This window comes from Cervus elaphus, chromosome 2, assembly GCF_910594005.1.
Source record: "Cervus elaphus chromosome 2, mCerEla1.1, whole genome shotgun sequence".
NCBI classification, from domain to species: Eukaryota; Metazoa; Chordata; class Mammalia; order Artiodactyla; family Cervidae; genus Cervus; species Cervus elaphus.
Genome location: NC_057816.1, coordinates 785,045 through 851,355, shown reverse-complemented (window position 1 = coordinate 851,355; position 66,311 = coordinate 785,045). Strand labels below are relative to the sequence as shown.

At 59.0% G+C, this 66,311-nt stretch overlaps 1 protein-coding gene across 1 annotated transcript; it reads right to left on the bottom strand.

Annotated features, from left to right (window-relative positions):
• Positions 1-34,996: 34,996 nt before the first annotated feature.
• On the bottom strand, positions 34,997-65,884 carry MUC2 (mucin 2, oligomeric mucus/gel-forming). Its single transcript, XM_043922897.1, has 51 exons — positions 65,792-65,884; positions 64,748-65,018; positions 63,867-63,981; positions 63,601-63,691; positions 63,402-63,511; positions 63,064-63,274; positions 62,739-62,864; positions 62,030-62,147; positions 61,663-61,801; positions 61,466-61,573; positions 61,312-61,381; positions 60,990-61,127; positions 60,739-60,903; positions 60,248-60,342; positions 59,869-59,995; positions 59,297-59,552; positions 59,150-59,202; positions 58,939-59,039; positions 58,412-58,563; positions 58,093-58,231; positions 57,675-57,785; positions 57,409-57,588; positions 57,036-57,275; positions 56,360-56,516; positions 56,076-56,207; positions 55,431-55,578; positions 55,120-55,163; positions 54,549-54,731; positions 54,164-54,190; positions 49,893-53,599; positions 48,592-48,947; positions 44,084-44,295; positions 43,109-43,420; positions 42,628-42,827; positions 42,144-42,318; positions 41,466-41,713; positions 40,798-40,981; positions 40,287-40,512; positions 39,397-39,575; positions 39,077-39,146; positions 38,856-38,956; positions 38,721-38,752; positions 38,073-38,250; positions 37,765-37,869; positions 37,501-37,541; positions 37,208-37,330; positions 37,017-37,115; positions 36,142-36,270; positions 35,914-35,953; positions 35,465-35,591; positions 34,997-35,369 (listed from the first exon to the last, which is right to left on the bottom strand). The coding sequence occupies exons 1-51, from the start codon at positions 65,865-65,867 to the stop codon at positions 35,147-35,149; spliced, it is 10,950 nt and encodes a 3,649-aa protein (XP_043778832.1). The 5' UTR covers positions 65,868-65,884; the 3' UTR covers positions 34,997-35,146.
• Between the last annotated feature and the right edge of the window lie 427 nt (positions 65,885-66,311).

Sequence of the window (66,311 nt, the reverse complement as noted above, 5' to 3'; positions counted from 1 at the left end):
GCCAAGGGTGCGGCCTTGGCCACGTAGCAGATGGGCCACTCTGGGCCCTGATGTCACAGGTGGGGAACCAGCAGTCTGGGGAAAGGTTGCCGCGTCTCCCGCGTGGCAGGGGATGAACCCAGGACAAAGACACACGGAGCCCCTCGAGCCCGTGAAGAGGAAGTGGGTGCCACCTTGGCTGGAGGTGCTGGGAACCTCCGATAGCCTTACAGGAATTATCGCGCTGTTGACAGAAAGGGCAGGGTAGCCCCGAGTTTCTCCCAGCCCGGAGACTTCCTTGATAAGGAGGAAGGTGCCCTCACCCTCATGCCCGCCCTGGGGCCCGGGAGGCAGAGACACCAAGAGATGCCCGTGGGGCGGAAGGAGAGTAAATTTGATTTCACGGTGGGGCTGCACTGATTTGGACCTTTCTGCACGTGTTTGTTCATCTGAGTCACTGGGCAAACAGAATTCCTGCCGAGAGCTGGCCTGGAACCCGCAGCCCTGAGCCCCGACCCGCAGCTCCGGCCGGCCCTGACCCCGGATGCCCCTGCCCGTCCGCGCCCCGCAGCCGGGCCCCGCTCCGTCAGGGCCTGGGAGGGCAGTGCGGGCCCTGGGGTCGCTCACCTCCCTGGGTCCAGCCCAGCTTCTCAGCCCTGCCCGCCTCCTCACTCCGCCTGCCCCAGGAAGCCCAGAGGCCTCAGCCCCCTCCCCACCTCCCTCCGCAGTGCCCCAGGCCCGCTCAGCAGTCATCTCCCACCTCCCAGCAGTGAGACCGTTCCAAGGAGGCACCTGCCTCCCTCAGCAGCCAGGGGCCAGGGAGCAGCTGACCCTCGAAGAAGCCCCTCCTCTGCCCTCAGAGCTATGTGCCAGCCCCTCCCCGGGCACCGCCATCCGCAGGCAGGGGTCTGCACAGGTCAGGCGGCGTCCCCATCACCGCCCCGTCAGCCTCCGGGAAGACAGGAGGACGGCCAGGCTGTCCAAACAGCTCTGACTGTGACCCCGGGGGCCTGCTGAGGGTCAGCTGTCCAGCTCAGCTGCTGAGCCCAGGACAAAGGAGTCAGCAGTTGGAGGGGGGTGGGGGTGAACGCATCAGCACATTTCAAGGTGTTTTTCACAGTGTAAACCAGACCACCTCTGGACGTATCCCCAAAAGACATGAGAGCAGGATTTCAGCGAGATATGAGCAGCCTGTGCTCACAGCAAGTCCGGGAGAGGCAGCCCAGGGGTCCATGGCCCACGGACGGATGAGGGGGACGTGAACGGAGCTCCGTCCACACGGTGGGCGTCACTCAGCCTTCAGCAGGAAGGACATCCGGCACAAGAGGAACCTGCAGGACACGGTGCTCGATGAGATAAGCCAGTCGCAGAGCACAGATGCTGTCTGACTCCCCCCACAGGAGGTCCCTGGAGGGGTCGCATCCACAGACACGGGAGGTGGCCAGGGGCTGGGGCCATGGGGGAGGGCAGTGAGGGCTCATCAGGAGACTGAGATTCTGCAGGTGGACGGTGGGCGAGACGCACAGTGATGCGGGCCCCTTTCTGCCTCTGAGCTGTTCACTTCGACGTGGTTAGCATGGTAAATACACGTGTGTGCATGTGCGCTAAGTGGCTTCAGTCATGTCCGACTCTTATTGACCCTGTAGACTATATAGCCCACCAGGCTCCTCTGTCCATGGAATTCTCCAGGCAAGAGCCCTGGAGTAGATTGCCATGCCCTCTTCCAGGGGATCTTCCCGACCCGGGGATCGAACTTGCATCTCTTATGGCCCTTGCATTGGCAGGTGGACTCTTTACTGTTTGCACCACCTGGGAAGCCCTTTGTCACACAGATAGTAACACAGTTGTTTTTTTTTTTAACAGCTCAAGAGTTTTATCGTGTAAATAAATGATTGTACACCCTCCGAGGCATGAGGGCGGGCCGACCCCAAAGGAGAGGCCAACACGGTTTTTTGTAATGGGAGAAGAAATGAATCAAAAGTTGCCACTCTCACCTTGAGAAAATATTGGTAAATAATTTGGTATCTTATCTTTTTGCCTTTTCAAAAATGGGCACAATAAAGGTCAAAAATGATACGGACCTAACAGAAGAGAAGATATTCAGAAGAGGTGGCAAGAAACCACAGAAGAACTATATTAAAAAAAAGATCTTAATGACACAGATAAACCAGGATGGTGTTCACATCACTACGAACAAAGCTAGTGGAGGTGATGGAATTTCAGCTGAGCTATTTCAAGTCCTGAAAGGAGATTTTGGAGCCCGAGAAAATAATGTCTCTCCAGCTGCAGCAGGAGCTATTCTCTTGTTGTGGTGAGAGGGCTTCTCCCTGCAGTGGCTTCTCTTGTTGCAGATCACGGACTCTAGGGCACACGGGCTTCAGCAGTTGAGGCATGTGAGCTCAGTAGCTGTGGGTCCCAGACTCCAGAGCGCGGGCTCGGTAGCTGTGGGTCCCGGACTCCAGAGCGTGGGCTCGGTAGCTGTGGGTCCCGGACTCCAGAGCGTGGGCTCGGTAGCTGTGGGTCCCGGACTCCAGAGCGTGGGCTCGGTAGCTGTGGGTCCCGGACTCCAGAGCGTGGGCTCGGTAGCTGTGGGTCCCGGACTCTAGAACACAGGCTCGGCAGCCGTGGAGCACGGGCTTAGTTGCTCCACAGCATGTGGGATCTTCCCGGATCGGGGATCAAACCCGTGTCTCCTGCATTGGCAGGCAGATTCTTTACCGCTGAGCTACCAGGGAAGCCCTATGAGGTGTTGTTTTTTGTTTTCAACTAAGCTTCATGTTTTGAGATAATTGTAGATTCTCATGCAGCTCTAAGAGATAATCCAGAAAGATTCCAGGCACCGGTTCCCAGCCTTCCTGAGGGGTGGCATCGCGCAGAGTGCCTGCCGCTGGCGTGGCCGAGACGCAGAGCGTCCCCAGCTCCTCCAGGAGCCTGCCCTTGCCTTTGCTCTCACCCCTGCCACCTACTTAACCCCTGACAACCACAAATCCGTCGTCTAGTTCTGTAATTCTGTTGTTTCCAGGATAGTACACAACCTTTGCGGGCTGGCTCTTTCCACTCCGCATAATTCTCTGGTGATTCACTCAGACTGTTCTGTGTTCCCTGATTTTCACTGCCGAGTGAGATTCCGGGGGTTGGCTGGACCATAGCGTGTCCATCCATTGTGGTGAAGACATGTACACAGGCTTTGGTGTGAACATCTGTTCTCATTTCTATGGGATAAATAAATGCTGAGTGCAATTTCTGCATTAAATAGCAGTTACGTATTTAGATTTTTAAAAACTCAGCAATAAAGTGTTATCAAAGTAATTGTATTATTTTTCATTCCCACTAGCAATGAATGAGTGAGCCACTTTCTCTACATCTTCACCAGCATCTGGTGTGGTGGTTTTCTTAGCCAGGCTGACAAGTACGGTTTTAATTTGCATTTCCCTCTGGAAGAAAAGCTATGACAAACCTAGACGGTGTATTAAAAAGCAGAGACATCACTTTGCCAACAAAGGTCCATATAGTCAAAGCTATAGTGTTCCCAGTAGTCACGTATGGATGTAAGAGTTGGACCATAAAGAAGGCTGAGCACCAAAGAATTGATGCTTTTGAACCGTGGTGTTGGAGAAGACTCTTGAGAGTCCCTTGGACTGCCAGGAGATCAAATCAGTCAATCCTAAAGGACCTCAGTCCTGAATATTCGTTGGAAGGACTGAAGCTGAAGCTCCAGTACTTTGGCCATTTGATGCAAAAGGCCCATCATTAGAAAAGACCCTGATGCTGGGAAAGACTGAAGGCAGAAGCAGAAAGGGGCAACAGAGGATGAGATGGTTGGACGGCATCACCAACTCAGTGGACATGAGTTTGAGGAAACTCTGGGGTGTAGTGAAGGACAGAGAAGCCTGGCGTGCTGCAGTCCGTGGGGTCACAAAGAGTCAGACACGCCTGAGCGACTGAGCAATGACAGCAGCCGGGCCAATGATGTTTAGCATAGTCTCGTGCGCTTCTCTGCCTCTGTGTCCTCTTCAGAGAAGCGGTTCTGCAAACCTTTTTCCCATTTTCTAATTGGATTGTTTGGTTTTTACAGTTGAATTTCGAGTGTTTGTTCTATATTCTAGATACTAATCCTTTGGTGAATATGAAGTTTGCAAATATGCCCTCCCAGTGGATACATTCTCTTTGTATCTTTGTATAGGATCTTTCTTTGTGGCTTGTCATATTGTTCATGGGGTTCTCAAGGCAAGAATGCTGAAGTGGTTTGCTATTCCCTTCTCCAGGGGACCACGTTTTGTCAGAACTCTCCACCATGACCCATCCATCTTGGGTGGCCCCACACCGCATGGCTCATAGTTTCATTGAGTTACACAAGGCTGTGGTCCATGTGATCATTTTGGTTAGTTTTCTGTGATTGTGGTTTTCATTCTGTCTGCCCTTTGGTAGATGAGGATAGGAGGCTTGTGCAAGCTTCTTGATGGGAGGGACTGGCTGCTGGGAAGACTGGGTCTTGCTCTGGTGGGCAAGGTCATGCTCATTAAATCTTTAATCCAATTTTCTGCTGATGGGTGGGGCTGTGTTCCTTCCCTGTAGTTTGGCTTGAGGCCAAACTAGGGTCGGGACGGCAACCTTCTGCAAAAGGACTTAGGCCAGCATGCTGCACCTCCCAGGACTGCTGTTGTCAGCGCCCCTACCCCACTGCAGGCCGCCGTAGACCCACACCTCCAGTGGAGACTCCAAAACACTCACAGGTAAGCTTGGTTCAGTCTTTTGTGGGGTTGCTCCTCCTTTCTCCTAAAAGATGATGCTGTTAAACTGCTGCACTCAATATGCCAGCAAATTTGGAAAACTCAGCAAAGGCCACAGAACTGGAAAAGGTCAGTTTTTGTTCTAATCCCAAAGAGGGGCAATGCCAAGGAATGTTCAAACTACCGCACAACTGCACTCATTTCAAATGCTAACAAAGCAATGCTCAAAATTCTCCACGCTAGGCTTCAACAGTATGTGAACCAAGAACTTCCAGATGTTCAAGCTGGATTTAGAAAAGGCAGAAGAACCACAGATCAAATTGCCAATATCCATTAGATTATAGAAAAAGCAAAGGAACTCCAGAAAAACATCTACTTCAGCTTCATTGACTACACTAAAGCCTTTGACTTTGCAGACCACAACAAACTGTGGAAAATTCTTTAAGAGGTGGGAATACCAGACCACCTTACCTGCCTCCTGAGAAACTTGTATGCAGGTCAAGAAGCAACAGTTAGAACCAGACATGGAACAATGGACTGGCTCAAATTTGGGAAAGGAGTTTGTCAAGGCTGTATATTGTCACCCTGCTTATTTAACTTTTGTGCAGAATATATCATGTGAAATGCTGGGCTGGGTGAAGCTCAAGCTTGAATCAAGGTTGCCGGGGAACATAGTAACCTCAGATACGCAGATGACACCACCCTAATGGCAGAAAGCAAAGAGAAACCAAAGAGCCTCTTGATGAGGGTGAAAGAAGAGAGTAAAAAAGCTGGCCTAAAACTCACCATTCAAAAACTAAGATCATGGCATCCGGTCCCATCACTTCATGACAAATAGATGGGAAAACCATGCAAACAGTGAGAGACTTTATTTTCTTGGGCTCCAAAATCACTGCAGATGGTGACTGCAGCCATGAAATTAAAAGATGCTCCTTGGAAGAAAAGCTATGACCAACCTAGATAGTGTATTAAAAAGCAGAGACATTACTCTTCTGACTAGGTCCATCTAGTCAAAGCTATGGTTTTTCCAGTAGTCACGTATGGATGTGAGAGTTGGACTATAAAGAAGGCTGAGTGCCAAAGAATTTATGCTTTTGAACTGTGGTATTGGAGAAGACTCTTGAGAGTCCCTTGGACTGCCAGGAGATCAAGCCAGTCCATCCTAAAGGACATCAGTCCTGAATATTCATTGGAAAGACTGATGTTGAAGCTGAAGCTCCAGTACTTTGGCCATTTGATGCAAAAAGCTCATCATTAGAAAAGACCCTGATTCTGGGAAAGATTGAAGGCAGGAGAAGAAGGGAATGACAGAGGATGAGATGGTTTGACGGCATCACCGACTCAGTAGACACGAGTTTGAGCAAGCTCCAGGAGATGGTGAAGGACAGGGAAGCCTGCCGTGCCACAGTCCATGGGGTCACAGAGAGTCGGACATGACCAAGCAACTAAACAGCAACCACCACCACGCAGTTCTGGTCATTCGACTGAACAGGAAATGTTAGAACCAGGTACACTGATTCCTCCTACATCGTTCTTTCTCAAATTGCTTTGACTACTCTAGTTCCTTCATCTTTCCCCGTGAATTTTAGAATAATCTTGTCTATATCTACAAAAATTCCTGCTGGGATTTGATAGGAATTGCGTTGCACTTGTATGTTAATTTGGATAGAGCTGACAGTTTTACTATGCCAAGTCCTCCAGTGCATGAACATGGGATGTCTTTAAGAGAACAGGACCCTATGAGGCTTTCTTGGAACAGACCTCACTCTCGTCCTCCATCTTCCTCTTGTTTATAGAAAAACTAGCCTCCTAGACATTCCTTGAGTTCCAAATGATAAATTTAATCTGAGAAGTGAGAAAATGCAAAAGCAAAGGGAAACAGTCAAGCAAGACAAAATAATAGTTTAGCTATAAAACAAAGTCAAGGATCTTTTGTTCCTCCTCAGGGGCTGTGGATAATATCCACTGAGCTGTTACATAGATGCTGAAACTGGAAAAAGCCAACTGCATGATGATCGGATGGTAGCAATTGCATAAACTGTTCCATCTTGCACAATTCTAAGAACTGGCCTCAAGGAAACAGGAAGAAAAAAAAATGACCGTGGAGTTGAAGATTAACTTTAAAACTAAAACAATCAAGATGATGCTCATGAGACCACTACATAACCAGTTTCACGATGATGTCAGCGCTGACTCAGTTGCTTTCACATTCAACCCTCTTGCTCTACCTATGCATCCCGAACAATCCCTGAAAATCGCTTGCCCGCTTACTGGCAGCTGGGGAGTTGGTTCTTTGGAACATGAGTCCCCCTTTTCTCCAGGGCTGCCAGCTTCCTCGGTAAAGCTACCTTTCTGTTTACCCAACATCTGTCTCTTAGCGTTGGATCCTTCAGCTGGTGAGCAGCCAGCTGAGTTCAAGAACATTTCCATCTGTTCAGAGCCTCTTTGATTTCTTTCATCAGTGTTCTGTAGCTTTCGACACGCGAGTTACATATATGCTTTGTTAGATCTACATCTGACTTTTTCAATTGACTTGAGCAATTGCAGTTGGCACTGTATTCTTTTTATCATTTTGTTTGTTGATTTATGGCTGCGCTGGGTCTTCATTTCTGTGCAGACTTCACTTTAGTTGTGGGTGCACGGGTTTCTCATTGCAGTGGCTTCTCTGGTTGTGGAGGGCAGGCTCCAGGGCCCATGGGCTCAGTGGTTGAGGCTCCCAGGCTCTAGAACACAGACTCAATAGTTGTGGCGCATGAGTTTAGCCGATCCACAATATGTGGGATCCTCCTGGATCAGGGACTGGACCTGACTGGCAGGCGGATTCTACACCACTGAGCCACCAGGGAAGCCCACAATACTGTGATCTTAATACAATGGTTGGTGACAACCTGGTCATTGCTAAGATGTAGAACTTCAACTCGTGGCTGTATGTTTATCTTGTATCCTTGAAGCTTGCAGAATTGGCTTATTAGTGCTTCAGGTTTTTAACAGATTATTTGGAGTTTTCTGTGTAGATGTTTGTGTTATTAGCAAACACGGACAGCTTCATTTCATCCAACCTGGATGCTCATTTCCTTCTCTCGCCGCATTGCATGGACCAGAACTTCCAGGCATATTGAACAAGGGTGATGAGATGGGCGTCCTTCTCTGGTTCCCAGTATTCAGCTATCCCCACAAAGTCCAAGGTCAGAAATACAGCTTCTTATAGACGGCCTTCATCCAGCTGAGGAAGCTCCCTTTATTCCTATTTCTCTGAGAGCTTTGATCATGAACCGATTTTGAACTTTGTCAAGAGTTTTTTCTGCATTAACTGATAAGCTCGTGTGATTTTTCCTCTTTGGCCTGTTAATAAAATGATTTCATTAACTTTTTAATGTTGAGCCAGCTGCACACCCCTTACACCTCCCACCTGGCCATAATGTATAATTCTCTTTATGCACCAGTGAACTCCACGTGCTATTGCCTTATTAAACATTTTCATGTCTATATTTATCAGAGATGTTGATCTGCAGTTTTGAGAGTTGGTTTTTAATTTTTTTGTGCTGTCTCTATGATTATCATATCTGGGTAATACTATTACCATATCTAGGTAATACTAGTGTTGTGAAATAAATTGGGAACAGTCCCTTCCTCTTCTATTTTCTGGAAGAAATTGTGCAGACTTGGTGTCAATTCTTTAAAAGTTTGAAAGAATTCTTCACTGAAAGCATCTGACCCCGGATTCACCTTTTGGAGTTTAAAATTATGAATCTAATTTTCTTAATGGTTATAAGGCTACACAAACTGTCTATGTTGAGTTGTGTAGCTTTGCTTTTTGAAGAATTGGTATATTTCATCTAAGTTGTCATTTCTGTGTGTTGTTTCCAGCACTTGCTCATTATCCTTTCTATGACTGTGGGGTCTGCAGTGATAGCCTCTGTTTCCTTTCTGATATTGGCAGCTTAGGTCTTCTCTCTTTTTTCTTTGCAGACTTTCTAGAGTTTTGTTAATTTTATTGACATCTTTCCTTTTCTTTCTTTCATTTTAATGAATTAAAATTCATTTCTTTCCCACTTTCCTGTTTTCAATTTCATTGAAATCTGCTGTTGTCTTTGCTTATTCTCCCTTCTGACCTGAGTCTGTTTTTTCTCTTCTCTTCCTAGGTTCTGAGGTGGGAGCTTACTGTCCTGACCTGAGACTCTCCCTCTTTCCTAGGATGTGCACTTGCTGATATAAAATTTCCCCAGCACTGCTTTATCGCTGTTCCTCCATTTTGACAGGCTGAGTTTTCATTTCAGTCAGCTACATGTACCGTTGTGTTTCCCTGGAGACCTCCTCACCACTCCATGAATTATTTAGAAACGTGGTTCTGAGCGTCAGGAGGTCTTCTCATTACCTTCCGCGTCCCGGTCTCTAATCTGATTCTCTCACTACGTGGTCAGAGGACAAGCTCCGCGTGGTTTCAGTCACATTGAATTTGTTGAATTTGTTTTGTGTCCCAGGATACAGTCCATCTTGGTGTGTGTCTTCTGTGGACATCTGAAAGTTGTGTGTGTTCTGCTACTGCTGGGTGGAGTGTTCTGTAAATGTTGATTAGATCCTGTTGGTTGATTCTGCATCCGTGTTGATTTTCTGCCTCTTGTTCTACCAGGGATACTCAGGATGGTCAGCTGAGTCAGATCTCCCCCTTTGTCCTGTCAGCTTCCTATTCTCATCCTACTTTTTGGTTTTTTGATACCATCACCATGACTCTGCTTCTTGCCTTTATCAACTTTTTGTTGCCTTTGTCTTCTGACTTTTCTGTGGCATGGGTTTTTACTTATTTATCTAAACTTTTTCTTTTATACTGGGGTAGAGCCGATTAACAATGTGTGATAGCTTCAGGTGAGCAGCTGAGGGACTCAGCCCTACACATACATGTATCCGTTCTCCCCCACACTCCCCTCCCATCCAGGCCGCCACATAACCCTGAGCACAGTTCCCAATACTATACCGTAGGTCCTTGTTGATCATCCATTTAAAATCAGCCGCATGTACATGTCCATCCCAAACTCCCTAACTATCCATTCCCCCATCCTTCCCCCAGCAGCTATAAGTTGGTTCTCTAAGTCTGTGAGTCTTTTTTTGCTTTCTGAGTTCATTTGTATCATTTCTTTCTAGATTCCACATATAATGGGTGTCGAACGATGTTTCTCCTGTCTGACTTATTCCAATCAGTATAATATCTAGGTTCATCCATCTTGCTGCAAATGGCATTATTTCACTCTATCTGATGGTGAAGTAATATTCCACTGTACAGATGTACCACATTTACGTGGTTTCCATGAAGAGGATGTTGTAAATAGTGCTGCAACGAACATTTGGGTGCCGTGGCATGGTTTTTAGACATGTCTCTTACGTAGAACATGCAGTCAGCCTGTGGGCACTTCTATCCCTTTTCAGCCTGACCTGCAGCTTCATGCTCAGGAACGGCTGGACGTGCCTCTGTCATCACAGGTGAGCGTGGGCTGTCCGGGCGTGGCGTGTGCATCGCTGCCTCCTTCTTCAGCCTCTCGCCACTGGGCTCGTGTTTGCCTCGCCTTTTTTGCCTTGTGGATACTCACTCTGTAATTTCACCTCACCATAGAGACTATCTTTTTCTTCCAACAATATTGACTCACCACTGTGGATGGCAGAAAAACCACCACCCTTCCATTCTTTCCGGCATGATTCTGGAATGTTCACTCTGGATGGTGATAACAATTTCACCCCTTGTGTCTGTCCCGCAAGAGCTATTTGTCATCTTTGCACTCGGAGCTGTTGCCACAGCACAGGCCACCTGGAGTGACCCCCACGCAGAGCGCTCCAGGGCTCCCACCGGCTTCCTCAGGTCGCAGCTTCCTCATTCTTGAGCATCCTACTCAGGCTGCAATTTTTTTTTTTAACAGAATTTGAAAGTTTATTAGGAATTTTGTTTTAGCCCACTCCATGCAGCTTGTGGATCTTATGGCTCATCCAGGGGATGAGCCCTTGCCTCAGGCCCTGGGAGGGCAGAGTACCAAACAAAGGACCACCAGAGACGTCCACAGAGACTGTTTCTTGATTGTATCATCTCCAAGCGTGTCTTTGAGCCCTTTTAGTTTCCAGGAAAAGCATATGGGGAGTATTTATTCTTTCCGATCCTTTGGGACCCCCTGGTCTAAGAGCTTGAAGCAGTTAAGACCTTGCCATGAAGTGCAGGGGTGTGGGTCCAACCCCTGGTCAGGGAGCTGAGACCCCTATGCCTCCTGCCTTTAAGACATCAAGGAGAAACAATATTGTAACAAAATTCAACAAAGACTTTAAAAATGGTCCACATAAAAAAATCTTAAAAAAAAAAAAAAGAATAGAAATAATAATCCTTGGACGGAACAGGGTTTAGAGGCCCTGTCCTCTCCCGCTCCAGTTGAACACCTGCGTTCGGGCCTCCGTCACCTGGTTAGGGACACCTGCTCTGGCTGTTCTCTGCTTCAGGTGGCTCACCTCCCAGGAAGAACGTTCCCATAGAATTATGTTCCTTTTTCAATTACACACTAATTAATGAGACTGTAGAACCAGAAAATGATGATCCCACTATACTTTATTTCCCATGAGAGCAAGGGCTTTGTCTGTTCTTGTGACTTTTTGTTCAATGAAAAAAGACAGGTCTGGTTCTCAAACAGCTAAATAAATGAGCAAAACTCGCATCTTGCTTCAACTCAGAAAGGTTTTCTCCTGTCGTACCGTCAGCTCCGCTGTGATCGGCACGGTCGGGCTTACGTCTATCGCCTCAGTTTGTTTTCTGTCTTACGCACCTGTTCTTTGTTCCTCTTTCCTGATTTCTTTTCAATTAATCTCTTTTTCTGCTTTTAAAGTAAACTTTATTGAGATATAATTCACACACCATAAGATTAATTCGTTTCAAGCTCTTAGTCAATGAGTTTTAACAAATGTTTACACTCACAAAACCACCACTGTGATCGAGATATGACATTTTCACCACCTCTGAAAGAGTTACGCCACTCTACAGTCAGCCCCTGGGTTGGGAAGATCCCCCTGGAGGAGGGCATAGCAACCCACTCCAGTGTTCTTGCCTGGAGAATCCCATCAACAGAGGAGATGGGGTCACAAAGAGTCGGACACTTATTTCACACTCTTGCCAACAGTTGGTATAGTTGGTTAAGTGTTTGTCAGTGTGTAATTTAAATACCTCTACTGACTTTTTGTGCTTCCCAGGTGGTGTGGTGGTAAAGAATCTGCCTGCCAATGCAGGAGATGCAAAAGACGCAGATTCAGTCCCTGCGCTGAAAAGATCCTCTGGAGGAGAAAATGACAACCCTCTCCAGAATTCATGCCTAGAAAATTCCATGGACAGAGGAGCCTGGCAGGAGTCCATGGGGTCACAAAGAGGTGGACACGACTGAGCGCACACACACACATTGTCTTTTTATCTATCTACCTTTACATTTCTAGTGGCTTTTTAAAATATTATAGTATGCATCCTTAACTTATCAGAATCTATTTTGAGTTAACATCATATAGCTCAAAGTGAGGTGTAAGAACTTTATTTTATTTCTTTTGTGTGTGAGAACATTGATCTGATGAGTGTCATAAACAAAAATGTGAATTTTGGCTTCAATTTCTGCCCTAAAAACTTACAATTGAAACAAACATTTCCTTTTGGAAATTGATACTGTGGTTCTCACGGCTCAAGCAAAGGTTTTGTTTGGAAATGACTGAAACGTGAGGACTTTAGAACATTCTAATTTCATTTATTCTCCATGGGTGGTGCTCTTGGTGTTACATATTTTACTACCACGTGTGTCATTAGCTCTCACAGTCAATGCTTCATTTCTTTATTTGCTTGCTTTTGGCTGCACGGGGTCCTCACTGATGCGCAGGCTTGCTCTAGCTGTGGACAGCAGGGGCCACGCTTCGCTGCGGTCTGAGGGCTTCTCACTGCAGTGTCTCCTCTCGTTGCAGAGCCCTGGCTCCAGGGTGCATGGGCTCTGCAGTTGGGGTTCACGGGCTTAGCTGCTCCACAGCATGAAGAATCCTCTCAGACTGGGGCTTGAACCCACATCCTCTGCATTGACAGAAAGATTCTTAACCACTGGACCACCAGTCAAGTCCTTCTTTTTTTGCTTTAAACAGTTAATAGTTCTTTAAAAGAAATTAAGAAAATTAGAATTTCTTTCATTTGTATTTACCTTTCTAATTACTATTTCTAGTACTCTGCTCCTGTTCATCTAAACTTCACTGGTGGTTGACTGTTGCTCTAGAAAGATGCCTTTCTATCATCTTCTAGCCACTATTATTTCTAAGGAGAAATCAGCTGTCATTCTTATTGGGCCACCTTCAATCCATAGGTTATTTAGAACTCATGATGCTGCTCAATTTTCAAACATTTAAGGGTGTTCTTACCAACTATTGTTACTGGTTTTTAGTGAATTTATATTTTAGTGAGAGAACATACTTGGATGATATCGTTTCTCAGAAGTCTGTTGAGACCCACTGTATAGCCTGGCATCATTCTCACGGTCCCCGTGGCCTTAATGGTGGTGGTGGCTCAGTTGCTCAGGCGTGTCCAGCTCCGTGACCCCGTGGACCGCAGTGCACCAGGCTCCCCTGTCCTCCACTCCCTCCTGGAGTTTGCTCAGATTCAGGTCTGTTGAGTTGTGATGCTGTTTAACCATCTCAGCCTCTGCCGGCCCCTTCTCCTTATCCCCCGCAGTTGCTTCTATTGCCCACGGGACCTTGTGCAGCATGCATGCCGAGGTTCTAGGTCTCGCTGTCTTCCTCAGGAGAAGGCTCTGTTCTGGGTCAGCAGGGAGTTAACATTTTGGCTGGTCACTTGATCTTGGGGGGGACTTATCAACCATCTTTCACATCTTGTTTCAGAGTCAATAGTTCCTTGAATTAATAGATGCTTTCTGAAGTATACTTTACTTCCCTGTTGTATTTTTTTTTCTTACAAAACTATTATGTCTCTTCTGTCTCTAAGCAGAAATGTTTCTTTCACACTAGCTAATGCCTCTTTTCGAGGGCCCCACTTCGAGGGTTTTATTTGCTTGTGGTTTGCCTACTATGAAGTAACTTCTCCAGGCCTCTGGCACTTTCTTGTGGAGGGGACCATGCGTTCTCCTGGACCCGGGGCTCAGTGATTGGTTAGCGTATCAGTCAGTTTGTTAAAAGTCTAAGCTTCAAACTCTCCAAGCCTCAAGTGGGGCCCAGACAGCAGGCACGTCTGTTGTGGACTGGCTGGGGCCTTGTGTATGACACCCTCACAGCGGAACCTGGGCTCCTGGGGCATTGCCCCATGCTGTGGCAGAGGACAGAGCCCTGGGCCAAGAGTACTGCTAAAGATGTTCCTATTTCTGCATCTTTATTGCCCAGGGCAGTAAAGTAATCCTGAATAAGCGGAGAGCTGTGAGTGCATAAGAAGGCTGGGAGCCAGGAGAAAATGATCTTGAAGGGTTAAATCCCAGCGGGGCGGATCGAGTAAGAATGGGGTGGTCATGACCGGGTCTCCGGCAGGTCTGGAGATGACGGACAGGCCAGGGGAGCGGTGCTCCGAGGAGAAGGGGCCTGCCTGCAGGCTGCAGGGCGTTTCCAACGGTGCACACGTTCCTGGGTGAGGAACGCTTGCCCGGGGGCCGGGGGGATGCCGCGTGCTGAGGATGCAGGCTGGTGACGAACTGCCGGGGGGCTGGGATGCAGAGAGGAAGTGAGGCTGTGTGAGGGGCAACGGTAGGAAGCAGGCATGAAGCTCGGCGGCTCCCGGGACAGCAGGTCTCGATGGCCTGCGGCAGAGCCTGGCAACACTGGACCACAGCAGGGCACCCCCAGCCCAGCCCCTTAGATCACGTCTCTCAGGCGGTCCCCACCCTGGCCCCATCGGAGGGGCTCTGAGGCCAGAGGGCGGAGACAGGAGGGAAGCCACATCCCGCTGGCTTCCTGGAGAAGGTGACCTCGCAGAGGGCCAAGTGGGGGCGGGGGAAGGGTGGCAGGGCGGGACCGAGGCCAGGCTGCCCCAGCTCCGGCCCCTCCACAGGCCCCCGTCCCCCACGCCTGTGCATCCCCATCCTCCCCCACGGGCGGGGCCGTCTAGACAGCCTCCAGGCTCCTCGGCCCACCTGGCTTTTGTCCCCTGAGACCCTCGAGCAGAAGCCGAGGCTGCAGACAAAGGGGTGTTTGCCTTCCTGTCTGGCAGGAGACGCCCCCTGGCTCTGGGCCAGAGCGGGGCACAGGCCCCCCACCAGGAACACCTCCGGCCACAGCTCCCAGGACACACGCGCAGATCCAGGGCCGGCTGGAGGGCCTGGCCTGGGAGCTTGACCTCGGACCTGCTGCCCAGCTGTGGCCGAGGGGCGGGTGGGGTGAGGATGGGCTCAAGGGGCAGGGAAGGGCTTTGTGCAGGGGGCGTCCAGGGAGGCTCAGATGCCGGGCAGGCCTTCGCAAAGTGGACACAGAGCTGAGAGCCGGCAGGGGCCCTGGGGGCAGACCCAGAACCCGATGTTCTGGGAGCCAAGACGAGGCTCAACCTGGCGGACACGGAGGCCCCAGCAGCTGTGAGTCTGCACCCCCAGCCCTCTGCCCCACCCCCTCTCGCCCCCAAGGCCCTGGGGCCCTGGCTCCCCTGCCTCTCCGCGGCCCCACCTCACTTGTCCAGGCAGGAGCAACAGGAAGACTTGGTGCCACCCCCACCGCGAGTGAGCAGTGCCCACTGCCTGCTGCCAGCCTGGCCCTACCCGCGTCCTGGGCCGGCCTCTCTTTCCCTGTTTCCCCACGGGGCTGCCTTCATTTTCCTATGCTGCGTGTTTCCGCGAGGTGCCCAGCCCTGCAGGATGAGGCGAGCTCAGACCATGATGGTCCAAACCACCATCCAGTGACCTCACATGAGGCAGACGAGACCCCGAGACCATTTCCTCACTTGTGGGCAGGGGTCCCCTCTCGAGAATCCAGGCAGAGGGCATGTGGGTGCTCTTGGGCACCCCTGGCACCCCCAATGCCACTGCAGACACGGCCCAGCTGGTGCCCGTGGCCCATCCCCAGTGGGACCCTGAGCAGGCCAGGCCCCCCATACCCAAGCGTCACCAGGCCCCCAGGGCAGAAGCTCCGGGAGGACCAGGGGGCAGGACAGGCCCTCGGAGGCCAGGGCGAGCTCCGAGCACTGGGCACCCTGCTGCCCGCCCCGCCTGGCCCTCCCAGGCCCCTGACCCAGGCTGCCAGCCACCCTTACCCCCCGGGCCGCGGGAGGGGCAGGGAACGCCCTCCAGACCTGGCGGCCCAGCTCCGCCTGAGACAACATCCCCAACGATAAGGCTGACTTCACGGCCCTGACCTGCTGACGTGGGGACACACCAGGCCACTCCCTGAGGGCCCCCGCTCCCCCGGGCCTGATAGGAGGGAGGCTTGCCCGCCGCCCGAGCTCAGCTAGCCTGTCAGCAAAGGCCAGAGCCGAGCGCCTGGCGTGCCCGCTGCCCCTTGCCCCTCGGCTGCAGGGGTCACCATGGAGCTGTGTCCACCTGCAGGACACCTGGGCAGGGAAGGGACCTCGTCCATGGTGGTGTCCGAGCCTCCCCGGCCCGGGACGTCCTAACCCCTCCTGTCACTGGACGGTGTCCACACGCTTGGCCTGTGCCCCTCCCTGCCGGGCAGCTCCGGCCGGAGCACGCTCACCGCTGGCCCCCACCTCATCCACGGGGCCGGCGGCTCTCACTCCCCTCTCCCTGGCACCATGGGGAGCCCCGCTCAGGACTGCAGGCTGGGGACTCCTGCATTGTGAGGACACCCCGCACCCCACAGCGGCTGCGAGAATGAAGCTGGGGGCACGTGGCAGGCAGCACGTGAGTAAGCCACTGCTTCCTTCAGTCAGGACGCCGGCCGAGGGCCTGCTCTCAGCACAGACCACCCCCCGCCCCGGCGCAGCTCTGATGCTGGCGGTGGGGACAGCCACAAACCAGGAGCACTCAGGACTGTGTGCCGGCGGCAAACCCCAGGAAGAGCTTGGCCAGATGGTGCGGGGCAGGGAGGCGGTTTCAGAAGAGAGAACACAGGGCCTCCGAGAGGCACCTGGGCTCCAAGGGCAGGTGCCAGGCCACTGGTCCCCACAGACGCCCCTCCCCCAGCAGGGCTGGCAGGTGGGCAGGGTGAAGGCCAGGACACAGGCCGGGTGGGCGGGTCGACTGTGCACGGCTGTGCCTGAGACGACCGGCCTGGGGGGCATGGACGATGTCCTCCCCAGATGGCGGGGGTCCCGGGGATGGTCAGCCCCTGGGCCTGCCCGAGAGCTTCAGAGTGGGGCCCAGGAACAGGCTCTGGGGTCTCCGGGGACTGTGGCTATTCTCTTGGGAGCAGGCGGCACAGTCGGTTCCGCCTGGGGGGTCGGGGGCGGTGGTGATGTGGCTCCACCTCCAGCACTTGAAGGATCTTAGTGACCGGTCAGCTTGAGGCCCAGGATCTTTGACCCAGAGGGGAGAGGCCTGGGCACTTTCCAGAAAGCGGGAACGGTGCAGGGCAGATGTGGGCCCGGCGCAGTCAGGCCTGCGGGGACTCTGACCCTCAGCCCTGCGGGACACCCTGCCTGCCCTCTGGACCACCCTGTCTGAGCTGCAAGTGAAGCTAGTGAATGGTGGCACGCAAAATTCACACCCGCGCCCTAGCCCCGGAAGCTGTGAGTGCGTATTTGGGAAACAGGTCTTCACAGCTGTAACTAAGGGGAGGCCCTTGAGCGCCCTTCATCCTGGTTCCCTGCTGGGTCCAACTCCAGGGAGAGGGTCGTGGGAAGCGAACAGGAAGGGGGAGGCGAGACACGAGCTGCAGGGGGCGCAGCCTTGGAGATGGGGTGGGCACAGGAGGGCTGCTGCCAGGAGCCCAGTGCACCAGCGCCCCCAGGGCTGACCGAGTGGCCAGAGCCACGTCCTCGGGGCCTCCAGTTCCCTGACTTCCAACCCCTGGTCAGAGCAGCGTTCACTGGGGGTGACATTCTCCGGCTTAGGTCGTTGGTCATGGTGGCTGAGATCATCACGCACCTCCAGGAGCTCAGGCTGGGAGGGCATGGCCCAGCATGAAGCAGCCACGGGCACCCTAGTGGGGACACGCCCTGGGTGGCCGCACAGCAAGGGAGCTGGCCGCAGCCCCCCTGCCCACTGCCCCCGTCCCCACAGGTCAGCACCAGGGCTGGGGAGGTAGCACGTGTGGCGGGCAGATCCAGCCGGGAGATGCTCCTGCCTCGGCTGCCAGGCCAGCTCAACCCAGGAGGCTCTGCAGGAGGCCCAGGCCGGGCCTGCAGCTGGCTCACCGGCTGGTCAGACGCCTCTGGCTCCCCTGCACGCACCTGTGCTCACCTTCACTCATCCATTTATTCCACTGTTTATGGAGCCCCTTCCTTCAGACCCCCCTGAGGTTTGGGGGACACACTCCTCACGGGCATCGATGCAGCAGAGTGAGGGGTGATGTGGGGGCAGCACGGGAGTGGGGGGCAGGGGCCCGCGGGAGGCTCAGTCCCGAGTGCTAGACCCCCACTGGGTCAGGGAGCAGGGGACTCTACTTGGACACTGTGCATTTGGGCCTCCAAGGCTGGGATCCCCAGGGCAGGTGAGTCCTGGTATAACTGTACCCCCTGTGCCAGGGCAGGTGGGTCTCCCGTCCCCACAGCAGGCGGGTACTTGCCGCCCTCTGGCAGTCGTAAGGACAACACCAGCCCAGCCCGGTGAGGGTCGGCCAGATGCAAAAACCGGAGGGGGTGGGGCCAGATCACTGTCTTCACAAGGGACCCCGCAGGCCTCCTGGTTGGCCCCTCTGCCCCTCCCCTGGGCTCTGCTGCTGAGAGATTTTAGAAATTCTGGTCCAGCTTTCACATCCGTACATGATTACTGGAGAGACCGTAGCTTTGACTATTCAGACCTTTGTTGGCAGAGTGATGTCTCTGCTTTTTCATGCACCGTCTAAAGTTTGTCGTAACTTTCCTTCCAAAGAGCAAGTGTGCTGATTTCATGGCTGCAGTCATAGTCCATGGTGATTTTGGAGCCCAAGAAAAGAAAATCTGTCAGTTTCCATTTTTTCTCCATCTATTTGCCTTGACATGTATGGATGTGAGAGTTGGACCATAAAGAAAACTGAACGCTGAAGGGTTAATGCTTTGGAACTGTGGTGTTGGAGAAGACTCTTGAGAGTCCCTTGCACTGCAAGGAAACCAAACCAGTCAATCCTAAAGGAAATCAATCCTGAATATCCACTGAAGCTCCAATACTTTGGCCACCTGATGTGAAGAGCCAACTCATTAGAAAAGACCCTGATCCTGGGAAAGACTGAAGGCAGGAGGAGAAGGGGATGACAGAGGATGAGATGGTTGGATGGCATCACTGACTCAAAGGACATGAGTCTGAGCAAGCTCCAGGAGCTGGTGATGGACGAGGAGGCCTGGCGTGCTGCAGCCCATGGGGTTGCAAAGGGTCAGATATGACTGAGTGAGTGAACAACATCAAATTTGCCATGAAGTGATGAGACCAGATGCCATGATTTTAGTTTTCTGAGTGATGAGTTTTAAGCCAGATTTTTCACTCTCCTCTTTCACCCTCACCAAGAGGCTCCTCAGCTCCCCTTCACTTTCTGCCATTAGAGTGGTATCATCTGCATATCTAAGGTTATTGCTATTTCTCCTGGAAATCTTGATTCCAGCTTGGGCTTCATCCAGCCCGGCATTTCGCATGATGCATAGAAGTTAAATAAGCAGGGTGACAGTGTACAGCCTTGACAAATCCTTTCCCAATTTTGAACCAGTCCATTGTTCCATGTCTGGTTCTAACTGTTGCTTCTTAACCTGCATACAAGTTTCTCAGGAGGCAGGTCAGGTGGTCTGGTATTTCTATCTCTTTAAGAATGTTCCACACTTTGTTGTGATCCACAGTGATCCACAGTCAAAAGCTTTGGCGTAGTCAATAAAGCAGAAGTAGATGTTTTTCTGGAATTCCCTTGCTTTTTCTATGATCCAATGGATGTTGGCAATTTGATCTCTGATTCCTTTGCCTTTTCTAAATCCAGCTTGAACATCTGGAATTTCTTGGTTCACGTACTACTGAAGCCTAGCTTGAAGGATTTTGAGCATGAACCTGCTAGCATGTGAAATGAACACAATTGTGCGGTAGTTTGAACATTCTTTGGCACTGCATTTCTCTGGGATTGGAATGAAAACACCTTTTCCAGTCCTGTGGCCACTGCTGAGTTTTCCAAATTTTCTGGCATATTGAGTGTAGCATTTTAACAGCATGAACTGTTAGGTTTTAAAATAGTTCAGCTGGAATCCTATCACCTCCACTAGCTTTGGTCATAATAATGCTTCCTAAGACCTACTTGACCTCCCACTCCAGGATGTCTGGCTCTAGATGCGTGATCACACCATCGTGGTTATCTGAGTCTTTAAGATCTTTCTTATATAGCTCTTCTGTGTATTCTCGCCACCTCTTCTTAATCTATTTTGCTTCTATTATGTCCTTGCTGTTTCTGCCCTCTATTGTGCCCATCTTTGCATGAAATGTTCCCTTGATGTCTCCAATTTTCTTGAAGAGATCTCTAGTCTTTCTCTTTCTATTGTTTTCCTCTATTTCTATTATAAAGAAATGGAGCAGCCCTCATAGTCAACAAAAGAGTCCAAAATGCAGTACTTGGGTGCGGTTTCAAAAATGACAGAATGATCTCTGTTCATTTCCAAGGCAAATCACTCAGTATCACAGTAATCCAAGTCTATGCCCCAACCACTAATGCCAAAGAAGCTGAATTTGAACAGTTCTATGATGACCCACAAGACCTTCTAGAACTAACACCAAAAAAAGATGTCCTTTTCATGATAGGGAACTGGAATGCAAAAGTAGGAAGTCAAGAGATACTTGGAATAACTGGCAAGTTTGGCCTTGGAGTACATAATAAATCAGGGCAAAAGCTAACAGAGTTTTGCCAAGAGAACGCATGGTCATAACAAACACACTTCCAACAGCACAAGAGACGACTCTGTGGATATCACCAATGCTCAATACTGAAATCAGATCGATTTCTTCTTTGCAGCCAAAGTCGGAGAAACTCTATACAGTCAGCAAAAACAAGACCTGGAGCTGTACTATGGCTCAGATCATGAGCTCCTTATTGCACAATTCAGGATTAAATTGAAGAAAGTACGGAAAACCACTACACCATTCAGGTATGACCTAAATCAAATCCCTTATGATTATATAGCAATGACGAATAAATTCAAGGGATTAGATCTGGTAGACAGAGTGCTTGAAGAACTACAGATGGAGATTCATAACACTTTACAGGAACCAAGACCAAAACCGTCCCAAAGGAAGAAATGCAAGAAGGCAAAGTGGTTATCTGAGGAGGCCTTACAATAGTTGAGAAAAGGAAAACTAAAGGGAAAGGAGAAAGGGAAAGATGAAAATGAAAGTATTAGTCGTTCAGTCGTGTCCAACTCTTTGTGACCCTACGGACTATAGCCCACGAGGCTCCTCTGTCCATGGAATTCTCCAGGCAAGAATACTGGAGTGAGTTGCCATTCCCTTCTCCAAGGGATCTTCCTGACCCAGGAATCAAACACACATCTCCTGCATTGCAGACAAGATTCTTTACCATTTAAGCCATCAGGGAAGACTGAAGGGAAAGATATACCCAACTGAATGCAGAGTTCCAGAGGATAACAAGGAAAGCCTTCTTAAGTGAACATCGTCCTGGAGGTCTAGAGGGGAATCTGCGCTCCTGGATGGGGGTGGGCCCACTGGGGCCTGGAGGATCCTGGACCTCATAGGAGAGAGAGCAGCTCAGCGCCACCCGGCACAGGGCAGCCGTGGGGCATCGCTGAGGATAGACAGCTGCAGGCAGACCCTGACGTGTTGGTCAGCTCGTGGTCTCTGCCGCCTTCAGCCCCGGGGTCAGGCTGAGGTCCACCCTTGACCTGAGAACAGACTTTGGGGTTTTCAGGGGCTCTAAAGCTGAGACTTCCATGCCTGGCTGCCCACTCCGAGCCCACTGGCAATGCCATCAGGGGCCGGGGTCCCCAAGGCTTCTCACCAGAACTGCAAGACCTTCGACGAGGGGTTTCCAGCAAGGCTGAGCACATGGGGGCTGGGGCCTCCCACACCCGTCCAGCCCCTGCACACTGAGCCCCAGTCAGCTCCAGCTGGGCCCACGCTGGGGGCCACACATCTTCGGGATGTGTGGGAGCCTCCACAGTTCTCTTGTGACCTCAGATCACACCTGCCCGCTCATCACAGAACGTCAGCCCCTTGCACACCTGTGTTCAGAGCAGCGCTACAGTTGCCAAGAAGAGTAGGCAATTCAGTGTTTAGCCATGGATGAGTGGATCCACAAAACGTGGTCCGTCCACCAGTGGAATACTACTCAGCCTTAAAAAGGAAGGAAACCCTGACACAGGCTGCAACCTGGGGGGACCTCGAGGACATGATGCTCAGGGAAATAATCCAGACGAGAAGAATGGATGCTGTCTGACCCACTCACAGGAGGTCCCTGGAGGGGTCACAGCCATAGACACAGGAAGTAGACGGCGGGGAGGGGCTGGCGGAGGGGGAGGGGAGCGGGCATTCAGTGGGGACAGAGGGTCTGTTTGGAAAGGTGAGAAATTTCTGGAGGTGATGTTGGTGATGGTGGCAAAGCCTTGTGGATGGGCTCAGCTGCTGCTGAAACCTCGTTTACAAATGGTTGAGGGGACAGGCTTTATGTGGTGTGCACTTTGCCACATTTAAAAAATAATAATTTAAAAAAATCAACCCCTCTGGGCAGCATAATCTACAGAAAGGAAGCCAGCGCACCTCCTAGACGGAGGAGCAGGGTCAGGGCAGAGCTGTGTCCAGGCCCACTCCCAGCACAGACCTGGCCCCTGCCCACCCTCCACACAAACGACTTGACCTGCGGCTCCAGACCAGGCGGACTGGGCTTTCCTGGGGGCTGCATGGCCGCATGCCCCGCTGACCAGGCCTGGGACCATTCTCTCCTTTTCTTGTGCGGCAGATACGGATGAAGCCCCACCGTGCCCACACGCAGGGCACTGCTGTCTGCCTGGACCCCACAGACCGAACAGGGGTTGTGCAGGGAGGGGCCAGGCGGGCACTGCTTCCCGAGGGGAGCTGAGGACGGGCTGGCACAGGCAGCTGGCTGCCCTCGGGGGCTCATCTCAGCCCAGGGCTGGCACCTCCTGTTGGGAGCTGGAGTCACCCAGCCCACGCAGATCTGCGGGTTCTCGGGCCAGGAGCCGTGCGCTCAGCTCGGGGCCAGTGAAAGCGGGGCTGTTCCCAGCAAAGGAGAGATCTACTGGGGTCTCCCCCTCCCAGTAAAACAAAGGCCCCAGGCCAGGAAGGAAGGGAACTCAGCTCAGAATGCAGCTGAGCCCCAGGCCGCCTGCAGGTCGACCAGACATATCTGTGGCCGCTGCTCCCACTCCATAAGGGGGTGCTGGGGGTGAGAGGTACTGGTGTCAGGACCTCCAGGTGCCCCACTCTTACAGACCCCTCCTGGCAAATCAGGCCCTCTGCCCAGCAGCACCCCCACCACACGGGGAGGCCAGGCTTCCCGGACATCAGGAGATGCTCCTTACACAGTGGTCCTGGGCACAGGGCTGCCCGGAGCAGGCTGTTCACCAGGATTCTGAGGCCACGTCCTGTGCAGGAGGGAGGGGGCCCTGTCTTTAGCGATGCCAGCCCAGCCCCGGAGGGCAGGGTGGCAGCCACCTGCAGGCCGGGCCAGGCCTCCGAGTTGCCTGAGTGCCTGCTCTTCTGGCCTCAGGGACGCGGGCCCGGCCTGCTGCCCCCGGGGACACCGCTTTCCTGGGGCCTCAGACATGGGCCTGGGGGTGGGGCTCGGGGACCTGAGAACATGGCCTGCCTCCCGGACTCACCGCTGGGGACCACAGGGGCCAGCCCACGCTCAGGTTATGGCCGTCCCATCCAGGGAGGAACCTGGGTCCCGGGCAGTGGTTCTGCAGCCCCCAGGCGCCTCAGTGAGGGGGTGCCTGTGGGTGGGGACCAGCCCCGATAGCTTCAGTCCCTCTGTCCCTTCAGGGCATCAGCCCAGCCCACAGGCGACCAAGCCCACAGGTGGGGGTTGGAGGGCAGAAGGCTCCCACCCCCCTTCACCCTGGAGGGCAGAGCCCGGTGCTGGGGGTCCGTGGGAGGCAGGGAGGCTGGGAATGGATCTGCATGGAGCCCCGGGTGTGCTGGGCACTCCACACCCACTGTCAGGGCTCCCTCAGCCTCGGGGTGGCCCCTCCTCTGTGAGAATCCCAGCACAGTCGCAGCCTCCTTCTGACTGAAAGGCCTCGTTGGAGCGGGTTTGGTGGGAAAGTGTCATAGGCTGGGGGCTGTCCCGCCCTCCCCAGCTGGGGCGGAGGCCACGGGATGCTTCTTGTTTGCACACAGGGCTGGCCGGCTGCTTTATTTAGTTTTGAGATTTATGGGGTTTTAATTCAGTCCTACAGGCTTCCCTGGTGGCTCAGAGGTTAAAGCATCTGTCTCCAATGAGGGAGACCCGGGTTAGATCCCTGGGTTGGGAAGATCCCCTGGAGAAGGAAATGGTAACCCACTCCAGTATTCTTGCCTGGAGAATCCCATGGATGGAGGAGCTTGGTAGGCTACAGTCCACGGGGTCACAAGGAGTCGGACACGACTGAGCGACTTCACTTCACTTTCACTAATTCAGTCCTATCTAATGATGTAGTTACTGATCAGCACCCAGAGTGGTGAATGGTCTGAGAGACAGAGATGCAGAGAGATGCAGAGAGACACAGAGACAGAGAGTGTTCAGCGGGAGAGCTGGAGGCGGCCGGGTGGGCGGTGAGCAGGTCAGATGAGGCCTTCTGGCCACTCTCTGGTCTCAGGGCTCTGGAGCCAGAGGTCAGAGGTTGGCAGCAGTGACATGGTGGGAGGGGGACAATAGGTGTTGTAATGGCAACATCTGGGCAGGGCTGTGGACCAGCCCACCCAGAATCCGTCCTCCCTGCCTCCCACTCCGAGCTCCTGGCCTGGAGAGTCAGGCCTGCAATGCCCCTCCCCCAGAGGGTCCAGAGGAGGGTCCGTCTAAGAGGGGTCTGGTCCAGGGGGACACATCAGGGTGAGTCTGAAGACTTGGGCTCATCTCCTTTTCTCCTCAAGAAAACCTGGAGGACCCCCAGGCACTGACAGCAGACCCCCAAACCTTGCGCACTGGGGTTCACAGCAGCCCAGTTGGACAACCCATCAGTGGGTGAGCGGATGGACACACAAAATGCAGTCTGTCCGTCGGTGAACGCTGCTCAGCCTTAAAGGGGAAGGAAACCCTGACACAGACTGCAACGTGGATGACCCTTGAGGACGTGATGCGCAGAGAAGTAATCCAGTCTCAGAAGGACGGATGCTGTCTGACTCCCCCACAGGAGGTCCCTGGAGGGGTCTCATCCACATCCCCAAGGGGGAAGTGGACAGGGGGCCGGGGGCTGGGGCCATGGGGGAGGGGAATAAGTGTCTGGTGGGGACGGAGTGTCCGTTCGGGAAGATGAACAGATTCTAGGGCTGACGGTGGGGCGGGTAACACAGCCTGCTGAGTGTCTCAGGGTCCCGAGCCGTGTGGCTGGAAATGACTGACACGGTAAATTCTATATGATGTGTTTCTCACCACAGATAACAAGTTTTTGAATTTTAATAGAGAGGGAAATTGTTAAAGTAATAATGGGACATTTTCCCACAGTAAAAAATGAAAGTCCTCAGAAGAAAGGGATGCGGGGGCAGCCCACCAAGAGAAGTAGAAGCCTTAGCACCTTGGCATGGCTGAGCGACGCGCCAGGACTAGAGGAGCTCCCGCCAGAGGGGCCACGGGCGGAGACGGACGGACGGCCCCAGGTGCCAGCCGTGCGCAGAGCTGGCGGGCCCCTGGGCTCAGAGGCTGCCCCAGGCCTCTGGGGAATCTGAGTGGTTCCAAGAGAGGCAGGGGCTGCACCACCAAACACCCTGCGGGGGTGGTGTTCTATCCACAGTCACCCAGAACACTCTGCTGGGTGATTGTCTATCCACAGTCGCCCAGAACACTCTGCTGGGTGATTGTCTATCCACAGTCACCCAGAACACCCTGCGGGGATGGTGGTCTATCCACAGTCGCCCAGAACACCCTGTGGGGGTGGTGGTCTATCCACAGTCACCCAGAACACCCTGCGGGGATGGTGGTCTATCCACAGTCGCCCAGAACACCCTGCGGGGATGGTGGTCTATCCACAGTCTCCCAGAACACCCTGTGGGGTGATTGTCTATCCACAGTCGCCCAGAACATCCTGCGGGGGTGGTGGTCTATCCACAGTCGCCCAGAACACCCTGTGGGGGTGGTGGTCTATCCACAGTCACCCAGAACACCCTGCGGGGGTGGTGGTCTATCCACGGTCACCCAGAACACCCTTCGGGGGTGGTGGTCTATCCACAGTCGCCCAGAACACCCTGTGGGGGTGGTGGTCTATCCACAGTCGCCCAGAATACCCTGCGGAGTGATTGTCTATCCACAGTCGCCCAGAACACCCTGCTGGGTGATTGTCTATTCACAGTTGCCCAGAACACCCTGCGGGGTGATTATCTATTCACAGTCACCCAGAACCGAGGACGGCCGCACCCCTAGCAGCCAGGACAGAGCGCCCCACACGGGCGGCTTGATCAGCGGAAGTCCACACGCTCCGTCCTGGAGGAGGGAAGTCCCAGGTCGAGGGGCTGCAGGGCTGCCCCCCAAGGCTCTAAAGGGGGGAGTGCCACGCTCTACCCCCGCTGTGGGGGTTTGCTCCGGTCTCCGGCATCCTCGGCATCATTGAGGTGGAAGCCTCACCCCGACCTCTGCCTTCACCTTTCCGTGGCGTCTGACCCCCGACGTGTGTCCGTCTCCACATTTCCCCCTTTTATAAATAATAATCGTACAGGAATAGGGCCCAGCCAATGAGCTTTTGTCACCTCCGTCACCTCTGGAAAGACCCGATCTCCAAATAAGGTCACATTGGGAGGTACTCGGGGTTCAGAAGCCAACATGTGACACAGTTCACCCATGGCACTGGGAGTAGCCCGACGGCCAGCACAGCAGGAGGAATAAGCAGTCCTGGTAAAAGGACAGCGCGGCACCGCCCGGTAATAGAAAGAGCGAGTTTATGATACAACGCGCACTAATCTCCAGGACAAAGGGTTCCCCCTTACAATTCTCTCAGCGCGAATCATAAAAACAGGAGATGGTGAGAAAAACCAGAGGGACCTAGCAGAGTGCCGTGGGGGGCTCTGGATCTTTTGGGGTAGGGGGCAGATTCCTCAGGCCTCTCATTACCAAGTCCCCATCACACTCAATTATAGAGAGGTGGGGGAGAAGACAGCAGGGCCTCCTGGGGCAGCTCCACGCCCACCGGTTACAGGACCAAGGAGCTGTGGTTGCTGTTGTTCAGTTGCTGAGTCGTGTCCAACTCTCTGCGAGCCCATGGATCGCACGCCAGGCCTCCCTGCCCCTCACCATCCCCCAGAGTTTGCCCAAGTTCATTAAGTCAGTGAGGTCATCCAACCACCTTGTCCTCTGCCCTCTTCTCCTTCTGCCTTCAATCTTTCCCAATCAGGGTCTTCTCCAATGAGTTGGCTGTTTAAATGATTGAAGAAGTCTGAATTTCCTCTGGTATTTAGGCCAATTATTTTTCCAACTCGAGGGCACCAAACAACCTTGGGTTTGCAGGTCCTGAAAGAGTCCCCGCAGACGCGCGGATGCTGAGAAGCCAGCGCGGGGGCGGGGGTGACACCCCGGGAGCGCCCCCTGCCAAACACCTCAACCAAACAGAAGGAAGAGCTCAACCCACGTGAGCCGCGACTGGAACTCCAGATACATGTGCTTCGTGGCCAGCGGGCTGCTCACCTCGCCCACGACCACCCCTGGTCCCCATGTCTGCAGCGACCTAGGCCTCTGATGGGCTCCAGGCAGTGGCTGGAGCTCCCCTGGAAGGACTCTGGGGAAGTGACAGAAGGGACAGCTGCCCCCACCAAACTGAGCACCAGCCCTCCGGTTCAAAGGTGCAGCTGGCACCCAGGAGGTCAAAGGCTGCCAGGAGCCTTTGACCAGCTTATCAGTGAGCTGTGCCAATGCTTCCTGCCTGAGGGGAGGGCAGGAGACCTCCCCATCCCTGGGTAAACTTCCGTGGCCTGGAGTTCGGCCCGCCTCATGCCAAGAGGCCAAAGGACTGAGATGCCTGCGGTTTGGCCGAGAGCTGCTGTTTGGGCGCTGGTCCTGTTTGAGCCCAGATTTCAGACAGGAGGCCGCTGTGGATGCTGGCATCCTTAGAGGGCACCCCACCACCCACCCTGGAGACCCGAGACGGGTTTTCAGTAAGGGTCTTAAAAGCCGACGCTAAGCAGGGGGCACGCTGCCCCACCTCCCGGCTCTCCGTGTGGGGTCCCATCTTCAGACAGAGGTGGGGTTGACTCTGCAGACTATAAGGGAGGCAGTTCAGGCAGGGCTGGGGGTGGGCGCCAGGGGGCCCAGGCCACACAGGGGTGGCTTCCAGGCCCCCCGGGGAAGGGTCTGGCTGGGTGCAGGGGCCACAGAGGGATACGGGAGTCTCGGCCCATGGCCGACCATGCAGCTGGAGCTGGAGCCGCCGTCTGAGCACAAGAGGGAAGATGAGCAGATCGCTCACTGCCCTGGAGATGCCAAGTAGCAGGGAGCGCCACTTTCTGGTCCTCGGGGCCCTGGGAAGGCCGAGCAGACAGGACACCACGGGCCCCAGGCCACTGCAGGGGCACCTGTGACGTGAGACAGTGAAGCCCCCGATCTCCCTGGGGCCTCGTTAAATAGGCCTGCCGACACCGAGGGGATTTGGGTCTGGAAAATGCCCTACAACCACCCCCCAACCCCAGCCCCCAACGCCCCACCCGAGAGTCCAGGAGGAGGCTGCCTGGCTGCGGAGGGCGCGGTCTGGCTTCTCAGCCACGCAGCAGACAGGACGTGTGAGGCTGGTCGTGGGGCCAGCTCGGGGCGGCTGGTGGACAGCATCCCGAACCCGGAAGAGGGGGATTCGGGGCTTGGAAGTGCTCCGGAGGAACAGGGTAAGCGCTTTCTGCTGCAGGACCAGGCCGGGAGGGCGGGGAGGGGAACTGGGGTGGCGAGGGGCAGCCCTGGCCTCATCCCCACGGCCCCACCTCTCGGAAGCCCAGCCTGGGTCTCGGGGGTCAGCTTGGGGTGCTACCTAAACAGCGATGTGACCCCCAAGGCTGCTGGCCCATCTCGGCTGGCTTAGATGTCTGTCAGATGAAGTGATAGTCGACCCCCGTCAAGACTGTCCTTGGACAGAGCTGCTTCACCCTGGGCCAGGGTCTCTGAGCCACTGGCATGCCCCTGGTCACAGCCCCCAGCGTGCAGGGGGTGGGCTTTCAGTGGGAACGCCAACAGGCGATGGCCCCAAAGCCCCATGGCCCCCCGAATGCCCTGTCCAGTCCTCCTGGAGGCTGTTTCCCAGGGTGACTGAGCAACATCGATGTTGCTTACTGTCTCCAGGCCTGGAGGCTGGAACCCCAGACCCAGGTGTGGGCCGGGCTGGTCCTCCTGAGGCCTCGCTCCTGGGCGTGCAGACGGCCGTCTCCTCTCCTCGTCCTCACGTGGCCACTCCTCTGTGTGTGTCTGTGTCCTGACCTCCTTCTAAGGACATCAGTCCTGTGAGGTTGGGGTCCACTCTGACGACCTCATTTTACCTTCTGCCTGGCTTGTTAGTCGCTCAGTCGTTTGTTTGACTCTTGCGACCCCATGGACTGTAGCCCACCAGGTTCCACTGTCCATGGGATTTCCCTGGCAAGAATACTGAAGCGGGTTGCCACTCCTTTCTCCAGGGGATCTGCCCGACCCAGGGATTGAGCCCGGGTCTCCTGCATTGGCAGGCATGTTCTCTGCCACTGAGCCAGCGGGGAAGCCCTCATTTCACGTTAACCCATCTTTAAAGGCTTATCTCCAAATACTCATGTCTGGGGGCTGGGGTCAGGACTCCTGCTTGTGAACTGGGGACACAGCTCAGCCCGAGACAACCTGCAAGGACAAAGGGGGAACTTGAACCCCCTGTCCAGGGAGGAAATTCTGAGCTTCTCTCCAGGACCAGCAGGTAGAGGTGGTGGGGGGGCGTTGGTGGGCAGTGGCCAGCAGAGCCTTAAAGAGGTGGGATCCGATTCAACCCCATGAGCAAAGTCCCGAGGGTCCACAGGAGCCTCAAGGTTCTCAGAGCCCAGTCATGCCTGCGGGTCCCTGCTCTGCCCGCCCTGGTCACAGGCTGTGGCCCCTGAGTCCAGGGTGACTGACCACACGGGAGATGAGGGGCTCAGGGCCATGCCAGCCTGGCCAGGCGGCTCCTCTCGCCCTCACCCGCAGCTGAGATCTGGGCACCTCACCGCGTGTTCCCGGTGCTCCTGCCAGGGCCCGAGGGGCGTGCTGGACATTGCAGGACACACGCCCCAGGCCTTCCTGGAGTGACTCTAAAGCCCCAGAGCTAAATCCGATGTTTGCTGCCTTTTTTGATCAATATCCCTTAACAAAGGAGTAGCATTTCCTTCTAATCTTAATGTTCAGTTGCTAAGTTATGTTCTACTCTCTGAAACCCACTGGACCACAGCACGCCAGGCTCCCCTGTCCTTCGCCATCTCCCAGAGCTTGCTCAATTCATGTCCGTGGAGTCAGTGATGCTATCTAACCATCTCATCTTCTGTCGTCTCCTTCTGTCCTGCCTTCAATCTTTCCCAGTATCAGGATCTTTTCCAATGAGTCAGTTCTTCGCATCAAGTGGCCAAAATATTGGACCTTCAGCTTCAGCATTAGTCCTTCCAACGAATATTCAGGGCTGATTTCCTTTAGGATGGACTGGTTGGATCTCCTTGCAGTCCAAGGGACTCTCAAGAGTCTTCTCCAATGCCACAGTTCAAAAGCATCAATTCTTTGGTGCTCAGCCTTCTTCATGGTCCAACTCTCACATCCATACATGACTACTGGAAAAATCATAGCTCTGACTGTACAGACCTTGGTCAGCAAAGTGATGTTTCTGCTTTTTAGTACTCTGTCTAGGCTTGTCATAGCTTTTCTTCCAAGGAGCAAGCGTCTTTTAATTTCATGGCTGCAGTCATCATCCACAGTGATTCTGGAGCCCAGGAAAATAAAATCTGTCACTGTTTCCACTTTTTCCTCATCTATTTGCCATGAAGTAATGGGACCAGATGCCATAATTTTAGTTTTTTGAATGTCGAGTTTTAAGGCAGCGTTTCACTCCCCTTCACCCTAATCAAGAGGCTCTTTTAGTTCCTCTTCACTTTCTGCCATAGGATGGTATCACCTGCATGTCTGAGGTGGTTGATATTTCTCATGGCAATCTTGATTCCTTAGGAAGCAATACTACAAACAAAGCTAGTCGAGGTGATGGAAGTACAGCTAAGCTATTTCAAATTCTAAAAGATGATGCTGTTAAAGTGCTGCTCTCAATACACCAGCAAATTTGGAAAACTCAGCGATGGCCACAGGATTGGAAAAAGTCAGTTTTCATTCCAATCCCAAATAAGGGCAATGCAAAGTGTGTTCAAACTATTGCACATTTACACTCATTTTACACGCTAACAAGGTAATGCTTGAAATTCTTCAAGCTAGGCTTCAACAGTATGTGAACTAAGAACTTCCAGATGTAGAAGCTGGATTTAGAAAAGGCAGAGGAACCAGAGATCAAATTGCCAATATCCATTGGATCCTAGAAAAAGCGAGAGAGTTCCAGAAAAACATCTACTTCTGCTTCATCAACTACACTAAAGCCTTTGCTTGTGTGGATCGCAACAAACTGTGAAAAATTCTTCAAGAGATGGGAATACCAGACCACCTAATCTGTCTCCTGAGAAACCCATATGCAGGTAAAGAAGCAATGGTTAGAATCGGACATGGAACAACAGACTGGCTCAAAAAGGGTACCTCAAGGCTATATATCGTCACCCTGCTTATTTAACATATATGTAGAGTATGTCATATGAAATGCTGAGCTGGATGAATCACAAACTGGAATCAAGATTGCCAGGAGAAATATCAACAACCTCAGATATGCAGATGACACCACCCTAATGGCAGAAAGCAAAGAGGACCTAAAGAGCCTCTTGATAAAGGTGAAAAAGAGAGTGAAAAAGCTGAATTAAAACTCAACATTCAAAAAACAAAGATCATGGCATCCAGTCCCATCATTTCATGGCAAATAGATGGAGAGAAAATGGAAACAGAGACAGACTTTATTTTCTTGGGCTCTAAAATCACCGTGGACAGTGACTGCAGCCATGAAATCTAAAAGATGCTTGCTCCTTGGAAGAAAAGCTACGTCAAACCTAGACAATGTATTAAAAAGCAGAGACATCCTTTTGCCAACAAAGGTGCATATAGTCAAAGCTATGGTTTCTCCTGTAGTCATGTACGGATGTGAGAGCTGGACCATAAAGAAGGTCGAGAGCCAAAGAACTGATGCTTTTGAACTGTGACTCTGGAGACACTCTTGAAAATCTCTTGGTGAGCAAGGAGATCCAACCAGTCCATCTGAAAGGAAATCAACCCTGAATATTCTTTGGAAGAACTGATGCTGAAGCTGAAACTCCAATACTTTGGCCACCTGTGTGAAGAGTCGACTCATTGGAAAAGACCCTGATGCCGGGAAAGACTGAGGGTAGGAGGAGAAGGGGACGACAGAGGATGAGATGGTTGGATGGCATCACCAACTCAACGGACATGAGTTTGAGCAGACTCCAGGAGATGGTGAAGGACAGGGAAGCCGGGTGTGCTGCCGTCCACGGGGTCACAGAGAGTCAGACACGACTGAGTGACTAGACAATGGCCCTGCAACGTGTCTGTGACTGGGGGCGTTCGCGGGGGCTGTGGTGGGGGGACCTGTTCCCCAGAGCTCTTGCCGGGAAGCCCCCGTTTACCAAAGGCGTCACGCTGGGCCCCCCAGACAGTGGGGAACATGTACCATCTCACGCCTTTCCCCCGTCACAGCTCTGCCCGAGAGCCTGGTGGGCGGGCCAAAGCAGTTGCCCCCAGAGCGGAGGGGCAGGGTCACTGCCCGCTGTGCAGTCGTCCCGGCGGAGAACAGACCCTCAGAGCCCTCACCAAGAAACGGGGGTGGGGGCAGAAATAGATGACCTGAGAAGAGTAAAGAAATACCACCCCCTGGGCTCCCCAGCTGGTGCTAATTGTAAAGAACCCACCCACCAGTACAGGAGACGTAAGAGGTGTGGGTTCAGTTCCTGGGTCGAGAAGATCCCCTGGAGGAGGGAATAGCTGCACACTCCAGGATTCCTGCCTGGGAAATTCTGTGGACAGAGGAGCCTGGAGGAGCCTGGAGGGCTACACTCGAGAGTCACAGAGTCAGACATGACTGAAGTGACTTAGCACCCACCACCTCCCACCCCTCCCTGCCCCCACTGGGGTCTGGGGGGAGCCTGGGGTCACCGAGGCGTGCATGCGTATGTTCAGCTGTTCTCTGGTTCATTCGTCCAGCGTGGGTGGGGCGGGAGGCGCCCCCTGACTCCTCTGGGCCTGGGGCTGCTGCCTCCATGACCGGCTGCCGATGGTCGTCAAACTATTTCTAAGCCGAAAACTTCCTTCCAAGTAAAACCTCATGAAAACCATGTGTCCAGAAGCGACAAGCCAGGGCTGTTGGGCTTAAAGCCGCGGGTCCAGGAGTGCTGCCCACCCTTGCCCGGTCACCTGGGAGCCCCCACTTCTCAGGGGCCCCAGGAGGCGGATACTGGGCAGAGCCTGAGGCCCCCCGCCCCACAGGCCGCAGCTCCCGCTGCCGATTCCTGTCCCGCAGGCCCCGCGGCTGGTGCTGCCGGGCGGGGCTGGCTTCCACCTCCAGAGCTCACGGCCCCCACAGCCAGGCCGGGCATGGGGAGAGCTCAGAGCCTGAGGTGGGTGCAGGGCTGATTCTGAGGCTCCCGGGACCCCCTCGTGGCCGTGCAGCTGGGCGGGCAGCCCCCGTTGCCTTAGCAAACTTCTGCTCCAGGGAGGGACGTGGTGGCTCCAAGGCCAGCCCAGGCCCGCTGACCGCCCAGGAGTCCACAGGACAGGGCCAGCGGCCGTGTGAGCTCCTGAGGTCACCGGGAGCCAGGACCCGGGACCCAGGCTAGGGCTGCTGCTGCGGGGTCCTGACCTGGTGTCCGTGGGAGGTGGGCCAGGAGGGAGCCGGGCAGCTGAGGGGAGGGCAGTGGATAGAGGAGGGGCCTGGGTCTGCCCTGGGCAAGCCCGCTGGCCCTGGGGCTGCTTCTCCCAGCGCCCGTCCATCAGTCAGGCGGTAATGTGGCAGACAGGTGTCTGGGGTAAAGGGTACTAGGGGCCGTACCTGGGCCCTAGGGATCAGCACCCTCCTTGTAGGCCTCCAACAATGCCCACAGGCAGGTTACTGTGCTCAAGGGTCCTCAGCCCAGGGACCCAGGGCCCCTCCCTCACCACCAGTCAGAGGGAAGGCAACCAGCCGCCCCCCAACCTCAGGGTCCCTGGCCACCAGCCTTGCCCTTGGCCGCAAAGGGTCATTCGGTCCCTCCCTAGAATTCCCACTCCGGTAGCTCAGCCAGCTCACAACGCAGCTCCCCAACACATGCGGGCGGGTGGACACACACGTGAGTGGACACACGACACATAGGCAGGCTCTGGACACACACGGGTGAGTGGACATGTGACACGTGGGCAGGCGGACACACGTGGACACACGTGGGCAGGTGGACACACACACAGGGCTGCCTCCAGCCCAGGTCCCCAGAGCCCGCTGGAGCTCCGTCAGGTCGGTCTGAAGGGTCTGGCGGCCCTGCCAATTGCTTTTTGGTGGCCTGGGAGGACCCATAAAATCACTTTCTGTCATTTTTTGCAGCAGGTGGGTCGTGCTGCCCCGTGCTGCTCCCAATCTGTGGTTCAGGACCAGGCCTGTTTCTATTTCCCCAGGAGGAAGTGCATTTCACACGTACATATGCAAATGTGTGCATACTCACACGGTCACATATGCAAACAGACACTCACTTGCACACAAACAGGTGCAAATGCAGCTCAGTGGCTCCTTTTCACAAATTCAGGCTCGGAGGGCCTCCTGCAGGGGGTAGCCTCCTGCATCTTGAAGGTGCAGCGAGGGCTTTGTGCATGCCAAGGGCGGGGCAGGCACCCGTGTACAGCCTCCCCCATATCCCTCCCCCAGAGCCTGGCGGCCAGGCCCCACGCACCCCCTGGAAGCGGCCACACCCGGGCCGCGCACCGCAACCCACCCAGGCCCCCAGCAGCTACTGAAGCACACCACCACGGCGTCTCTGCCCAAGTTTATTTTGGAAAGCAAAGAATCGAACAAAGGCTCAGAAAATAAATATCCGCAGAGAGAAAGTCAGCCCAGGAGGCGAGGCAGCTGAGGGGTCCGCGGGAAGGGGACGCGGGACGGTGGGGGCCGGGCCCGCCCCTCACCCCCGCCCAGGGGCCACCCCGAGGGGCAAGGAGCGCCGGGCCCTGCGCTGGGCGGGCGGCTCGCACAGGGTGTCCTGGCACAGGCAGCTGTCGATGTGGGTGTAGGTGTGGCGGAGCGTGCCCCCGTCTGGACACCGCAGCGTCACCTCACGCTGGCTGGTACGCTGCTCCTTGCAGCAGGAGCACCTGTGGTCCAGGGCCTGGGCTTCGGCCGAGTACCTGGGGGAAGGCCGGGGTCAGGGCGGCCCCCGACCGCCGGGGCGGGCACAGCCTCCCCCACCGCCCCCACCGGGGCCCCGGCGCCCAGGACTCACATGGCGAAGGTCCCACAGGACCCAGAGCAGTCGTTCATGGAGACCAATGTGGTGCAGCCATTGTGCGAAATCTCCCTCACGACAGGGACGGTAGCGCAGCGGACGCCGGTCTCATTGCGAAGGACGCCTGGGGAGAGAGGCAGAGGCTGGGAGGGGGTCCCCGCCTTCCGGGGCCCTCCTGCACCCCTCACGGCCTCCTCCTGCCTTCCCAAGTGCCACCCCGGCCAGGGCCCTCAAGCAAGCTGGGTCATCATGGGCTCCTGGAAGGGATGCAGGCTTCCTGGGCACATCAGGTGATGTCCTCAAAGTCAGCGTCCAGCCGGGAGTGGCCCAGAAGGGACGGGGTTCCCGGGGCACCATCCCCTTCCTCCCCCTCCCCTCAAGGGGCCTGGGGGGAGCCCCCGCCAGGCCTGGGCCTCAGGGCCCGCCCGCCCGAGGCCCACACTCACATTTCCTGCAGCAGCCATTGGGCATGAGCGTGATGGAGCCCTAGCGGGAAGGAGAGACAGTTGGGAGCCCAGACCTCCCCCAGTGCTGCCCCCTACCATGAGGGTGGACAGGGCAGTTCCTGCAGAAGGGCCCAGGGCGGAGCCTGCAGCCGTTGCCACGTCCTGCGATGGAGCCCAGCCCCTCAGGGACATCAGGGTCCCCACTCCAGCAGGGACGGGCCCGCTCACCTGGACGCAGGTGCTGGGGTCAAAGTCGGGGCAGGTGATGTTGGAGACGGAGGAGATGAGCTGGTCGTGTATCTTCACGCAGCTGAAGAAGGTACAGTTGTTCAGGGAGTCACTCTTCATGTCTCCGGGCTGCGGGATGGGGCGGGGGGTTCTGTGTGAGGCCTGGCGGGAGCCCCGGGCAGCCCCCTGACCACCTCGCCAAGTGCAGCCCACAGGCCAGTGACACCAGGAGGGGCCCAGGGGCCCGCGGCCCACAGTCCCCAGATGGTCCATGTCCTGCAGCAGTGGCCTGACTTGGAGAAGTCACCCAGAGGGCCCAAAACCCCAGGACCGGAGTCCTGACGGGAGGCAGGACGTGCTCGGCCCTGCGGGCAGCCCGGGGGATGGAGTCCTGGCGGGAGACAGGACGTGCTCGGCCCCGCGGGCAGGCCGGGGGACGGAGTCCTGGCGGGAGACAGGACGTGCTCGGCCCCGCGGGCAGGCCGGGGGACGGAGTCCTGGCGGGAGGCAGGACGTGCTCGGCCCTGCGGGCAGCCCGGGGGATGGAGTCCTGGCGGGAGACAGGACGTGCTCGGCCCCGCGGGCAGGCCGGGGGACGGAGTCCTGGCGGGAGACAGGACGTGCTCGGCCCCGCGGGCAGGCCGGGGGACGGAGTCCTGGCGGGAGGCAGGACGTGCTCGGCCCCGCGGGCAGGCCGGGGGACGGAGTCCTGGCGGGAGGCAGGACGAGCTCGGCCCCGCGGGCAGGCCGGGGGATGGAGTCCTGGCGGGAGACAGGACGTGCTCGGCCCCGCGGGCAGGGGCGGGGGGCCGAGCCCCCGCGGGCAGGGCGGGAGACAGGACGTGCTCGGCCCCGCGGGCAGCCCGGGGACGCACCTTCAGGACCAGGCTCTGCTGGCCGGGCCGGGTGATGATGCAGTGGGTCTGCTCACACTTCTTGCAGCAGTCCCCGGGGGCGTCCACCAGCTCAAAGCCCTGCGGGACACCGGCGGGTTGGCGTGGGAAGAGGCAGGGTCGCGTGGGGTGACGCTGGGCGGGGCCAGCCCGCCGGGGCCGGGGCTGCTTACGGGGCTGCAGGTGGTGTTACAGGGCACGTGGCTGCAGGTGATGACGTTCAGCTGCGTGGCGTCGTCCCTGCGGTCGGTGCAGACGCAGTTCTGGCACTTGGATGAATAGACTGGAGAGCCGGGCTTCAGGCACAGGGAAGGCGGGTGAGGCGGGCCCACACGGTGCCTCCCCGCCTCCAGGACGCCGCCCCGTTGCCAGGAGAGGGGCCCCCACCGGCCGAGCCTGCCTGGGACCCTGCCCCCGAAGCCCCCTCTGCGCCCCCGCCCCGCTCCCCACAGCCAGCAGGGCTCACCTGGTACTCAGCATGCTCCAGCACACACACGCCCTTGGGTACTTGGGAGAAAGAACCAGAACAAGCGTCAGACGGTCCTGCCGGACCCCAGGGTGGGTGCACAGCCAGTGGACAGCATGGGGGCGAGAGGCTGGGCTGGGTGCATCCACCAGGCAGAACCTGAGCCCCCAGGCAGGAGCCCCTTCAGCCATCCTCTGCCCCCCCACACCCCGCTGGAGCCCTGCCCACCCTAGGCCTCACTCCCGCCTGGCCCAGCCCACCTACCACATGAGTACAGAGGGCAGCACCTCCCAGGCACCATCTCGCTCTTCACCTGGAAGCCCAGTGAACACAGCGGGGGCTTCTCCCTGCACAGGCTGGCGTTGCACTCTGCAGGTGGTGGGGACACGCCGGTGAGCGCGGCCCCTCGCCCGCTGAGCCCGGACGCCGCCCCGTGCAGAGCGGGTCCTGGGCCTGGGCCCCCTCACCACCTGCCTGCCCAGCGCCCACGCCCCGCAGACACGCCTGAGGCCCGGGCCTCCAGGACCACTCTAGAGCCCGGCCGCCGCACACCCCGCCAGCGGGGGCCTTACTGCAGGAGGTGAGGTTGCAGCAGGTGTTGGTGGGGTCCACCTCCGTGAACGCGTAGGTGCCGTCCTCCTCGCACTCCAGCCGGGGCTCCGGCCGGCATGTCTTGGGCTTGCAGATGATGCCGCTCCCGCCCTCCAGGCAAATGCAGTCCTTGCAGTCGAACTCGAAGTGTTCCCCATACTGCAGGGGAGGGGGAGCCCACCCCCGTCAGCGCAAGACAGCACCGCGCGGCCTGGCCCATCGAGCGGCCGGCGGGAAACCCCGAGCCCTCCCTACCTCCGCGCGCCCGGGGCAGGCCCTGGGGAGGACACTCGCACCAGGACTGGGACCTGCTCCCACGTGGTCCCCGGTGGCAGAGGCACCAGGCGTGTCTGCGGGGCTCACGCAGAGCGGAGCTAAAGAACCAGCCACGTGCAGTAGTCACGCACACCACACAGCAGACAGGCCGCAGGTGTAGCCAGAGCATCCAGTGGCTAGTGGGCGGAGCGTGGGGGCAGGTGGATGGGCCCCGCGCTACCTCAACCTTCCAGGGCTTCAGGGACTCACGAGTCTGCCTCCGAGGGTCCCAGGTTTTCATCCCACCCCAACCTGCCCCCCAACACACAGGGCTCGTGGGAGGGCCTGGCCCCGGTGCCGAGGGGGTGGCCTACCTCTCTGGGCACGTTGTCGGGCCCCACGCAGCCTAGGAGAGGGAGGAGACAGGCCCTGTGAGCTCGGGCCCGTGCCACAGGCGCTGGGCTCAGCCCCGGGAAGGGGAGGGCAGAGGGCGCGCACGGGCAGCCTACCGCACAGGTCCACGCAGACGTCGAAGCCGGGCGCGAAGCTGGTGGTGCCCTCAGGACAGAAGCAGCCTTCCACCAGGCGTGTGCTGTTCGGCTGGGAGGGGCTGAGGGGAGGGCATCAGGAGATGGGTGTGGGGATGGGTGGGACCACCAGGCCCAGACAGACCCTCCCAGAGCAGGGCAGAGGGCCAGCCAGCCCTCCCGGCGCCTCCACCATGACTGACCTGGACTTACAGGTGGGCTCCTCCACGGGGCCGCAGGCCCGGTACTCACGGTGGGCGGGGCACGTCACCGCTGGGGAGGGGGCAGCGTCAGAGGGAGGGGCCTGGGCCCCCACCCACCCTACTGACCGCCGCCCAGCCCCTCCCACACGGGACCCTATCCCATACAGGCCAAGCGTGGCCTCAGCCCCTCATGCTGTCCCAAGCCAGGAGGCGGGGGTCCAGCCCCACAGGGGCTTAGCAGGGCTGAGCTTCAGGCGGCCTGGCCCCCCACCCCAGCCAGGATTCCTGCTGAGCATGGGACGGGACAGGCGGGCACTCACGGCAGGCCCCGCCGGTGTGGTTCCGCCAGTCCACGCAGATGCCCTCCTGGGCACATAGGGCTGCGTAGGTCTGCAGGCTGGCACACTCCAGGTTCGAGCCAGGCACGTAGCAGCTGTCGAACAGGCAGGCTTCATAGTAGTGCTGGGGGGGCGCCAGGGCATGGCACTGGGCGAACAAGCTGTGGAGGAGGACTGCAGGTCACGGGCTGGCCAGTGCCTCCAGCCTCTCACATGCCCCTGCCCAGCACCTCCATCTGGGCTGCACCCCCTCGGGGGCCCAGCTCAGCCTGTACCACCAGACAGATGCCCGTGGGCTGAGGGTGGGAGCAGAGCATCAGGGCTGGCCTCAGGGGCTCGGGCTGGCCTCGGGGGCTCGGGCTGGCCTGAGGCGCGGCAGCCAGCACTGAGCCAAAGGATGCACACCATGCTTGGCCCCCAGAAAGGGAGGGTCTGCGTCTAAGTGGTCACCAGGGGCCAAGGTCCCCCAACAAGGCTGGCAGGGGCCGTGCTGACCTCCACGCACACACCTTTGGGGATGAGAGGCTTGCTCCCATGGATACCAGCTTTGGTCCCCTCTCTAAGCCCAAATTCCCCTCCCCAACATCAGTTGTGGATGCTAACTCTGTCCCGGGTCAACTGGTCTACCCCAGCCTTCGCACTCAGCAGACACTGCACCATCCCAGGAGTCAAGAGAGATGGAATGGGGGGGAGTCACAAAGGGCCCTGGATACCCTACAGGAGCCCAAGTCCTGACCCTGCTGTGACTGCCATCTGCCTTCCCAGCCCCAGGCCCAGCACCAGCGGCTTGTCCGCGGCAGACCGGTTGGGGGTGCAGCTGGCCGGGGGTCCTTGGCAGACCAGGTGGGGGTGCGGCTTGTGGGGCGGATCACCTGTCCTTGATGAGCTCACAGAGCGGAGACGCACAGTTCTTCGTGGGGGAGATGCTGGTGCCCGCCGAAGACGAGGTGGCCGGGCGCCTGGTGGTGAAGCTGGTGTGGGGACAGCGTGGCTTGGAAGGGTCGTTCACCACCCAGTAGTCAGCTGCGATCTCACAGCTGTCAATGATCTCCCCACCGGGCAGCACACAGTCGTCCAAGGTGTTGTTGGTGCACGTGCCTGTGCGGGTGGGCAGGCCACGTGAACACACACCAGGCCCAACCGTCCAGCAGGGCAAGCCCCCGGGACCCCCACTCCAGCCCAGGTCCCTGGTGGTCATCTGGCCAGGCCTAAGGGCACAGACGAGGCTCCTACTGGCTTCCCACAGGGACCAGGCCCAGACGGGGCTGGGGGGCCTGTGGGGGCCTGAGCAGTGTGGAGAGCCACCCCTGCGGGAGCAGCTCCCATGGCCAGCCTCTGCCAGGCCATCCTCCCCAGGCCGGGGTGCAGGGGTCAGGGGCTCACCACACTGGCCCTTCGTGTTGTTGCCAAACAGGCGGTAGGGCAGCCGGATGGAGAAGGAGAGGCCGTTGTAGGAGACGAGGGCGCCCAGCTCGGGGATGTCCACCATGTAGTTGATGCCCGACTCATACACCTGCAGCCCGAACTTGGTGTAGGGCAGCGCCACGGCCTGCCTGTTGACCTGCACCTGCCGTGGAAACCCCGGGTCAGGGGTCAGGGGGCGGGGCGAGCTGTGGGGGCCACCCCTCCCCGACCCAGCACATGCGGTGGGCGCTCTCTGCCCTCCCCCTGCCCACTTCCTTCCCATCACAGTGGGCCAGATCCTTGTCCTGACTAATCCCAGGGGCCAGGCGGCAGGGGCACCATCCTCAGGGTCCCCCGGAGGCCTGGGGACCCCGAAAAGGGGTAGGACTCCCTACGTGGTGTGCAGAGAGCCCCGGGCCTCAGGGAGCGGGCACCTGCCACAGAGACCTGTGTCCAGGATGAGTGGTAGGGGTGTGAGCAGCTGAGGTCAAAGGGCCCCTGAAGGCCTCCAGAGGGCCCATGTGATGTGTCCATGGAGCACCTCTCCAAGCCTGGCTCTGGGTTGGGGAGCAGCCCAACCTCCCGCTGCGTGAGGAAGCCAGCAGCAGTGCACCCACCGTGGACCCCCCACCGCCCCGCCAGCGTACCTGCACCCTGATGGGCATCATCTGCACGGTCTTGATCAGCACCTCCTGGGTCTCGTGGCGCACGATGAGCGTGCGGGGGCAGGACACTTCATCGTTGACGTCACAGTGGTAGTTGTCGACGTAGATCCCAAAGTTGTCCACCTTGGGGTTGATCTCCTCCACCAGCACATACGTGCAATTGCCCTGGTAGCTGTAGTAGAGCCCATCGAAGGTGACGTAGTGCGGGTCCCCCCAGCCCGTGCAGTAGCCTGCGGAGGAAGTGGGGTGAGCTCGCATCGCACCCCCGACTGGGGGCGGGACGGGGACAGGACATGCTCAAGGCTCGGGTGGGAAGGGCAGGCAGAAACTGCAGAAGGCCCTGCAGTCTGGTTCCCAGGGCACTCAGGGCATCTGGGCCCTGAGAGTGCCCGTGCCCCTCGGCCCACAGTGGCCCGCTTCGGTCCCGACACCTCTGCGCTCCGCTCTCAGCGGTGGCCGCCCTCCACCAGACCAGCCCCACCCTTTCCTGCACCCTGGCCAAGCGGAGGAACCATCAGGAGGCAGGAGAAACCGCTCCACACAGGGGCCTGACCCTCTGCGGGCACTCAGCCACCAACGCCATCACGACACCCTGGGGTCTGCAGCACCGCCCCCCACCCGGGGGGAGCAGGCGGGGGGTCTGCACGGCGTCAGGCTTACAGTCGCACTCCCAGTGCCAGCAGCACTTGTCGGGGTCCTCGACACGCACGGGCGTGAGGCCGTTGGAGCAGGTGGGCATGGGCGGGGGCTCGCACTTCACCTTCACGAGCTCCACGATGTTGTTGTACTTGCAGGTGGCCTTGGTGCAGTTACACATCCACCAGCTCTCGTTCTCCTGTGGGGGCGGGAAGGACACGGGGTCAGCGGGACTAGCCTGGCACCCAGGCTCACACGGGAGGGCTGGGCCGTGCTGGCGAGGCCCCGCCCAGGGGACTGAGAGCCAAGGGCGACCCTGTCCAGGAGGGCAGTCAGCCAAGGGGCGAAGGTGGGACGGCCCCCGCACACCCTGCGCCCAGCAGGCTGCCTGAAGCCTTGACCCGACTGGGGCTGGTGTGGGCCACAGAGGCAGGGGCATGACCTACAGGAAGCCAGCACCTGGGGCTTTAGACGCCAGAGGGGACAAAAGTCACCCACAGACACAGACCTCCCTGGGAGGATCCAAGTCCGGGCACCCGGGGACCACGGGGCTGGATGTACTGGATTCGTAGGTGGTAGCCGCGGATGGGCCGGGTGTTGGGGCGGGCGTGGACGGGCAGGACCAGTTGAAGATCTCAAGCTCGCAGTTCAGCGAGCAGTTCACGTAGTAGCAGGTGTCTCCATGCGTGCCGTTGTACACCAGCTCGCCTGCAAGGGGAGAGACCAGTGCTGGCACCGTCCACACAGGGCTGGCCCCCCGAGTACACAGGCTAGCTCCCCCAGAGGCCATGAGAGAGACACCCACTCTTCCCACTGCCCCTGATTTGTGGCTGTAGCACGTGGGGCTGGCCAGGGACACATCCACCCAGGCCCAGCACCCAGCTTCCCAAGCAAGCTCCCAGTTTAGACCTTCGACTGACCCCTAAGCACCGGGAACGCAAAGCGCCACCAGCCTGTGCTGCCTGAATCAGAACGAAGAGCTTGCCTACCTGGGGCATAGTAGGTGTCATTCAAAAAGCAGCATTCAATCACGGGGGGGGTGGTGACCCCGCCAGTGCTCGTGGTAATGTGGGGGGTGGTTGCTGGGGTCACAGTGGAGGTGGACACACTGGAGGTCCAGGTGCTGGTGGACTCTGGCGTGGTCGACGGGCGTCCTGTTGATGTGGGAGCTCCTGTGGAGGTGGCTGACGCAGGCGGGGCAGTGGGGCTGGAGGTAGGGCCTGTGCTGGGTAAAGGCAGCCCCGTCGTGGATCCAGGGGTAGGGGTGGTCTTCGAGGAGGTGGGACCTGGGGTCGGCGAGCCTGTAAAAATGGAGGGTGCAGTGAGGGCTGAGGGGGTCCATGCCTCTCAGCGCACAGGTGGCCCGGCAGCAAACACACGTGGGCAGCCCCCTGGAGGCGCAGCACGGGGTGTGAAGGCCTCCCACCCACTTCCCAGCTCCGGGCCTCGGGGCTGGATGGGGTGTCAGGCCCACGGGCGTTGGGATGAGTAACAGGGAGGCCTCCACAGGACACTGCTCCATCCGGAAGGGCTGACCACTGGCACCCGAAGCCCCGGCGGGGAAGCGCCAGCGGGAGAGGGGGAGACAGAGGGTGGGTCCCCCAGGGTGCCTGACCAGCAGCCTCGATGCCCCATGAGACCCCAGGTCCTTTGGTGGCTCACGCAGGATGGCTTTGCCCACAGAGCCCATCATACAGCTATAGGCTGAGGATGCGGGCCACCGGCAGCCGTGCCCAAGGAAAGACATCCCGTGGGGGCAGGCACAGGCCGAGGGTCAGCACCTCTGTGAACACTTGGCAGTAGGGCTTAGGGGGGCAGGAAAAGCAAGTGAGTCCTTCTAAAACCTTCCTGGGAACTGCATTCCCTGGGAAGAATGGAGGCACGGGTCTGAAGTCCCAGGAGCTGTGATGCACCCTGATGAGAGGAAGAACTGTGAGTACACAACCTCACTGGTGTCCACATACCTTGAAGGGTGGTGCCTCCCAAAGGAGTGACTGTCGGCACTGTTAGCGTTGGGGTCAGTGGTGCACTAGAGGTCTCCACAGATGTGGTGGTGGTAGACGGCCAGACTGGAGTCACTGTCCTGGTGGGTGTTGGAGCTGGGGTCTCTGTGGTTGTGGTAGTGGTGGGGGTTGTGGTCTCTGAGGTGGTGGGTGTTGGAGTTGGGGTCTCTGTGGTGGTGGTGGTAGATGGAGGCCTTGGGGTCTCTGTGGTTGTGGCAGTGGTGGGAGTTGTGGTCTCTGAGGTGGTGGGTGTTGGTGTTGGGGTCTCTGTGGTGGTGGTGGTGGTAGATGCCGGACCTGGTGTCACTGTGGTAGTAGGTGTTGGGGTTGGGGTCCCCGTGGTTGTGGTAGTGGTGGGGGTTGTGGTCTCTGAGGTGGTGGGTGTTGGAGTTGGGGTCTCTGTGGTGGTGGTGGTAGATGGAGGCCTTGGGGTCTCTGTGGTTGTGGCAGTGGTGGGAGTTGTGGTCTCTGAGGTGGTGGGTGTTGGAGTTGGGGTCTCTGTGGTGGTGGTGGTGGTAGATGCCGGACCTGGTGTCACTGTGGTAGTAGGTGTTGGGGTTGGGGTCCCCGTGGTTGTGGTAGTGGTGGGGGTTGTGGTCTCTGTGGTGGTGGGTGTTGGAGTTGGGGTCTCTGTGGTAGTGATTGTAGATGGAGGCCTTGGAGTCTCTGTGGTTGTGGTAATGCTGGGAGTCGTGGTCCCTGAGGTGGTGGGTGTTGGAGTTGGGGTCTCTGTGGTGGTGGTGGTAGTAGATACCGGACCTGGTATCACTGTGGTAGTAGGTGTTGGGGTTGGAGTCCCCGTGGTTGTGGTAGTGGTGGGAGTTGTGGTCTCTGAGGTGGTGGGTGTTGGAGTTGTGGTCTCTGTGGTAGTGATTGTAGATGGAGGCCTTGGAGTCTCTGTGGTTGTGGTAGTGCTGGGAGTCGTGGTCCCTGAGGTGGTGGGTGTTGGAGGTGGGGTCTCTGTGGTGGTGGTGGTAGATGGAGGCCTTGGGGTCTCTGTGGTTGTGGCAGTGGTGGGAGTTGTGGTCTCTGAGGTGGTGGGTGTTGGTGTTGGGGTCTCTGTGGTTGTGGTGGTGGTAGGTGGCGGACCTGGTGTCACTGTGGTAGTAGGTGTTGGGGTTGGGGTCCCCGTGGTTGTGGTAGTGGTGGGAGTCGTGGTCTCAGAGGTGGTGGGTGTTGGAGTTGGGGTCTCTGTGGTAGTGATTGTAGATGGAGGCCTTGGGGTCTCTGTGGTTGTGGCAGTGGTGGGAGTTGTGGTCCCTGAGGTGGTGGGTGTTGGAGGTGGGGTCTCTGTTGTGGTAGTGGTGGAGGCCGGAGTTGGAATCCCAGTTGAAGTGATAGTGGGAATTGTGGTTGGAGTCTCTGTTGAGGTAGTGGTAGATGGCTGGCTTGGGGTCACTGTCACAGTGGGCGTCGTGGTTTTGGTCTCCACGGTGCTGGTCGAAGGTGTGGTGACACAGAAAGGTGGAACAAAACAGCAGTAGACGTCAATCTCATAGTTGAGGCAGGCAGGCGTGGAGGCGGCTCCCCCTGACTTCTGGTCCTGGTTTTTGCACACAAGCCCAACAGAGGTGTCACACACCACAGTTTGTTCAAGCTCTTGGAGGGGAACCTTAGGATAGTCAGCCGCTCTGCAGGAGATGTTGGCTACCCAGCCCCTCGCACAGATATTCTCAAGGGATTCAACATCTCCATCTGCTTTAGTATCATTCGGTTTACCAGAATCCAGCCAGCCAGTCCATCTGCAGTCTGGCAAACACGGAGAGGTTGGTGTCACTGTGGTGGTCCCTTCTGTGGTAGACGTGGTTGTGGCTGGGGTGGTAGTGGTTTCCCGTGTAGGCGTGGCAGTTACACTGGGGGTTGTCACTGTGGATGACAATGTGGTGGGGGTGCTTGGAAAGATGGTGGTGGTTGTGGTGGGTGTAGATGGTGGGCTTGGGGTCACTGTACTCGTGCTGGTGGTAGGGGCTGAAGTCTCTGTGACAGTGGATGATGGACTTGGGATCTCTGTGGTGGTGGTGGTAGATGGAGGCCTTGGGGTCTCTGTGGTTGTGGCAGTGGTGGGAGTTGTGGTCTCTGAGGTGGTGGGTGTTGGAGTTGGGGTCTCTGTGGTGGTGGTGGTGGTAGATGCCGGACCTGGTGTCACTGTGGTAGTAGGTGTTGGGGTTGGGGTCCCCGTGGTTGTGGTTGTGGTGGGCGTTGTGGTCTCTGAGGTGGTGGGTGTTGGAGTTGGGGTCTCTGTGGTGGTGGTGGTAGTAGATACCGGACCTGGTATCACTGTGGTAGTAGGTGTTGGGGTTGGGGTCCCCGTGGTTGTGGTTGTGGTGGGGGTTGTGGTCTCTGTGGTGGTGGGTGTTGGAGTTGGGGTCTCTGTGGTAGTGATTGTAGATGGAGGCCTTGGAGTCTCTGTGGTTGTGGCAGTGGTGGGAGTTGTGGTCCCTGAGGTGGTGGGTGTTGGAGGTGGGGTCTCTGTTGTGGTAGTGGTGGAGGCCGGAGTTGGAATCCCAGTTGAAGTGATAGTGGGAATTGTGGCTGGAGTCTCTGTTGAGGTAGTGGTAGATGGCTGGCTTGGGGTCACTGTCACAGTGGGCGTCGTGGTTTTGGTCTCCACGGTGCTGGTCGAAGGTGTGGTGACACAGAAAGGTGGAACAAAACAGCAGTAGACGTCAATCTCATAGTTGAGGCAGGCAGGCGTGGAGGCGGCTCCCCCTGACTTCTGGTCCTGGTTTTTGCACACAAGCCCAACAGAGGTGTCACACACCACAGTTTGTTCAAGCTCTTGGAGGGGAACCTTAGGATAGTCAGCCGCTCTGCAGGAGATGTTGGCTACCCAGCCCCTCGCACAGATATTCTCAAGGGATTCAACATCTCCATCTGCTTTAGTATCATTCGGTTTGCCTGAATCCAGCCAGCCAGTCCATCTGCAGTCTGGCAAACACGGAGAGGTTGGTGTCACTATGGTGGTCCCTTCTGTGGTAGACGTGGTTGTGGCTGGGGTGGTAGTGGTTTCCCGTGTAGGCGTGGCAGTTACACTGGGGGTTGTCACTGTGGATGACAATGTGGTGGGGGTGCTTGGAAAGATGGTGGTGGTTGTGGTGGGTGTAGATGGTGGGCTTGGGGTCACTGTACTCGTGCTGGTGGTAGGGGCTGAAGTCTCTGTGACAGTGGATGATGGACTTGGGATCTCTGTGGTGGTGGTGGTAGATGGAGGCCTTGGGGTCTCTGTGGTTGTGGCAGTGGTGGGAGTTGTGGTCTCTGAGGTGGTGGGTGTTGGAGTTGGGGTCTCTGTGGTGGTGGTGGTGGTAGATGCCCGACCTGGTGTCACTGTGGTAGTAGGTGTTGGGGTTGGAGTCCCCGTGGTTGTGGTAGTGGTGGGGGTTGTGGTCTCTGAGGTGGTGGGTGTTGGAGGTGGGGTCTCTGTTGTGGTAGTGGTAGATGGAGGCCTTGGGGTCTCTGTGGTTGTGGTAGTGGTGGGAGTTGTGGTCTCTGAGGTGGTGGGTGTTGGTGTTGGGGTCTCTGTGGTTGTGGTGGTGGTAGGTGGCGGACCTGGTGTCACTGTGGTAGTAGGTGTTGGGGTTGGGGTCCCCGTGGTTGTGGTAGTGGTGGGGGTTGTGGTCTCTATGGTGGTGGGTGTTGGAGTTGGGGTCTCTGTGGTGGTGGTGGTAGATGGAGGCCTTGGGGTCTCTGTGGTTGTGGTAATGCTGGGAGTCGTGGTCCCTGAGGTGGTGGGTGTTGGAGGTGGGATCTCTGTTGTGGTAGTGGTGAAGGCCGGAGTTGGAATCCCAGTTGAAGTGATAGTGGGAATTGTGGCTGGAGTCTCTGTTGAGGTAGTGGTAGATGGCTGGCTTGGGGTCACTGTCACAGTGGGCGTCGTGGTTTTGGTCTCCACGGTGCTGGTCGAAGGTGTGGTGACACAGAAAGGTGGAACAAAACAGCAGTAGACGTCAATCTCATAGTTGAGGCAGGCAGGCGTGGAGGCGGCTCCCCCTGACTTCTGGTCCTGGTTTTTGCACACAAGCCCAACAGAGGTGTCACACACCACAGTTTGTTCAAGCTCTTGGAGGGGAACCTTAGGATAGTCAGCCGCTCTGCAGGAGATGTTGGCTACCCAGCCCCTCGCACAGATGTTCTCAAGGGATTCAACATCTCCATCTGCTTTAGTATCATTCGGTTTGCCTGAATCCAGCCAGCCAGTCCATCTGCAGTCTGGCAAACACAGAGAGGTTGGTGTCACTGTGGTGGTCCCTTCTGTGGTAGACGTGGTTGTGGCTGGGGTGGTAGTGGTTTCCCGTGTAGGCGTGGCAGTTACACTGGGGGTTGTCACTGTGGATGACAATGTGGTGGGGGTGCTTGGAAAGATGGTGGTGGTTGTGGTGGGTGTAGATGGTGGGCTTGGGGTCACTGTACTCGTGCTGGTGGTAGGGGCTGAAGTCTCTGTGACAGTGGATGATGGACTTGGGATCTTTGTGGTGGTGGTGGTAGATGGAGGCCTTGGGGTCTCTGTGGTTGTGGCAGTGGTGGGAGTTGTGGTCTCTGAGGTGGTGGGTGTTGGAGTTGGGGTCTCTGTGGTTGTGGTGGTGGTAGATGCCGGACCTGGTGTCACTGTGGTAGTAGGTGTTGGGGTTGGGGTCCCCGTGGTTGTGGTTGTGGTGGGGGTTGTGGTCTCTGAGGTGGTGGGTGTTGGAGTTGAGGTCTCTGTGGTGGTGGTGGTGGTAGATGCCGGACCTGGTGTCACTGTGGTAGTAGGTGTTGGGGTTGGAGTCCCCGTGGTTGTGGTAGTGGTGGGAGTTGTGGTCTCTGAGGTGGTGGGTGTTGGAGTTGGGGTCTCTGTGGTTGTGGTGGTGGTAGGTGGCGGACCTGGTGTCACTGTGGTAGTAGGTGTTGCGGTTGGGGTCCCCGTGGTTGTGGTAGTGCTGGGAGTCGTGGTCCCTGAGGTGGTGGGTGTTGGAGGTGGGGTCTCTGTGGTGGTGGGTGTTGGAGTTGGGGTCTCTGTGGTGGTGGTGGTAGATGGAGGCCTTGGGGTCTCTGTGGTGGTGGTGGTGGTGGGAGTTGTGGTCCCTGAGGTGGTGGGTGTTGGAGGTGGGGTCTCTGTTGTGGTAGTGGTGGAGGCCGGAGTTGGAATCCCAGTTGAAGTGATAGTGGGAATTGTGGTTGGAGTCTCTGTTGAGGTAGTGGTAGATGGCTGGCTTGGGGTCACTGTCACAGTGGGCGTCGTGGTTTTGGTCTCCACGGTGCTGGTCGAAGGTGTGGTGACACAGAAAGGTGGAACAAAACAGCAGTAGACGTCAATCTCATAGTTGAGGCAGGCAGGCGTGGAGGCGGCTCCCCCTGACTTCTGGTCCTGGTTTTTGCACACAAGCCCAACAGAGGTGTCACACACCACAGTTTGTTCAAGCTCTTGGAGGGGAACCTTAGGATAGTCAGCCGCTCTGCAGGAGATGTTGGCTACCCAGCCCCTCGCACAGATGTTCTCAAGGGATTCAACATCTCCATCTGCTTTAGTATCATTCGGTTTACCAGAATCCAGCCAGCCAGTCCATCTGCAGTCTGGCAAACACGGAGAGGTTGGTGTCACTGTGGTGGTCCCTTCTGTGGTAGACGTGGTTGTGGCTGGGGTGGTAGTGGTTTCGCGTGTAGGCGTGGCTGTTATACTGGGGGTTGTCACTGTGGATGACAATGTGGTGGGGGTGCTTGGAAAGATGGTGGTGGTTGTGGTGGTGGTAGATGCTGGGCTCGGGGTCACTGTGGTGGTGGGTGTTGGAGTTGGGATCTCTGTGGTGGTGGTGGTAGATGGAGGCCTTGGCATCTCTGTGGTTGTGGTAGTGGGGCGGGTGGTGGTCTCTGTGGTAGTGGTGGGGGTGGTGGTCTCTGAGGTGCTGGGTGTTGGGGTTGGGGTCACTGTGGTTGTGGTAGTGGTGGGGGTGGTGGTCTCTGTGGTAGTGGTGGGGGTGGTGGTCTCTGTGGTGGTGGGTGTTGGGGTTGGAGTCTCTGTTGTAGTAGTGGTAGATGGCAGGCTTGGGGTCACCGTGGTTGTTGGTGTGGTGGTTCTCGTCTCTCTTGAGGTGGTGCTAGAGGTTGGCATCGGAGTCCCAGTTGAAGCCGTGGAGGGTGTTGTAGCTGGGGTCTCTGTAGTGGTAGGACCTGGAGTCTCTGATGAAGGGGTGGTAGATGATGAGCCTAGGGTCTCCATAGTGGTGGTCGAAGGTGTGGATACACAGTGAGGATTAATATTAGGAATACAGCAGTAGACGTTAATCTCGTAGTTGAGGCAGTAAGGCATGGGGGTAGCTCCCCCTGACTTCTGATCCTGGTTTTTGCACACAAGCCCAACAGAGATGTCACACACCACAGTTTGTTCAAGCTCTTGGAGGGGAGTGTTGGGAAACATGGCTGCTCTGCAGGAGATGTTGGCTACCCAGCCCCTCACACAGATGTTCTCAAGGGATTCAACGTCTCCACCTGCTTTGGTATAATCTGGTTTTCCAGAATCCAGCCAGCCAGTCCATCTGCAGTCTGGCAAACACGAAGAGGTTGGTGTCACTGTGGTGGTCCCTTCTGTGGTAGACGTGGTTGTGGCTGGGGTGGTAGTGGTTTCCCGTGGAGGCGTGGCAGTTACACTGGGGGTTGTCACTGTGGATGACAATGTGGTGGGGGTGCTTGGAAAGACGGTGGTGGTTGTTGTGGTAGGAGATGGTGGGCTCGGGGTCACTGTGGTGGTGGGTGTTGGGGTTGGGGTCCCTGTGGTTGCGGTGGTGGTGGGGGTGGTTGTCTCTGTCGTAGTGGGTGTTGGGGTTGAGGTCACTGTGGTTGTTGCGGTGGTGGGAGTGGTGGTCTCTGTGGTTGTGGTAGTGGTGGGGGTGGTGGTCTCTGTGGCAGTGATGGGGGTGGTGGTCTCTGTGGTAGTGGTGGGGGTGGTGGTCTCTGTGGTAGTGGTGGGGGTGGTGGTCTCTGTCGTAGTGGTGGGGGTGGTGGTCTCTGTCGTAGTGGTGGGGGTGGTGGTCTCTGTGGTGGTGGGTGTTGGGGTTGGGGTCACTGTGGTTGTGGTAGTGGTGGGGGTGGTGGTCTCTGTAGTAGTGGTGGGGGTGGTGGTCTCTGTGGTAGTGGGGCGGGTGGTGGTCTCTGTGGTAGTGGTGGGGGTGGTGGTCTCTGAGGTGCTGGGTGTTGGGGTTGGGGTCACTGTGGTTGTGGTAGTGGGGGGGGTGGTGGTCTCTGTGGTGGTGGGTGTTGGGGTTGGAGTCTCTGTTGTAGTAGTGGTAGATGGCGGGCTTGGGGTCACTGTGGTTGTTGGTGCAGTGGTTGCTGTCTCTCTTGAGGTGGTGCTAGAGGGTGGCATCGGAGTCCCAGTTGAAGCTGTGGAGGGTGTTGTAGCTGGGGTCTCTGTAGTGGTAGGACCTGGAGTCTCTGATGAAGGGGTGGTAGATGATGAGCCTGGGGTCTCCGTAGTGGTGGTCGAACGTGTGGTGAAACAGAAAGATGGAACAAAACAGCAGTAGACGTCGATCTCATAGTTGAGGCAGGCAGACGTGGGAGTGCCTCCCACTGGCTTCTGGTCCTGGTTTTTGCACACAAGCCCAACAGAGGTGTCACACACCACAGTTTGTTCAAGCTCTTGGAGGGGAACCTCAGGATAGTCAGCGGCTCTGCAGGAGATGTTGGCTACCCAGCCCCTCTCACAGATGTTCTCAAGGGATTCAACGTCTCCATCTGCTTTGGTATCGTTCGGTTTTCCAGAATCCAGCCAGCCAGTCCATCTGCAGTCTGGCAAACACGAAGAGGGTGGTGTCACTGTGGTGATTGTAGTGGTTCCAGTTGGGACAGTGGTTGGCGAGGTGGTGGCTGGTGGGGTGGAGGTGGTGGTGGTGGTCAGTGGGGTGGTGGTCAGCGGAGTAGTGGTTGGTTCGGTGGTCAGCGGGGTGGTGGTTGGTGGGGTGGTTGGGGTGGTGGTCAGCGGGGTGGTGGTCGGCGGGGTGGTGGTTGGTGGGGTGGTTGGGGTGGTGGTCAGCGGGGTGGTGGTCGGCGGGGTGGTGGTTGGTGGGGTGGTTGGGGTGGTGGTCAGCGGGGTGGTGGTCGGCGGGGTGGTGGTTGGTGGGGTGGTTGGGGTGGTGGTCAGTGGGGTGGTGGTCGGCGGGGTGGTGGTTGGTGGGGTGGTTGGGGTGGTGGTCAGCGGGGTGGTGGTCGGCGGGGTGGTGGTTGGTGGGGTGGTTGGGGTGGTGGTCAGCGGGGTGGTGGTCGGCGGGGTGGTGGTTGGTGGGGTGGTTGGGGTGGTGGTCAGCGGGGTGGTGGTCGGCGGGGTGGTGGTTGGTGGGGTGGTTGGGGTGGTGGTCAGCGGGGTGGTGGTCGGGGTGGTGGTCGGTGGGGTGGTGGTCGGCGGGGTGGTGGTTGGTGGGGTGGTTGGGGTGGTGGTCAGCGGGGTGGTGGTCGGCGGGGTGGTGGTTGGCGGGGTGGTGGTTGGTGGGGTGGTTGGGGTGGTGGTCAGCGGGGTGGTGGTCGGCGGGGTGGTGGTTGGTGGGGTGGTTGGGGTGGTGGTCAGCGGGGTGGTGGTCGGCGGGGTGGTGGTTGGTGGGGTGGTTGGGGTGGTGGTCAGTGGGGTGGTGGTCTGTGGAGTGGTGGCCAGTGTGGTGCTCGGTGGGATGGGGGTTGGTGGAGTGGTCAGTGGGGTGGTGGTCGGGGTGGTGGTCAGCGGGGTGGTGGTGGGAGTTGGTGGAGTGGTTTCAGTGGTGGTTGGGGTTGTGGTCAGCGGGGTGGTGGTGGGAGTTGGTGGAGTGGTTTCAGTAGTGGTTGCAGTGGTGGTCAGTGGAGTGGTGGTTTCAGTGGTGGTTGGGGTTGTGGTCAGCGGGGTGGTGCTCGGGGTGGTGGTCGGTGGGGTGGTGGTTGGAGTGGTGCTCGGGGTGGTGGTCGGGGTGGTGGTCGGTGGGGTGGTGGTTGGAGTGGTGCTCGGGGTGGTGGTCAGGGTGGTGGTCGGGGTGGTGGTCAGCGGGGTGGTGGTGGGAGTTGGTGGAGTGGTTTCAGTGGTGGTTGCAGTGGTGGTCGGTGGGGTGGTGGTCGGGGTGGTGGTTGGGGTTGTGGTCGGCGGGGTGGTGCTCGGGGTGGTGGTCGGGGTGGTGGTCAGTGGGGTGGTGGTCAGTGGAGTGGTGGTTGGGGTGGTGGTTGGGGTGGTGATTGGCAGGGTGGTGGTTGGGGTCGAGGTAGGACACTCATCCTTCTCCTGGCAGCAAAAGACTCGTATCTCGTAGTCATAGCAGACCCCAAAAGGTCCGTTTCCAAACTGGTCTTCATTCTTGCAAATGAACCCGACAGAGACGTCGCACCGAGCCTTCTGGCCCAGGGTCTCCCAGCTGAGCAGGGGCTCCACGGCCGCCCTGCACTCGATGTCCTGGGGGGCCCTGCAGACACCATCAAACGTCTCTCGGTCCCCGCCATCACTGTCAGCACTGGGATGGTCATTGTTGATCCAGTCGGACCAGGAGCAGCAGTGAACTAGGCGAGCAAGACCGGCATTGGTCAGTCAGGTGGGGGCGCGCCTTTTGGGAGATCAACGGGCTCAGAGAACCCAGAGACCCCCGTAACCAGCTGTCCACATCATCACCAAAGGGCCCGGAGTAGGCTCAGAGACTTCAGGCTGAGCCTAATCTTCCACCCTCTACTTCTCCCCTCTTTCTGCAGCTAAAAACCCAAGATCCCACACCCCGCCAGTGACAGACCCAGGCCTGAGGGCACCAGCCGAGTGCCCCTTCCTCAGCTACCTTCAAATCCACAGGCCAAACAAATGAATGAGGAAAGGGCCACCCAGCTCAGCCCAGAAGCCCGCTGGTGGGGCTCAGGCCGGACTCTTGACCAGTGTTTTCACCCAGAACTAGTTAAGTCCCCTGCATGAGTCCCTGGGCGCAGCAAATCAGGAATCAGGTCACCAAAATAGACCACCTCCAGTCCCTGAGCCGATGGTCCGGCCTCCCAGCCCAGCCCGCATCGGGGTCTCGAGGGAGGCACGCTTTCTGCTGCTCCCCGCCCCGAGTCATGGGACCAGCCGCTAACATGACTTACCGGTGGTGGGTGATGAGGAAGGTGGCGCTGCGGTAAAACGTGGGGGAAAGAGAACGTCATTGTACAGGACTGAGGTTTGTTAAATCTTTTAATTTTCATGTTTCTTTTCCCGATGGCTGTTATACACCTGGCAGCTCTGCACTAGCTACGATTGCAGCTGAGGGACCCGGGGCGCCTGGCGGCCTCCTCTAGCCCTTAGGGGTGACTCCTGCAGGTCTGGAGAAATGTTCCCATGTCCGGGCTGCCGTCACTCTGCCCTGGGCTTGGGGCTGCGGTCGAATGTGGGAGGGGGCGGGGGACACGCCCCGAGCTGAGCGGCAGATCATCACTTCCTGCCTGCCTAGAAGGGCCGTCCCTGCCGGGCTCAGGGGAAGGCAGGCCTTACCTGTGCTGGGGGTCGGAGTGATGCTGGTGGTGGTGGAGGTGGTGGTGGCGGGGGTTGTCGGAATGGGGGTTGGGGGTGCTGAGGTGGACACACAGACGTTGAAGTGTTGCTGCACCGTCCCGTTGGGGCCACAGAATTCCCAGTAGCAGAAGGAGCCGTCCTGGGTGATGTTGACAATCCTCCCTGCGGGAGGCCGATATCAACACATTAGGAACAAGACAGAGGCTCCCAAGGCCGCCTCGGCCCGTCCGCATGAGAGGAGATAGGTCCCCCGCCCCCAACAAATGGCCAGCCAGCGCCCGCTGGGACCCCGCGCCCAGGACCCTCAGCGGAGCCCGTCAGAACGCAGAAACTGTGTCACAGAAGGGGCTTCACTCCCCATCAGGAGAAACACAGACGCGTCGGGTGAGCCCTAGGGCTGCTGCAAACTAGAGGCACCTCCGAGCCGGGAGGGGCCCAGGGCAGCCATGCAGATAAAGAGTAGGGAGGAAGGGGCAGGGAAGCGCAGGAGGTTGCACCCACCCAGAACCCAGGTGGGTCCAGAAGGAGCGTCCAGGGGTGGGCAGCTTACCTTCATCAACCCAGCAGACAACTGTCGAGGAGTCGGTACACATGCTGAAAAGCAAGTGCGAGGCTGCAGGCCTGAGCCTGTGCCCTCTCACCCACCCCCCACAGCCCACGACAGGCCCGCAGCCTCAGGGAAACACTGCCCCAAAGGCCGGCTCGGGAGCCCGCCTGGGTTCCCAGTGTGGGCAGAGCAGGGACGAGGCAAGGGTGCAGAGGCAACACGGGCCACCTCTCCCCTCCCCGGGTGCGTGAATGCGCATGCATGTGTGTGTGCGTGCCAATCTCCCCGGGCCCCTGAGACGTGAGCTTAGGTACCAAGAGTGGCAGATGTGCCCTGTGGGGACGGACGTTCCTGGTGTGTAGCGAGTGTTGTTGATGTAGCAGCCGCATTGGTCCCTGGTGACACACGCCTTCAGCTCCTCGTCGTAGATGGGGCTGTGCTTTGGGCACCGGGGGTAGCAGCCTGGTGAGCACAGGGTGCTGGGCTTGGACCGGCATGGAGGACCCACATCCACCCCGTCCACCTCACCCTGCCCACCCTCCCCGCCCCGGGAGGTCCTCTTCTCCAGGACGCCCTCTGAGAAGGGGGGCCTGGACCAACCCCCTCCTACTGCTGTGGCGCTGCCACCTGGCCAAAGGGACAGCCGGGCCCCGCCCAGCCTCCTGGGGGGCATGGCCCCTGCGCCCTCCCCACATGGTCTCTCTAGTTCTCAGCTTTTCTCAGCTCAGGAGCCTCCTCAGCCCCCACCTCATCCTGACCTGCCCTTTTCCCACGGCATCTTCGCTCCTGACCTCAGAGGCCCCCTGAGTTCATGGTGTGCTAACCTGCCCCCTTTCTGTCTCTCCCCTCGAGAGTGGGGTCTCAGCTCAGACTCCCAGCGGACTGTCTGAGTAACAAACTGCAGCAGGGCGAGCCTGGTCCCCCTGGCACTCAGGGCGACACCCCACGGGGCCCCTCACCCTCCAGGTAGGACATGGAGATGTTGGAGTGGATGCCGTTGACGGTCCGACAGGTCTCGAAGCTGCGGTTCCCGCAAGGCTCGTAGTGCCACTCACACTCGTTCGGGGGGTTGTAGTAGTCGCAGAATATGGCTGGGGGTAAGGGTGCAGTCAGACTTGGGGAGGGCGGAGGCGAGGAGGGGACCATGGACACCCGCTTCCCCGGGGCAGCAGCCCCACCCACCGCCCAGCAGCTCACACCCCTCCCCGCTGGTGCCCGGGGACCAGGTCAGGCAGGCACTCACGGCACAGGTCGGGTGTCCTCCAGTACACGCAGGCGCCCTCCTTGGTGCACTGCTGGGCGTAGGAGGCCACGGCGGAGCAGAAGCACTCACAGTCCCCGCCAGTGTCGCAGGAGCACGAGTCTTGGACGCAGGCCTCGTAGAAGGGCATGGGGTCCACCTGGGGAGGGGCCTCCATGTGCCGGGGTCCACACTGCCCTCCCGGGGCCGGACCCTCCCCTGTGGCCCGAGAAGCTCAGGACCCCGAGGCGGGGACCCCAGGGCGCTGCCGGGGGGCGTCCCGCGACGGTGCTCACCACACCCGCCCCCACCGACCACTGCTCCCGACCACTGCCGGCAGCAGAGGGCTGTCTGGGTGGGTTGTGCCCTGTCTCCCTTCCTGGAAGGTACGGGAGAGCCTGGGGGTCCAGCCACGTCTCTCAGAGGAAATACTGGGCCTCTGGTCATGTGTCCAAAGGACACACAGGACGGAGCGGAGGGGCGACCCTGCAGGGACAGCGCCTGGCCCGTGGCCCCGCCCACAGGCCGACACGCCCACGCCCCTCCCACCTCGCTGTGGCTCCGCCTACACCCGTGGCTCCGCCCACCTTGCTGTGGCTCTGCCCACACCCACGCCCCGCCCACCTCGCTGTGGCTCCGCCTACACTCGTGGCTCCGCCCACACCCACGCCCCGCCCACCTTGCTGTGGCAGAGCTGGAAAACGCGGCTTTTGATGATGCTGCACTGCTTCTCCGACCAGGAGCGGCGGTGCAGGTTCACGGCGCAAGGCTCCGGGGTGGTCGTCACGTCCGGACAGGTGGAGGCCTCCTTCCAGCTGTTCCCGAAGTCCAGCTCGCTGTCCACCACCATGCTGTCCCGCGTGGTGAAGTCGTTGTTGGACCGCTGGTCGAAGTTCCCACACAGGCCACACACCGTGCCCTGCAGAGACAAGCCGGACAAGGGGCTTTGCCAGGGGGCCTCGCGGGAGGGACGGGGCTGGCCCGGGCCTGCCTGGGCGGCCCAGGTGGGCTCACAGGCACGGGCTGCCCGGGCAGGCAGGGCGGCTGCACACCTGGTAGGAGGGGGTCAGCTTGATGAAGATTGTGGTCTTCCTGTCCCAGATGACGATGACCCCGATGCTGGCCTCCACCACCAGGTACTGGCCCACATCCCGCGTGATGTAGGCCACGTGGTCGCCCACATCACGCTGGATCACCATGCAGTGTTTGTCCTCCAGCTTCAGCACCGTCCTCTGTGCCCAGGGGAGAGGGCCCATCACTGGCCTGGTCCGAGGGTCCCCAAGGACCATGCACCCCCCGGGGGGCGGGCAGCACTCACCCCAATGAAGATCTTGATGGCCTTGGAGCAGGTGACCCCCGTGGTACCACAGGGCACATTCTCAGTGAAGATGCTGAAGGAACCCAGGGAGGTGTTCTGGCCGCAATAGTCCTGGGGGCCCAAGGGCACGTGAGCCAGGCCAACCCAGCCACGGGGTGAGGGCCCACCCCAGCTGGGGCCCACCTCAGCCCCTCCTCTGCTGAGAGGTGGCTTAACCACCCCCACACACACGCCCCTGCGCACCCCACACCCCCGACACCCACGGGAAGGTCATGGAATGGGAGGGCCGAGGAAGGGCTCCCCTCTTGACCCCAGACCCCGTCCGCTCGGAGCCTCCTCACTGGGCTGGGACAACCCAGGGCCAGCAGCACAGGGGCCACAGAGCAGAGGCAGGCCCTGGCCATGCCCTCAGCCTCACCTGCACGGCCACGTAGGAGCAGTGTCCATCGAAGTCATAGTACTTCCCATCGAAGGTGATGTAGTGGCCGCTCCCGTAGATGGTACAGGTGCCATGGCACACCAATTGGGTGCACGCCCAGCGCCCTTTCTGGCAGGTGCTGGGGAGAGGGAGATGGGGGCTGGAGGGACTGCAGCGGCCCGGGTTCCCCAGCCCTGCTCAGAGAGCAGCCTGGCAGCCTGCAGAAAGGCCCCAGCAGCTCACACACAGAGGAGGCCCATACCCCCGAGCAGGCTCCCAACGGGGCGCTCAGGGGTCAGAGCGAGGCCCAGGCCCTCACCAGGTGTTGCAGTCCACCGTGATCTTGTCCCCAGGTGAGTACAGGTCGTTGTTGTGCACACACGGGCACGCCTCCTCCACCACACAGCCACCCCGGCCATCGTCAATCAGCCCCTCGGGGCACACGCAGCCACTGATGCACTCTGTCTGGTACTGGGGGGCAGTTGGAGAGTGGGGTTCAAGGACCAGATGCCAGGCCCAGGTTGGCAAGCCCCTCTTCTGACGCTGCAGACACTGCTCGTGTCCCCCACCCCACCCTCCGATCCTCAACCCCGCACCCTGGTCCAGCCTCCAGAGCCCCACCCTCAGGCTCCCCGCGGGGCTGGAAGACAAGTGAGAACGGCCGGCCTGGGGCACCTACACGGTCCCTGTCCCCCCAGAGGGCCGGGCAGGGGCCCACAGGCAGCCACTCCCTCAAGGGATGAGGGGGCAGCGAAGCCTGACCGTCCGAGGGCCCAGGATCCGGAGCCTCGGGGCCTCACGGGAGCCCCCTGTGCCCCCCACCTCAGCAGCACCCCCAGAACGCACGTAGCCGGCAGCCAGCGTCTGGCAGCTGACAGGCCTAGGGTTCCGGATGGCCAGCGCCGTCACGTTGTTGCAGTCAACGTGGATCTTTGGGGCCTCGCAGGCTGTGGGACCAAAGGGGCCGCTGAGCTCAACTGAAGCTGGGTGGGGGCTCAGGCAGGCAAGGGAGCAGTATGGGGGGCGGGAGGCCACGCACGAGGCGGCGGCCACTTACCCTGGCCGATCAGCTTGACCTGTATGCAGCTCAGCCTCCCGTTCCGGCAGATGCTGAGAGGGAGAGGTGGGGTGAGCCGGGCAGGCAGGTAGGGGGTGGGTCCGCCGAGCAGACGGGGCGCTCCCTCCCCTGCCCCAGGACACCCACCATCGCTCCTCCTGCCTCAGGACCACCTCCCCCGCCTCCAGGTAGAGGCCGCGGTAGTAGCAGGAACACTTGGCCAGGGGCACACAGCGGCCCTTCTCATCCAGGAACATGTGGTCAGGGCAGCCACAGCCGTCCACGGGCGCGAAGCCCTGCAGGCAGTGGGTGTCAGGCTCAGACAGCGAGCGGCAGGTCTGCTGACAGGTGGTCAGGTTGTACAGGAAGACCTGTGACTTGGGGCAGGAGTCCAGGTCCTTGTCTGCAGAGGGGAGGGGCCCGTGTGAGGCGGGGCAGCCCCCAGCTCCCTTCCCCAAAGGCCAGCCCCGAGCCCTGTGTCCGGCCGGGACGCCTGCCCAGCCGAGGGGCCAGCAGAGCGGTCACCCCGGGCCTGGCCCGGCCACACAGGGGCCTCACACCCCGCCTTCCGGGCTGAGGGATTCCAAGCTCCTCCGGGGAAGCAGAGAGGCCCAGGCTGGTTCCCCACTGGCCCCTGCGATGTCACCCCACACACCCCCCCCCCGACAGCCAGGGCGGGACGGCAGGGACCAGAAGGCCGGCCGGAGCCCAGGACTCACTGCAGACGTGCTTCCGCCAGCCCCACAGCATGAGGCCCTTGGCGGCGCAGGCGCGGGCGTACGAGGACAGGGCGGCGCACATGCAGTCCTCCGTGTTCTGGCAGTTGCACGTGTCATACTTGCACCTCTGGGGGGCAAACGGGCCGTGAGGGGGAGCCGGCTGGGGAACATCACGCCCATGCGAGCCCTCAGACATGCAGCCCTTCCACCCGTGCACAAGCGCTCGGACACGCAGCCCCGACACTCGTGCACACAGCCACCCTTCATCGCATGTGTGCTCACACGCGCCGCGTTTACGTGTGCTTGTGCACACCCACTCAGCAGTTTCCCACAGGAGGGGTGGGGCTGAGCCGGGGGCGGCCGCTGCGTGCCCACCCACCTTGTAATACTCGGCTGGGTCCACGGCGGAGTGACACCTCTCGAACGGGGTCTCGGTCTTCTTCAGCAGGGAGCACCAGTGCTCGGCGTAGTTGGCTGCGGAAGGTTCAGCCCCTCAGTGGGACGGCCCCTCTAGCAGGTCCCCGGGGCCCGCTTCCCCGTCGCCCAGGCTGGAGCAGACGCCACCCTCGGTGGACCAGACCAGGCCCCTCCCTTCAGGGCAGGCGAGCAAGGTGCCCCTTGCCTCTCGCCAGCTCCCTGGACGTGGCAGGCGGCCCGGCGGGTGTGAGGGCGTCCGGTCGAGGCCACCACCCGTGGATTGGCAGGCCCTCTGCTGGGTCCCTCAGCCGGCTGCCACCATGGGCCACTGTAAGCCAGCCGCAAGGCAGCAGGAAGGCAGCAGGCGGCCGGCCGGCTGCACCTCACCCACCCACCACGTCCCCCCGGGAGCCCCGTCTCCCCAGGGCCAGGGCCCCAGCGGCCGAGCCTCACCGCTCTCGATGTTGAGGGAGCAGGGGTCGTCCAGCCAGTCCAGCTTGTCCTGGCAGCTCGCCTGGACCTTCCAGGTGTTGGCAAAGCCGGCGCCCGTGGCCTCCACCAGCCCCCCAGCCGTCTTGAAGTCGTCCCCTTCGAGGCCGTTGAAGTTCCCGCAGAGGCCTGAGGGGCCGGGACAAGGTTGGGAAGGGCGGGGGCCACAGAGGCCCGAGGGCAGCCGCATGGGGGAGCCAGGCAGGACCACTCACCCTGCACGCGGCCCTGGGCGGCCTGGTCCAGCGTCAGGAAGAGTTGCATGACCGGCACCAGCTGGATCTGCAGCTTGAGGCCGAAGGTGGTGGTCACGATGAGGTGGTAGGAGGTCGGTTGAAAGATGGAGAAGCTCGCTGCAAGGGGGGAGGGGGGTGTCGGCGGGGGTGTGTGAGGGGGGTGTGAGGAGCAGTGGGGGGGCGGTGGGGGGGACAGTGAGGGGCGGGGGGCTGCCCATCCCCCATCTCCTCCCCCCTCCCCCATCTCCTCCCCCCTCCCCTATCTCCTCCCCCAAGTCGGGGCGCCCGAAGCAGGACTCACCCGTCACATGGGGCAGATTCACCTTCAGCTCATTCAGCAGGACGCTGCCATCTGACCTGAAGGTCACCACCTACAGGCAAGGCCAAGGGGACACAGGCTGAGAAGGGCCGTGGGCCCCGGGGGTGCTGGGAGGGGGGCAGGCAGGGATACCCACGTTCTTCTTGCTGTCGGCCAGCAGCACCACCGTCTTCAGGCAGGTCTGCTTGTCCGTGGAGCCGCAGGGGGCCAGCTCGCTCAGGAGGGCGTAGGAGTCATTCTGGGTCTGTGGGGGGTGGGGGAGAGGGCGTTGTAGTCTCACACGGAGGGTGGGGCAGGGGTCCAGCGCCCACACACCCCCGGGCGCCAGCCCACCTTGGTCAGCACGTAGTAGCAGTCCCCGTGGAAGGTGTACTTCCTCCCGTCGAAGGTGGAGATGTGGGCACCGCCCTCCAGGCTGCAGGTCCCGGGGCACTGCAGGTCCTGGCACACCCAGCGGCCGGCGTTGCAGACACTGTCAGGAAGAGGACCCAGGGTCAGGCTCAACTGCCACCCCCAGCCTGCCTGGACCCCCGGCCCACCTGGACCCCCAGCCCACCGGGACCCCCAGCCCACCTGGACCCCCCAGCCCACCTGGACTCCAAACCCGCCAGGATCCACCGCCTGCCAGGACCCCCACCCGCTAGGACCCCCCAGCCCGCCTGGACTCCCAGCCCACCAGGACCCCCACCCCGGCACCCACCACTGCTTGCAGTTGTTGGTGGTCTCCTGGCCGGGCGTGTACAGGTGTCCGTGCAACTTGCAGCCACACTGGCTCACGGGGATGCAGCCACCGCCCGCGATGTCATCATACACAGTGCCTGCGACAGCAGGACACGTTCATCTCGGCCGCCCCGAATCCCCGCCGTTCCCAGGGCCACAGGCGCACCTGCCTCCCACCCACAGACCCCCCTTTGGGGGCGCTGTGGACCCACACTGTGTCTGAGGGACCTGCCTCCAGGCTCAGGGTCACGGGCCAGGCTGGAGAAGGACTGTCCAGAGGTGAGGAGCAGGAAGCTGACACTGCGTGCGTGTGTGTGTGCACATGTGTGTGCACTGCATGCGTGTGCATGTGTGTGCACGTGTGTGCGTGTGTGTGTGTGCGCGTGTGTGTGCGTGTGTATGTGTGCATGTGTGTGCACGTGTGTGCGTGTGTATGGTGCATGTGTGTGTGTGCGTGTGTGTGTGTGCATGTGTGTGCACATGTGTGCGTGTGTATGGTGCATGTGTGTGTGTGCGTGTGTATGTGTGCATGTGTGTGCACGTGTGTGCGTGTGCATGTGTGTGTGTGTGTGTATGGTGCATGTGTGTATGTGTGCATGTGTGTGTGTGTGTGCGTGTGTGGGGACGGTCTCAGCGCTTGCGCTCTTTCTCCCTCTTGTCCCCCGCCCCGCCCCCGCCTGCATCCTCACCTTCTGGGCAGAAGCAGCCGTCCATGCGGTGCTCTTCACAAAGGTTGCTGACCTCCAGGTGTGAGCAGGTGTCCATGCAGGGCGAGCCACTCTCCAGGTAGACCATGTTCCCAGGGCAGCTCTTGGCTGGACAGGCAAAGGCAGACCCCTGAGCCGAGGGGCGGGCGCGGCGGACACCGTGAAGGGTCTAGTGAACGCACGTGGCTCCCAGCCCTGGACACACCAGGCCGCCCTGCCGGGCACCCGCAAAGGCCAGCACGCTCCCCGGGGTGGTCCCCCGTGAGCCCCCTGCGTCCTCCCGCCGCCGTCCCCGCACGCCGCTTACGGCAGAACGCGTTGGTCCTCCAGTTCTCCGGCCGCCCGCCGGCATGGGAGCACTGGCGGGAGAACTCGGCGATGGTGCTGCAGACGCAGGAGGCGTTCTGTGGGCACTGGCAGCGGTCCTGCGTGCACGCCTGCACGTACAGCTCCACGGGCACCAGGCCCTGGCAGCTCGCGAAGGCCGAAGCCGTCAGCAGCCGCTCGCACTGGGCACGCTGGGGGGGCGGATGCGGGAGGCGGGCATGGGCGGGGCCGCTCACGCCCCCTGCCCTCCCCGCCCCACCGCACGGCCCCTCCCCGCCCACGCCACACGGCCCGCCCCCACGGCGGCCGGGGACTCACGTGCTCGGAGCAGGACTCGGGGACCACCGTCTCCTCGGGGTCGGCGCACACCACCTCGGGCTTGTTCACCTTCTGCATGTTCCCAAACTCGACGGGGCTGAAGGGTACACCTGAGACGGGCACGGCCTTCAGCAGGGCTGGAGGGCGCCCGGAGGCCCTGCCCGCACCCGCCCGCGGAGGCCCCCGAGGAGGCGCTCACCCTCGGAGAGGAACTCCGAGTAGGTCTGCAGGCCGTTGTAGTCCCCGCAGAGGCCGCACGTGTGGTTCCGGAACTTACTGTCCAGCTCGAGCTGCCGGGGGAGGGGGCAGGTGAGCAGGCCGCGGGGTCGCACCTGGCTCAGAGACTGGTCAGCTGTGGCGGAAGCCGCGGGGGCAGTTCTGGAGGCCCGGAGGGCACCCCCCAAGTCCACGAGGCGCCCCAGCCTCCCGGGCCCTCCCCCAGCCCCCACATCACGCCTGACGCACCATGACCGAGTCCTCCCGGTTCCACATGAGCGTGAGTCCAGCGCGGGAGTAGACCTTGGTGTACGTGTCGGTCTTCTGGATGAGCAGCCCCGGGCTGTAGTGTGGAGTGCTGACCCTGGGGGTGGGCACGGGGGTCACTCTGGCCCACGCAGCTCCCGCTGGCAGAGGGGCTGAGGCTGTGGGCGTGGCTGGGGTGGCCACCCTCTGGGGACACTCGAGCAGTGGCTGAGCCCCCTGTCCACCCGCCTGGCTGGATGCGGCCACATGCACCTGCCCAGGGCCCTCTCCACACCCCTCCTCAGGCTCCGTTCTGGGTAGGACCCCCCAGGAGCCCTGGGAGGAGGGCAGGCCAACCGGGAAAGCCTCACCCAGCCTCCCAGGGCAGGCCCTGTGCCCACCCCGCACCCCCTCCGCGGGGGCCCTGTGCCCACCCCCACGCTGAGCCCGGCTGTGGGAAGCTAAACCCCCAGCAGCAGGGCAGAGGCAAAGCCCGCAGGTGGGGACCCGTCGGGCAGGAATGTGCTCAGAGCCCCATTGTTCCACAGACAATGCTGCACAGTGTGGGGGAGGACCAGCCTCCTGTGGGCCCGCATAACCCTAGCCCGCAAGCCGGAGCTGGGTGAGCACTCAGCAGAGGGGCTGGGGGAGTCGCCCAGGAGAAATAAATCCCTCGAGCGCCCTCCCCAGCCCCGCACCAGTGGGAGTCCTGCTGGGCCCTCATCAGGGTTTGCTGACTGAATCGGTGACCCGGACTCAGACCCAGCACTCTGCTTCTGAGCCGTTGGCCAGAAAAGACGCGGCCGGGGGAGCGTGTTAGGCTGGGGGGCAGGGGCCGCAGCCCCATCGCCAGGACGCGGGAGGGGGCGGGCCCGACCACTCACATGGCCCCGTTCAGCACGGCGAGCTGGCGGGTCAGGTAGATGGTGTCGTCCTTGACGGTCAGCAGGATGTACTCGACCTGGGACGGGCCCCCACTGCTGCCGGGGCTGCGTTTCAGGTGCACGGCGAACTCCTTGTAGGCGTCGCGGCAGTCCGAGGCGAAGTTGTAGTCACACAGCCCGGGGAAGCGGAAGACGTCGCCGTCGAAGGTCTTGTAGTGGAAGTCGCCCCAGGTGCTGCACACGTTGTGGCCGTGGTTCCGGGTTCTGCCTTCTGGGGGCCGCGGGGGGAGGCGTGAGCGGCCGGGGCTGCTGCCCGGCAGCAGCTCAGAGCCTTCGGGCTGCAGGGCCCTCTGCCGGCCCCTGCTCACCCACCCACGCGGTCTCTGGGCCCCCGCGAGGGCGTCTGCAGCTGCCACAGCCTCACACTCATACCCTGCGGGGGCCGCAGCCATGGCCTGGCCCCGGGCCCCTACCCTGGTCGTTGCCACTCTCTGTCCACTGATGCCCCAGCCAGCGCCCCCTCCCCTGGCTCCAGCCAGCCCGCACTCAGCAGAGGGACGGTGCCAGACCCCTCAGAGGGGGGCCCCGGGTTCACCCCCGCGCCCCCGCCCCCGGTGGCTCTGCTGGGTGGAGAGGCCCCCGTCCTGCACTCACACGGGCTTCTCTGGCTGAAGCTGCCTCTGAGCAGAGGCGCAAACAGCCGGCTCTGCAGAGGGGCCCGTCTTCGTCTCGACCCTCCAAGGGCCCCTGCCACCCAGGACTGGGAGCCTGGCCCCTCCTGGTGGCCCCTGCCTCCCTCAGACCCACAGGCAGCTGCCCGGCCCAGTGCGCCCACCTGGGACTGGCCCCTGGACACACTGGCCGGACCACCACCTGCAAAGGGACGCCCCCTTCCTTCCCCCTTCCCTTCCCCCGCACCCAGAGTCAGCAGGGCTGGGGGCTGCAAGTGCCGGGCCAGGTCGCCCGCCCCAAAGCCTGGGCCGAGGAAGACCCCCTCTCCTCCAGGCAGGACCGTCTGCTCTGGGCCGCCCGCAGCCCTCCTACCTCTCTGGAGCTCCGTGCCCCCGGCCCAGGTCAGAGCTAGGCAGAGGGCCGCTAGGCGGGCCAGCGGCAGCCCCATGGTGGCCAGAAGGACGGCAGGGCAGAGCGCCCAGGGCAGGGGCCGGGCCTTATATACCCTGCAGAGCCGCCAGAGGGCAGGGAGGGCGGGAGGGCGCGGGACGGGTGGGGCACCCCCCGGGTCATCAGGAAAACAGCTGTGGGGGCTCCGAGGGCCCGCTGGGGAAATATTGACTCAGGTTATCTGGAGTTTATCTTTTATTGCCCTGGTAGAGCCGGCTGTGCCCGGGATGCGGCACCGTCTACCCGATTCCAGCACACACCAGAGGTGGACCTCCATCCCTCCTGCTGCTGGACCAGCCTGGGGCCAGGGGTCCTGCCGGAAGCTCGTCCCAGCAGCCAGCACGCTCCCCCCGTCCCCACCTCACCTGTCCAGGACCCCAGGCACAGCGAGGTCCAGTGGGGGCCTCCCCAGGGGCCCGGACAGCCCACTCTGCGGGGCAGG

Bases quoted from the DNA above. Each gene is read 5' to 3' on its own strand.
- MUC2 (XM_043922897.1), bottom strand. From the start codon at position 65,867: ATGGGGCTGCCGCTGGCCCGCCTAGCGGCCCTCTGCCTAGCTCTGACC. The intron at 57,786-58,092 runs GTGAGGCTGAGG...TTGGGCCCCCAG, and splicing joins GCTCCTACGTGGCCGTGCAG to GACTATTGCGGCCAGAACAC. The intron at 43,421-44,083 runs GTATGTGGACAC...CCATTTTTACAG, and splicing joins GGGAGGCACCACCCTTCAAG to GCTCGCCGACCCCAGGTCCC.